The sequence below is a fragment of the Peromyscus leucopus genome, chromosome 2 (genome assembly GCF_004664715.2).
Source record: "Peromyscus leucopus breed LL Stock chromosome 2, UCI_PerLeu_2.1, whole genome shotgun sequence".
NCBI classification, from domain to species: Eukaryota; Metazoa; Chordata; class Mammalia; order Rodentia; family Cricetidae; genus Peromyscus; species Peromyscus leucopus.
The window spans coordinates 126,458,008-126,518,955 of record NC_051064.1 but is presented as its reverse complement, the minus strand read 5'-3'; the positions used below and the strand labels follow the sequence as shown (position 1 = coordinate 126,518,955).

At 49.7% G+C, this 60,948-nt stretch overlaps 1 protein-coding gene across 1 annotated transcript; it reads right to left on the bottom strand.

Moving 5' to 3' along the window:
• Window positions 1–5,187: 5,187 nt before the first annotated feature.
• Window positions 5,188–27,878, bottom strand: LOC114704316 (small ubiquitin-related modifier 2-like). Its single transcript, XM_037203341.1, has 2 exons — window positions 27,801–27,878; window positions 5,188–5,660 (listed from the first exon to the last, which is right to left on the bottom strand). The coding sequence occupies exons 1-2, from the start codon at window positions 27,876–27,878 to the stop codon at window positions 5,283–5,285; spliced, it is 456 nt and encodes a 151-aa protein (XP_037059236.1). The 3' UTR covers window positions 5,188–5,282.
• Between the last annotated feature and the right edge of the window lie 33,070 nt (window positions 27,879–60,948).

The following is a 60,948-nucleotide window of genomic DNA, read 5'->3' as shown; positions in this document are numbered from 1 at the left end:
GGGGGAGAGAGAGAGAGAGAGAGAGAGAGAGAGAGCCTGTGCTTTCCCAGAACAGTGCCCCCTGCACCCCATGAACAAGCCCTGGGCCTCTCCTCCTCCTACTAGTGTTCCTCAGCGGCCAAGGTGTGTCTCCTACAGGGCTGTGCAGGGGTAGGGTTGTCTCCTCCCTCAGACCAGACCCCCCTGTGTTGAGTTGTGCCCTTGCTCAACCTGGGGCCACCAGGCTCAGCTGGACCATTCCATTGTTGAGCGTTGGTCTCTCAGGCTGCTCTGACACACCTGGCCAGGAGTTCACTGCCTGGCACGTAATTGAATTCCTGCACATTAACAAGTCAATCATAGAACTGTAATGAGTCCTGAGTAATTTCAGACACGTGTGTTAATTAAATAACTGTCCCGCTCTTAATCCACTGGAAATTAATCTTTGGAGAATTAGAAGGTGTCAGCTGGCAACTTCATTAAGGCAGGGTGTCTGGGAGTGGTCAGGGGAAGGCCAGGGGGGGAGTGAAGTTGGGCCCTCCATCCTGACTCCCAGGAATGAGTCCATCAGAGGCCAACAAGGGGCTGCAGCCCAGGGTCCTAGTTCCTGTGGGCTTCAAAGTCAAGGACATCCCTTTCCTTAGTTTTTGCCAGCCCTATGGACTGAAGAGAACTCCTACTCACCCTACTACATTCCAGGCCTGCCTGCCCATCCCTGCTTCAGCTTTACGATCTCTGCTTCCTAAGTGCTGGGATTAAAGGTATGTGCTACTACACCTGGATCCATTAATTTTTTTTTTTTACTTTACATTCTTCATCAATTTTCTTTCTCTTAAAATTTTCACACAATATATTTTGATCACATTCTTTCTTCTCCCTAAAGTCCTGAGTATTGATCTTCAGCTGTTGTGTTTTGCAGCTGTGTAGGACAGAGTATAGTGATGTAATTATAAATAGTTGGTTCTCATGGTTCTTTTTGTTGTTGTTTTTGGCAAAGGGTTTCTCTGTGTAGCTTTGGAGCCTTTCCTGGAACTCACTCTGTAGCCCAGGCTGGCTTCAAACTTTCGGAGATCTGTCTGCCTCTGCCTCTGCCTCTGCCTCTGCCTCCCGAGTGCTGGGATTAAAGGCATGTGCCACCACTGCCTGGCTTGGTTCTCATGGTTCTTGAACAGCAATTTTCAACCTGGGGATCAGGTGACCCTTTCATTGGGGTTGCCTAAGACCATTGAAAACACAGACATTTACATTACAATTCATAACAGTATCAAAATTACATGAAGTAGCAATAAAAATAATTTTATGGATAGGGGTCACCACAGCATGAGGAACTGTATTAAAGGGTCACAGCATTAGGAAGGTTGAGAACCACTGCTCTAGAGGCTAAGAAATCCCATGATCAGAGAATCTCAAATCTGGTTCAAGACAGAAGCCAATGGTTCCATTAGAGCTGACAGCTGTAAAGACCAGTGTTCCAGACCAAGGCAGGGGGATGTCCTTGTCCTTATGGGAAAAATAGTCCTCTCCCCATTTAAGACTAAATACACACTTGTTTGTTTATTTTTGTGTGTACACATACGTGAGTAGGTGTTTTCATGTTGTGGCACAAGTGTTTATTTTTCTGTGTACACATGTTTCTGTGTACATATTTCATGCTATGACAAAGTGTAGATAGAGGACAGTTTACAGGAGTCTTCTTTTTCTTCCCCCGTGCGGGTCCTGGGGATCGAACTTGAGTTGGCAGCCTCGGCAGGACAGAACTTTACCTGCTGATCCGTCTTGCTGGCCCCCCTTTGTTTCCCTCAGGCCTTCTCCTGACTGGATGTAGCCCACCCACACTAGGGATGGCAGCTGGCTTTCCTCTCTGTGATCCCCTCAAGTATGTATCTGGTCTTCCCCTCATTTCCTGCCACACAGCTCTTAGGTTCCTTGGTATCTCTTAAGTGATAAATATCTGTTTGTGTGGTAATGATGTGTCTGGTGCTGGGTGCCCCTCCTGGACAGCTCCAGAATGGTGATTAGTTGCCAGGGCAACCAACTATGTGACCGAAGGGTTGGTGCCATGCCCAGGCCTTTAGGGAGAAGAGAAGGCCAATGATTTAATCAATAATGTCCATACAGTGAATTCTCCATAGAGCCCCAAAGCCCAGGGAACAGGAGCTCTGGGAGCTGCAGACATACTGAGTAGGATATACCTGGGAGGGCTTGGATGCTCTCTACCCAGTCCTCCACCCTCTGCATGTCGTCCATCTGGCCGTTTCTCTGTAACTTTCCTAATATCCTTTGTGATAAATGGGCAAACCTAAATCAAGTATTTCCCTGAGTTCCGGGAGCTGGTCTAGTAAATTAATCAAACCTCAGGAAGGGGTCGTGGAAACCCTGATTTATAGCTGGCTGATCAGAGGCTCAGGGGACCAACCAGGGGACTGCAATAGGTATCTGGAGTGGGGGGCAGCTTTGTGGGATGGGCTCCCCATCTGTAGGGTCTGAGCTGTGTCCAAGGGAGTGCGTCTCAGGCCTGCATCACAGTGAGAGCCCTGTTAGGGGGTGATATATTCATGGGACAAGGTGACCCCTTTTCCTTCCCAAGTTGTGGTGGCTTAGCTTTCCTTCTGTGCAGGTTAGGTTTTTGTCAACTGGATATAAGCTAGAGTCACCTGTGAAGAAGGAACCTCCATTGAGAAAATGGCTCCTTTAGATTGCCTGAAGGCAAGTCTTTGGGGGCATTTTCTCGGTTAATAACCAGGCCATGGGGAACAAGCCAGTAAGCTGCTTCAGTTTCTGCTTCCAAGTTCCTGTCTTGAGTTTCTGCCCCGACTTCTCTTTGTGATGGACTGTGATCAGAAAGTGCAAGACAAATAAACCCTTCCCTCTTTGAGTTACTTTTGACCATGGTGTTCATCACAGCAACAGCAACAAAACAAAACAAAAATCCTGAACGCCCCCCAAAAGACAAAAACAACCCCCAAACAAAAAAAACCCAGATCAATCAAACAAAATAAACACATACATCCCAAAACAAAACCCAAAACAAACAAACATACAAACAAACCAAAAACCCTAGGGCATTACGCCCCATGATCCTCTAGAAAAGTCCACAAGGGCATCAAAACCACTGAATGGAGCTGGTGAATGACCCCAGCAGAAGCCTCATGGAGTCGAAGAACTGAGGCCTCCTGCAACTCATGAGAGTCACATGTTGATAGTGTCCACCAGGACAAGGTGATCGAAGTCAATGGTAGTTTTTAGATTACAGCAGCCTGCATTGTTCTGGGTTTTATTTTCCCTTCCCCTGGGTATAACATTAGGGTATTTTTTTTTTTCAGGCCATAGGTAAGCTCTGGCCCACCTTGTAGCCTTTTACCTCTCTTCCATCTTGTGCCTCCTGTTTCCTCTCCATGTCATCTGGTATCTCTCCTAGATTCTCTCTTTTTCCCTTCAGAAAGAGATCCCTAAATTTAATTTAATCTAATCTCTCTCTTTTTTTGACCATGACCAATAATAACTTGCAACTAACCCCCCTAAATGATGGCAAACATCTATATCCCATCAAATGACCAAAACCCACCCATTTCACCTCTTGGGATGTGGGCATTGTGTTTTCTAGACTGCTTCCTGTTGTCTGGAGGTACTGTCATCTTTAGGGAACCCTAAGAAAGTTGGAATAATGGCCAAGTCCTTGGAGAGAGCTAGCTGTATTATTTTTTGTTCAGTCTCTGTGTGATAGGAAAGTGTAGAGCTTATCTGAAGTCTTGGCTGGATAGTCTGTGAGGCTGGACCATCTCAGCTAGTAGCTTTGAAGTTGTTCTGGATACAGAATTTTGCAGAAACTTTAACAGGCATTTTGAGAGGCTACTTGTCTTTATTGGTGTCTTGTCTTTTTTTTTTTTCTGAAAACACATAAACTTTTAAAGGTAACATATATATCTGCACTAACACAAGTATGGATTGTGTAGTGTGTACAGCCAGTTAAAGAGGATTTTTTGTTTTATGAACAGGTAAAAGGTATTTGTTAACTTTATGAGTTTATTTAGACTGTATAACCAAACCTCTATCCATGTCATATGAAAGGATAGCATGTAATAATAAGTCATGAGGACTCTGTAGCCAACAAGATTTATCATGTTTCATCCAGTGTCAGAGATGTTCCCATGCAGAAGGATCAGTACACGTCACCTGTCTTGTAGTCTTTTCTGTCTTCCTCCCTCATGTCTGTAGCCAAGATCCTCAGGAGGTCTCCCCTGGTCAAATTTGATCTCTATTAACTTCATAGTTTTTTGTTTCCTATGAAAACAAAAGCATAACCTCTCCCCCAATGCAACACATTTCCCAACTTCCATTTTGAAGTCAAGACATCTCTAAAGTATATAGGCAGGTTTAATTCAGCAGTCCCTTTCATATTCCAGTGTCTAGCTCATCAGCATTCAAAGTCAACAAAACACCATACAGGATCCAGATGCACTGTGCATTTCTTTTTTCTTTTCTTTTCTTTCTTTTTTTTTTTTTTTTTCAGACAGGGTTTCTCTGTGTTGTTTTGATGCCTGTCCTGGATCTTGCTCTGCAGACCATGCTGGCCTTGAATTCACAGAGATCTGCCTGGCTTTGCCTCCCAAGTGCTGGGATTAAAGGCATGCACCACCACTTCTCTGTGCATTGCTTATCCTTACATGGTTTGTTTTCTATTATATTACTTTACTCTCTCTTTACTTTATTATTTTTAAGCTATTAATTAAATTTTCTTTTCTTTTTTTTTAAACAAGAAGTTTATTTAAACAAGACGCTTGACTTGAAGGGAAGCTATCTAGGATCATTTTGTTCAAGAGTAATTTACCCCTACTTAAAGACAGATTGCCCTACATGTAACAGCTACATACAAAAAAGTTATAGAATTGTCCTTGGTTTTACAATGATAAATGAAAAACATTAAAATTCTCCAATCAAACAAGGTATGCAAGGATTTTGTTGTTGGATTCTTTTGTTAAAACGTTGAGAGCAAAATAACTTACTGGACTATAAAGCTAAGAGCTGAATGAGCATGCCACTAATGGAGAAAGGGGGATATTTTCATAGAACCAGTGCCTTTCCCCTGGACCATCTCCAGCTGATGTCAACCAAAACAGAACATTGGCCATTTAGTTTAAAAAAGAAAAGAAAAAAGCACAGATGCCTGTGCACACACACCAGTTACTTTATGTACAGTAAAGACGTGGGGACAGGGAAATGAAAGAATAGAGAAAACTATACTGTAGTAGTCAGGATGTGGTGGAACCAAATTGCGCCTTTCTAATTGCGAATGTATTCTTGGTCTATAACAAAATTCTGGAGTAAAGTAGCAGGTTCCCTTTGTAGTAGACACCTCCTGTCTGCTGCTGGAACACATCAATCGTATCTTCATTCTCCATTTCCAACTGTGCAGGTGTATCTGTTTCATTGATTGGTTGCCCATCAAACCGGAATCTGATCTGCCTCATTGACAAACCCTGTCGTTCACAATAGGCTTTCATTAGTTTACTAAGTGGTGTGTGCCTCTTAATCTTAAACTGCACCACAGAACCATCCTGCCTCACCACCTTCAAATTAATATGATCGTTGTTCTCAGTCTTGACTCCTTCCTTGGGTTTCTCATCGGCCAGGGTGAGCGCCAGAGTCTCCTCAGCTGCTGCTTCACAAAAGAGGCACTGGGTCTGCAATGAAGGCGCACACAAGCAGCACCAGGAGCGGCAGAAGAAGGAGGCAGAGCTCTTTTTTTTTTTTTTAAGACAGGGTTTCTCCATGTAGTTTTGGTGCCTGTCCTGGTTCTCAATCTGTAGACCAGGCTGGCCTTGAACTCACAGAGATCCGCCTGGCTCTGCCTCCCAAGTGCTAGGATTAAAGGCATGTACCACTACTGCCCAGCCCTTAATTAATTTTTTTTATGACTGTCCATACTCGTTTTCTTTAGCATCTACGCACTTTCTTTTTTCTTTTTTCTTTTTTCTTTTCATTCGTTTGAGACAGGGTTTCTCTGTGAAGCAGTCCTGCTGTCCTGGAACTCACTCTGTAGACCAGGCTGGCCTTGAACTCACAGAGATCCACTTGTCTCTGCCTCCTGAGTGCTGGGATTAAAGGTGTGCGCCCCCACCCGGCCTGAGCACATGTTAAAGCATACTATATCTGTTTAGAGGTTTTCTCGGACTGGACCTGACTTTTCAAGTGCCTACAGCTATGCATTTGTAGTGTTCTTTGACTTCATGAGCCAAATCTTAAATTGTTATGTCAGCTGCCATATGGCTCAGCTTAGCACATGGTGCTGTTGGCTGGCTCTAGCCAGCAGGCAGTGGCCAGAGGCCGATCCTCTGTGCTCTGAGCACTGGCCCGCTTGAGAGGCTGTAGGACTAGGAAGCCACATCCAACTCCTTGTCCAGAACTTTTCTTAGCTTTCTCAGGTCCTATGTTTGGATATTTGAGCCTCCACATTGGACACCATGTGAAATAGGCTTTCTTGGACCACCAGACCCCAAATCTTGACATGGAGACTTCTTATTAATTCATATTTCTTATTATAAATGCTTGGCCTTAGCTTAGGCTTGTTTCTAACTGGCTCTTACAACCCATTTTTCATTAATCTATGTTTTGCCCCCTGGCCTTTTACCTCTCTTCCATCTCGCTCCTCTTTTTTCCTCTCCATGTCCCCTGGTGTCTCTCCTGCACCTAGATTCATCTCCTCTCCCTCTCTCTCTGCCTGAAAGTGATGCCTAACCTAGCTATTTGGTCACCCAGCTCTTTATTAAACCAATCAAAAGGTGCCTTTATGAAGACACATCTTCACAGTGTACAAAAAGATTATGCCACAGCAAGTTACATTCCTTGCTCCATTCCTCCAGAGAGGACCCCCTAAAGGCTCTACAACCTTTCCAAACAGCACTACCAACTCATGAGTCTATGGGGACATTTCACATCTAAATCACATCAAGCTGTGGTTTTAAGAGGTATGTGTGTGGTGTGCATGTTTGCAGGCATGTGGGCTCATGTCAGTGTGCACATTTATGTGAAGGTCAGAATTTGATGTTGGGTGTCTCCTTCAATTGCTCTCCACCCTTTATATGGAGGCAGGGTTTCTACCTTGAACTCCAAGATTGCTGATTTGACTAGTCTAGTCAACCAACTTGCTCCAGAGATCTCCCACATCTGCCTCCTGCATGCAAGATTACAGACTCTGTGTGGCATTTATGTGGGTGCTGGGGTCATGAACTCAGGTCTGCATGCTTGTGTGCAAGAGATTAACTAACTGAGCAAAAATGTAGTTTTATCCCAATTCTGTGGGCATTCACAGAGGCTTTAGAGTGAACAGGTGACAGAATCACAGTAGAAGAATTTAATTGAGGCCTCCAGGGCTGGAGATGCCAAGTGCCAGCTCTGAGGATACCCACCTGGCCACTTCAGGCCCACAGCGGGGCACATCTTTTCAGCTGTGTGCATTGGCTGGATTGGTGCCATTCTCCCATGTAAGGGAAGCAGGCAGCAGACCCTGGGGTGGGTAGGTATTTGGGCAGTGGTACTGACTGAGGGCCCAGGGGGAGTTTGCCATGTGGCTTGGGTAGCTGCAGGTTGCCAAGCCCAGGAGGGGGACTCCTGTTGCCTCTTGTTTGGGGGTATGCAGATGCAGTGGATTTTTCTGTTCCATTTTTAAGACAGTGTCTCATTCTGTAGCTCAGGCTGGTCAGGAACTCACCATGTTACCAAGGTTGACCTTGAACTTGTGCCATCTCCTGTAAGTCTCCCAGTGCTAGTATTACAGGTGTGTGCTACCATATCACTTCCATTCATTTTTGCTAGTCTATATTAATTGTACATAATAAAGGGTCTCACTATGACATTTTTCTCTTCTTTCTTTTTGAAGCAGGGTATGTAGTCCTGGTTGGCCTGAAACTCAAACTCACTATGTATACCATGCTCGCCTTGGAATCACAGAGATTTCCCCTTCCTCTGTCTCCTGAATGTTGGGATTGAATGCATGCAACACCACACTTAGCTGGATGGTTAATTTTTATTGTCAAATTAATTGGATTAATAAGCACCTAGGACATTAGTAAGACACACCTCTGGGTATGTCTAAGAAGGTGTATCCAGACAAAATAAGTGGCATTTTGAATGTGGGTGGTGCCATTCTTATGGACTGCAGGCTCAATCTGACCAAACGGGAAAAGAGAAAGCCAGCAGAGCACTAGCCTGCATCTCTCTCTGCTTCCTGGTTCTCTAAAAAGTGAGCAAGTGCCTTACTTACCGTATTAGCCAGTGCTCTCTAGAGAAACAGAACTTATAGGCTGAGTCTCTCTCCATGCATAGAAAGGGGATTTAGTAGAGTGGCTTACAGGCTGTGATCCAGCTAATTCACAATGGCTGGATGTGAAAGGAAGGTCCAAGAATCCAGCAGTTGTTTAGTCTATGAAGCTGGATGTCTCAGCTGGTTTCAGTATACGCTAGAATCCTGAAGAAGTAGGCTCTAATGCCAGTGAAGAAGAGAGAGAGAGAGAGAGAGAGAGAGAGAGAGAGAGAGAGAGAGAGAGACGGGGGGGGGGGCTTCCTTCTTCCATGGCCTTTATCTAGGCTACCAGCAGAAGATGTGGTCCAGATTAAAGGTGGATCTTCCCATCTCAAAGATCTGGATTGGAAATAGGTCTTCCCATTTCAAAAGATTTAATTAAGAAGGAGATTCCTTCACAGGTGTGCCCACCCATTTGGGTTTTAGTCAACCCTAGATGTAGTCAAGTTGACAACCAAGCATAGCCACCACATTTAGCCTCCTGTTGCCACAGCTGAGGGCCACTCCTGACATTATGCCTTTCCCACCATGATGGACTGTACTTTCTACTATGAGCTGAGAGAAGAAATCTTCCCATATCTGGGTTGGTGGTCCTGAATTCTATAAAAAGAAGGCTGAGCAAGCCATGAGGAACAAGCCAGTTAGCAGCATTCTTCCATGGCCTCTGCATCAGTTCCTGCCTCTACATTCCTGCCCTGCTTGAGTTCCTGTCCTTGATGATAAACTGTTATATGGAGCTGTGAGTGAAATAAACTCTTTCCTACCCAGGTGTTTCATCACAGCCATAGTAACCCTAACCAGGACATGAGGGGGAAAACCGCCATGTTTTTTCGAGCCTGGCTTATTTTGTTTAACATGATGGTCTCTAGTTCCATTCATTTCCCCACAAATGACATAATTTCATTCATCTTTATGGTGGATGTGGTGGTTTGAAAAAAAATGGCCCCCCAAAGGGAGTGGCACTATTAGGAGGCATGGCCTTGTTGAAGTAGGTGTGGCCTTGTTGGAGGAAGTATATCACTGTGGGGGCGGGTCTTGAAGTCTTTTTTGCTCAAGCTGCACTCAGTATGACAGTCTACTTCCTGTTGTCTGCATATCAACATGTAGCAGCTCCTTCTCCAGCACCATGTCTGCTTGCATGCCGCATGCTCCCTGCCATGATGACAATGGACTAAACCTCTGAAACTGTGAGCTGCCACCTCAATTAAATGTTTTCTCTATAAGAGTTGCCGTGGTCCTGGTATCTCTTCATAGCAATAGAAACCCTAATTAAGCCGGGCAGTGGTGGTGCACGCCTTTAAACTTAGCACTCGGGAGGCAGAGACAGGTGGATCTCTGTGAGTTCGAGGCCAGCCTGGTCTACAAAGTGGGTTCAGGACAGGCTTCAAAGCTACACAGAGAAACCCTGTCTCGAAAAAACCAAAACCAAAACAAACCAAACCAACCAAACAAACAAACAAAAAACATAACTAAGACAGTTGAATAACACTTCATTGTGAATATAAACCACATTTTCCTTTCTTCCCTTCCTTCCTTTTTTCTTTTTTTCCCCAGTGGGATGGGGTTTTGAACTCCTGATCTTCCTACCTCATCCTCACCGGAGCTGAGCTGAGCATTGTATTCTGATGCTTCTTTAGCATGCTACCTGCCTTGGCCATTGTCACTATTGCCATAGTGGTTGTTGCTACAGTCACTGGCATTGCTACAAAGGTTTACTGAGGGACAAGCATTTGGTGCTGTTTACAGGTGTGGGGATTTAAGCATCACATAAACCTACCAGTGGCTCCTTGTCTACCCTGCAGTCAACTGACACCTTATCCTGTCGTAGACACATCTGGGACTTAACTTCATGGTCCACTTTTTGCTCACTTGCTCTGGCTATAGGGTTTTTTTTTTTTGTTTTTGTTGTTGTTGTTGTTGTTGTTGTTGGTTCCCAAACACACCAGGTTTGCTCCTGCCTCAGGGCCTCTACACTCTGCTCTCCTCCTGTTGTGTTGAGGCAGGGTCTCTCACTGAACCTGGAGTTCATGGACTCAGGAAGACTGGCGCTCAGCAAGCCCAGGGATCGTCCTGTTTGACTCCCAGCACTGGAATTACAGGTGTGTGCTGCCATGCCCAGCTTTGGATGTGGGTGCTGGAGATCTGAACGCAGGTCTACATGCTTGCGCGGCAAACACTTCATTGACCAAGCCATCTCCTCAGTCCACGGTCCCCTCTCTTCTTTATCGAGACCTCAATTCAAATGTCGACTCCCAGAGCCAATATTCTAGTATGCGAGCTGCCTGCTCCCTTTCTTTAAGTTTCCTTCACAGCCCTGAGTACCACCTGAAAAACTAGGTTGTTTATTGTTGGTTCTGAGCTTCCTGGCTCCTTAAGACAGGGCAGGGCCTTCCTTTGGTTCCTCTCTAAATGACTGGGGCTTGTAAGGCTCCTTCCTCTGTGTCGTTCAATCAAAACACAGATGTGGACTTAAGCTTTGCACCAGCCCCGGGAGACAAATACTCCTTAATATCACCATTTAGAAACGAGGCAACAGTTACAGATCAATTACATAGCCTGCTCAAGTTCACGAAAATGGTAAGTGGCTTGGTTGGCTCGGAGCCAGGCAGTCCGTCCCTGCAGTGTCTCCTCCCTGGCCGCCATGGGTTCCTCTAGGCCCCTGACTCATGGGGGTAGGCTGACTTCACGAGTGCTGACAGATAAAAGGCAGCAGAGAGGGCGGCGGTGTCAGGATTTCTCACGGACCCCCTTCCCTGGGTCATTCATAACTTTCCAGGGGAACTAGGCACTCTGCCTCCTTGGGGTCCACATGGCTCTGGGTCTGTGGCACAGGATAAGCAGTGATGGTGTGTTACCTTGTAGGGATGGGATGAGCTGTCACCAGTCTGCCTCCTGCTCACAGCCTGGCTCCCCTGGGTATCTTCAGTATATGGAGGCAAAACAACTCTTCTTTACAAAACACCACATCAGAGGAGTGATGCTGGAACCAGCACAAGTTCAACAGAGTTCAAGTCCCATTTCTCTTGCCCAAAGAAACTTCCTGTGCTTTTTAATGCTTCCTATTTGTAGCAGACATTACTAGTGTCTATTCATATCAGATGTCTCTTTCCTTCCAGGACTTGTGGAAGGTCACACCTTCTCTCCCGTGTGCAGCTAGACAGGTCTCACGATCATTCCAGCCAATGAACTGTGGCTTCTATATGAAGCCGTTGAAAGTGAACCTGCCAGTGGCCTGGGGAGACGGCTCAACCAGTAAAGAGCTTGCCACACAAGTACCAGGACCCGAATTCAGATCCCCGGAATCCATGTGAAAAGCTGGCGGAGGAGGTTCATGCATGCAATCACTGCACTGGGGAGCCGGAGACAGGGGGATCCCTGGAGTTTGCTGAACATTTAGTCTAGCTGATTCAGGGAGCTCTATGCCCAATGAGTGACTATTATCTCAAAAGATAAAGTGGCTGGTCATGGTGGCGCATGCCTTTAATCCCATTGCTCTGGAGGCAGAGGCAGGCCAATCCCTGTTGAATTCATGGCAGCTTGGTTTATAAAGCAAGTTCTAAAACAGCCATGGCTACATAGTAAGATCCCATTGCAAAATAAACAAGTAAATAAATAAATAGGACAATGACTGAGGAAGACATCTCCACATACATGGGTACACATATATTCTCATTCTCTCAACTGGGTGCTAACTCTTTTTTTTTTTTTTTTTTTTTTTTTTTGGTTTTTCGAGACAGGGTTTCTCTATGTAGCGCCTTTCCTGGAACTCACTTGGTAGCCCAGGCTGGCCTCGAACTCACAGAGATCCGCCTGCCTCTGCTTCCCGAGTGCTGGGATTAAAGGCGTGCGCCACCACCGCCCGGCAGGTGCTAACTCTTTAAGTCTGTCCAGGGAAGCCTTGGAGGTCCCAGGCTCCAGAAAATACAGGTACATGTGAGCAGGTCTCCCTGAAGCTTGTGTCTTCACTCTTGGAGGCAGAGCTGCTTCTTCTGAGCCAGACTGCATCTGCCTTTTGGACCAGACAGAAATCTTTGCCCTGTTATCCCACTGAGACTTGGGAGTTAATTTGTTACTGTGGTGTGGGTAAGCCTTCCCTGGTAAACATCACCTTCCTGACCTATTTCGCACACCTACCATGATTGTGGTCCACATCTCCCGTGCCAAGAGTGGGAGTATAAATTGGTACACTCATCCCGGGAGACGATGTGGCCATATGCATAGATAGGAAGCTCTAAATAACTGTATTGTCTTTGACTCAGAAATTCCACTTCTAGAGATTTATCCTAAGGAAATAATTGGACAAGTTCAAGAAGTTGTCTGTATAAGGAGGATATTCATCACAGAAAATGGTGAGAAATTGGATCAGCCTAAATATCCCCCAACAGCAAATTGGTTAAATAAATTGTGATTCTGCTCTACAATGGGATAGTCGCCGCTGCCTGTGATACATATTTATTGACACGGAGAGAGTCACACTCCATTGCAGTGCGGCGTATGCATAATGTGAGCCCATCTTTGTTAAAAAAATTTGCATGAAGACAGTCTGGCTGACTGTCATCGAATGCTTAACAGTGGTAATTTCAGAGTGTGGAATTGCAGGTGATTTTACATTGATTGTTTTTTTATTTTGCCTCTTTCTATTAATTTTTTTTCTTCAGTGACTTTTGTATCATGTGTATAATTAAAAATGAAATGGGAGGGAAAGAAAGGGCCGTGATCTTGGACAAGTGAATCTCTAAGGTTCCGTTAGATCACATGTCCCGGTGTCCTTGGCACCTACAAGGTGCTCAAAGTCATTGTGACCAGTGAACTAAAAACATTAGAGGCTGGTGAGTTCATTCATTAATTCATCCACATAGCTGCTCATTCAGTCAATATGTTCTGAAAATTTCTGTGCACTTGGCCATGTACTGGAGAATAAGAATAGCAAATACTTTGATGTCTTATAATGCCAGAGAGCATCACCCCCACTTTATGTTTATTAACCAATTAGCACACATGACCATTTTTGGCCTGGTTTTGTAAATTCTGAAACGGAGGCAGAGAGGGGCCAGGTGACTCACCTTAAGTCTCTAGGAGGCCATAGGACCCACCTGCAGCTAGCAGGCTGGCCCAAGCTGTCAGCATTCTTAGCTGCTGAATTACATGCATCTCCGAGGAAGACAGAGGTAGGTTCCACTCCACCCTGGGGTCCTTGCACGTTTCTTAGCTTGGAGGAATGGAGCTAAGCCCCAGCTGGTGGAGAAGCTCAACAGCTGGGCTGGAGATCTCAGCACAATCAAAGCAGAAGCGAGGTGCTAGCAGATGGTGGAGAATGTTTGTGAGGAAGCCCTTGGCTGGGCAGAGGAGGCAGACTGCTCTGCCCTGGATCTCAGAGCCCAGTCCTGGCTCACTGATGCCTGAGCTCCTGGTCAGCTCATAGGCTGGGGGCTCCACTAACTGTGCTCACTGTGGTCACCTACTAGGTAAAACATCTTCATGCATTACATCATTCAATCCCGTGGCAATTCTCTGAAGTAAACACTATTGCACAGAACAGGAAACAGGCTGAGGGAGGGGCTGAGGATACGACTCAGTCGGTAGAGTGTAAAAGTACTAAGCCCTGGGTTTGATCCCTAGCATCGGGGATGGTGGTACAGATCTGTAATCTAAGCACTTGGGAGGTAGACACAGGGGAACAGAAGTTAAAGTTATCCTTAAAAAGTCTTAGAGAGGTCAAGCGACTTACTAAGCATTTTGTATCTCTCCAGCAGGAAGCCTAGATTCAGAGTTGTGTCCTCAGCTACACTAACATTCCTTGGGGGCAATGCCCACCCCCAGCTTACTGCATTCATCCACCCCCCCCCCGGGGGGGGACATCTAGTGATCCTTGGGAGCTGGGAGACTGGCTTCTGGTCTCATGCACAGGCTTTGACTAGTCATCATTGACTCTGCAGCTGCCAAGGGCTTGTTGGCCCGGCCATGGGACACAGTCGCGTCAGAACAGAAGCAAGTGAGAACTAGAGACCTCTGGGGCCATGTGGTGATCCACGTGATTGTCCAGAAGTGAGCTAGGAGGATCAGTGAGGTAGGAGGAGTCCCCTGGGAACAGGAATGGGGGGTGGGGTGGATAAAGGACAGCCCAGCCTTTGGGCGGCACCCTGGGTCATAGCCTCTGTGTCCAACTTCCCTGGGTGTGTGTACCTCAATCCCCTCCTCCAGCTGGATTAATTTGCTAGTGTGGGTCACAGAACTCAGGGAAATGTGACTTGTGGCTATGGACTTGTTCAGGTGTGTTACACAGAATACAGGTGGACAGTCAGATGGGTGGGGACAGGTATGTCCATGGGGCGGGAGCACGGCACTTTCATGTGCTCTTTAGGAGTGCCACCCTCCAGGCAGTGCCCTGAGTTCAGCATCCAGAGCACTCAGGACCCTGTCCTTTGGTCTTTGTTGTTGTTTTTAATGGAAGCTTCCTTACGTAGATGTGATTGGAAATCACTGGCCATTCTGTACTGACTTACCTGTAGCCCCTTCATCTTTCCTGGTGGCCAGCCCCCATCCTGAAGTTATGTAGGGTCACCAGCTGCCAGGCCTCTCAGTGTATGTTATGATCTGAATGCTGGGATCTCCCCCACCCCACCCCACACTATCCCAGTTCAGATGTTGAGATCTACAGCCCCAAATGACAGTATTAAGAGGTGGGGCATTCAGTGAAGTCCCTCGCCACTGAGGTTAGTACTCATATACAGGAAGCAGACGGTGATGCCTGGTCTCTTCTGCCATTTCAGACACGTGATGATGCGCGGCCATGAGACACCATCTATGGAGCCTTCCCAGACATTCAATCTGCTGGCACCTTGATCCTGGGATTTCCAGCCTCCAGAATGTCAAGAAGTATAATTCTTTCCTTTATAAATTAGCCAGGCTAAGGACTGCTGTTACAGTCGTCCAAATGAACTGAGACAGTACACAAAAGACTTGTTATTCCAGCGACTCAAAGTGCTTTAGGAACTGTGTGCCAGAAAACGGGATCCAGGACCTAATCTAATATAGATTTCACAATCTCACACCTCCCTTAAGTGTTTGCTAAAAGTCCCCGGGGAAGCCATCTGATTCTGAAGTTATCTTAGTGGGAAGGCTTTTACCTCAAATTCAGCTGGCTTTATAGATATTCTTTTTTAATATCTGTGGAATCTTGGCTCAGTGGGTGAAGGCACTTGCTGCTCAGGTCTGATGGCCTGAGTTTGAATCCCGGAACCCACATAGGAAGCTGGATGCAGTGGTGAGCATCTATAATCTCAGCACTATTTAAAAAACTTTTTTTGAAAATTATGTCTGCTTGTGAATATTTGTGTATGGATCTGTGCATGTGAGTGCAGGGGCCCATGGGATCCAGATGGCATTAGATTCCCTGGAGCTGGAGTTATAGGCAGTTGTGAGCTGTCTGATGTGGGTGCTGGGAACCGAACTTGAGTCTTCTTTGAGAGCAGTATGTGAGATGGGAGGTGAGGACAGAAAAAGGGCCTGAAAGCTTGTGGTCCAGCTGTCCTGGAGTCTGAAGGGCAGAAATGAGAGATCCTGCCTCAACAAGGTGGAAGGAGAGAACTGACTCCTGAAAGTTGTTCTCTGACCCCTTCACACACACGCTCCTGTGCGGTGGCTTGAATGAGATTGGCCCCCATAGGCTCAAGTACTTGAATGTTTAGACATCAGTTGGCAGACTGGGAAAGAATAGGAGGTGTGGCCTTGTTGGAATACTGGAGTAGGCGGGGTCTTGTTGGAGGTGTGTCACTGGGAATGGGCTTTGAAGTTTCAAAAGCCCAGACCACCAGCCCCCCCCTCCTACTTGTAGATCAGGAAGTAGAGCTCAGCTTCTTCTCCAGCACCTGTCTGTGTGGCCATGCTCCCCACCACGATGATAACTAGCCCTCTGGAACTGAAGCAAGCCCCCGGTGAAATGCTTTCTTCTATACGTTGCCTTGGTCGCGGTGTCTTTCCACAGCCATAGAACCGTGACTAAGACAGCAGGGACACACAAACAGAAGGCTATGGAGTCTGCAGGGATGTAACCGCTTTCATTTCTGGCATTGGTATCACACCCATCTCCTCACTCATTCCCTGATTGGTCCAGCTGGAGGCTTATTGAGTTTATAGATTTCTTCAAACAAACATCTTTTTGTCTTTATTAATTTCCTTTATTATTTTTTAATTTATGGTTTTTCAGTCTTAATCTTTTTTTCCCTCGTTTACTTCAGGTTTAATTAGCTCCCTTTTTTCCTTTTTAAGATTTTTTTTTTTTGAGCCCAGGGGTATGGTGGCACACATCTTTAACCCCAGCACTTGAGAGGCAGAGGCAGGCAGATCTCTGTGAGTCTGAGGCCAGTTTGGTCTACAAACTGAGTTCCAGGACAGCTAGGACTGTTATACAGCCCTGTCTCAAAAAGCCAAAAAAAAAAAAAAAAAGAAAGATTTTTTTTTTCAATTTATGTCTATGTGTGTGTGTGTCACTGTGTGTATGTGCCCATGTGCGGTGTTCCCTATGGAGGCCAGAGGGTCTCATAGCCTGTATTATTCAGTGTTCTCTAGAGGAAGAGAACTGATAAAACTAACATCCATATTAAAAGGGGGTTTATTAGACTGACTTACAGGATGTAATTCAGGTTGTCCAACAATGGCTGTCTCACAATGGAAAGGCCCAGAATCCAGTATTCGTTCAGGCCACGAGGCTGGAGTCCTTCTGGCGCTAGAGTCTGGGAGGACTCCTGGAGGGCTTCTGGTCTTTCAGTCCACACTGAAACCCTGAAGAAGCTGGAGTTCCTATCGGCCGCAGCAACGGAGTAGACAAACTCATCAGTGAGAGTGAGAACCAGCAGGGAGAAAGCAGAGCTTCCTTCTCCCACGTTCTTGTGTACACTGCCACCAGAAGGGGTGGCCCAGACATGGGTGGGCCTTCCTCCATTCCAGAGGTAGTTGACGACCAGGGTTAGCTATCACAGGTCTCATGGAGCTGGGATTACAGGCAGTTGTGAGCCATGATGCGAGTGGCTGGGAACCAAACTCAGGTCCTCTGTGGGATCAACAAACCCCTTAAAAGCTAAGGCATCTATCTCTCCAGCCCGTTTTCCTCACTGAGTAAGGCAGAAGCTGCAGTCACGGATGTTGGTCTTTTCCCACTAGTGGACGGGGCTCTCAGCAGCCTTGCGGCACCCTCATGGTGGCAGTCCTCTAATTTTGAGTTTTCATTTTCACTCACCTTGAAATACCCTGCGATTTCTTCTTTGACTTACATGTTATTAAAAGCATGCTCTCTCTCTCTCTCTCTCTCTCTCTCTCTCTCTCTCTCTCTCTCTCTCTCTCTCTCTCTCTCTCTGCATGTGCCTGTGTGTGTTCGTATGTGCGGTACACACAAGCCATGCAGATGTCAGTGAACAACCTCGACTGTTAACCCTTGTCTTCCACTCTGTTTGAGACATCATCTCTCTTGTTTACAGCTGCATATGTCCAGCCAGCTGGCCTGTGAGCTCCCAAGGATTCTCCCATCTCTGCCCTTATCTCCTTATAGGGTGTCCTGGAATTGCAGACACATGTACCACTGTGTCTGGCTTTTACCTGGGTTCTGGGAATTCGGGCCATCAGGTTTCCATGGCAAGGGCTTTACCTACTGGGCCTTCTCTCCACCTTAGTTTTTGAGACAGGGTCTTCCACTGAACCTAACACTCACTGATTTGACTAGACTAGCTGGCCAACAAGTCCCAGGGATCCCCATTTCCACTCGCCAACCACTGGGGTTACAGGCATGGACTGGCGAGCCCAGCTTTTGAGGTAGGTGCCCGGGATCTGAACTCAGGTCCCCGGGATCTGAACTCAGGTCCCCATGTGTGTGTGGCAAGCACTTTGCAGACTAAACCATTTGCCCAGCCCACGATCCGCTCGAACGTTTTCCATGCATACTTGAAAAGAATATGTATTCCGATGCTGAATGGCATGTTCTGAAAACATCAATTAGAGCAAGCTGTTTTACAGTGTTGCTCTTGTCGTCCGAATCTTCAGTGATTTTCTGCCTGCCGGTTTTATCAGTTATTGAGAGGTAGGTATGGAGAGCTCCAGCTACAGTTGTGGACCCGTCTGTTTCTTCTTGCTCTTCTATTTTTGCATCATGTGTTTTGACACTTTGGGATGAGATGCACAAACAGTTTGAATTGGTTTCTGACTAATTGACCCCTGGTCATTATGCTCAGCAATATTGCTATGATCTCAAATACATTTTGTCTGATGTCAGTGTAGTTACTCCAGCTTATCTTTCCTTAAAAAAATATATATATACTTTTTAAAAAACAGGGTCTCATGGATCTCAGGCTGACCTTAAACTTGGCGTTTAGTTGAGGACAACCTTGAACTTCTGATTCTCCTGCTACCGCTACCCAAGTTCTTTGATTACAGGCATTCACATCTGGCTCAGTTTTCATTTATTCAGTGTTAAAAAGATATGCCATTTTACATTTTTTTTTTCTTAATTTTCTTTTCAGGCACAATGTCTTACTATGTAGCCCTGGCTGGCCTGGCTCTCCTCTGTAAACCAGGCTGGTCTTGAATTCACAGAGATCCTCCTGCCTCTGTTTCCTCAGTGCTGGGATTAAAGGTGTGATCTACCACGCCCATCACCTTCTGTTCTTAACCTACTTTATCTTTATATTTAAAATACCTATTTTTTTAGGCAGGTTCTCTCTATGTAGCCCTGGCTGTCCTGGAACTGGCTATGTAAACTAGGTTGGCCTCAAACTCACAGAGATCCTCCTGCCTCTGCCTCCTAAGTGCTGGGATTTAAAGGTGTGCCCCATCATGCCTGGCTTAATATTTCTTTCGAAACAACAGATAGTTGAGTCTTGCTTTAAACAAACAAAAAAAAAGATTTACTTTTATATTGTATATTTGTGTGTGCCTGCATGAATTTATATGTACCACGTGTGTGCAGGAGACCTCTGAGCCGGATGAAGATGTTGGATCTCCTGGAACTGGAGTTATATATACATGGTCATGAGCAGCTATGTGGGTCCTGGGAACTAAGTGGTCTAAATATAAGTGTACGGGCGAATTGAAACAACAACTGTGGAGGCTTTGCCAGCGGTAGAGTGTACCTTCTTTGAGGACAGAGATTTGGCTGCTGCTGGGTTGCTTGTTTCTAGAACAATATTGGCATACAGTAGGTGCTCAATGAAACAATGAGTGAATGAATGAATACGTATTTTTGGGACATTAGATAAATCCACTTGCTGTGTGATCCTGGACCAGTCATGTGACACCCCAGGCGGCATCCTTATTGGGCACTGTCCTTTCTGCCCACTTCTAGGCTGGAGAGGGCGGGGTCTGGATGCAAGGACGATTGACAGCTCCAGGCTTTGGATTGGCACAGTCACCACCAGAGGGCGCCCAATGCTCACACTATGGATCAGGGGCTTTGCAGGCGCTCCCATGGTATAGGGCCCTGGAGGCAGATGGTGCAGAGCAGGGGGATGGGGGGAGTCTCAGTTCCTGTTGCTTCTCCTCTCAGGTGTTCCACTTAGGGACAGACCTGGGGGAATTTCCCACCTGTGTTTTCCTGGGTAATGGAAGGAGTGGGTCCATTAGAGTGGGAACTGTTCCAGATGCTTCATGACCTCCTATGTGTCCTAGAACCCAAGCCTCTTATGTCCTTGGACAAGATACGGCCATTCCTGGCATTGTGGAGCTGGGCCTTCTTATCTTAGGAACCCAGCCCAGCATCCTGCCCCCTTAGGGCCCTTCCTCAGGTCCAGGAAGTCCCTTCACCTGAGGTTACCCCTCAGACTCATAAGATCCCAGGAGGAAAGCCTTCCAAGTGGGAACTCATGTGAGCAAGCTCGTTTCATTTCTCCATATGCTGGAATGTTTTTGCTATTCACCTACATACAGATGGGGAAACTGAGCTTCAGGGATGAGGAAGGGCTGTCTGAGGTCACATTCACCTTCTGTTTGGGTGTGTCCACAGCCCCTGGACCATTCTCTTTCCAGTTACTTTCTTTCATCCAAAAGCTACCTCAGAGCCTTTGTGTGGAGGCCCAAATTACTCAGGGTCAGAGAATCTGAGCTTGCTTTACCCAGCGGGGCTGCATAAGGGGATGATTTGACCACGAGCATGTTTAACAGGTGTTTGGAAGGGTCTACACTTGACTGTATCTAGAAAGGGGGAGGTCTTTTGCCTTGCCCCTTGGTGTTGTTATAAAAACTCTTTTGAAGAGACAGAAGGGCCGTTGGGTATTGACACAGGTCATCCCGAAGATGTCCTATGTTTCTGTCTCCTCTCCGCTATCTTCCTATCTAGAAGTTTCTTATTCCTCTCTCCTCCTCATAGGAACCCTTTAAAAGGTGGGAGCTGGCCTCCCACAACTTTGCATTTTCGGCTCCCTCCAACAGCACTTCCCTGCCATTCTTCACATAGCCGGTAATTCAGGCAGCAGGTAGATACCCCCTTCTAGAGAGGCCTTCCCTGGCCACACCCCACTCCATCTGCCCATCAACTTGTTTTGTTTCCTCTAGAGCAGTAGTATTCAACTTGTGGGTGGTGACCTCTTCAGGGGATCGACCCCTTTCACATGGGTGGCATATCATATATTTACATTGCCAATTCACAACAATGGCAAAATTGCAGTTATATTGACTATTAAAAAAGATGACTAAGGGACTGGGAGATTGTATACAAACACCAGGACCAGAGTTTGATCCAGGACCCAAGTAAAAATCCAGGTGTTGTGGCAAGCATTTGTAATCCCAGCACTGGGGAGGTGGAGATAGGTGGATCTCTGGAATCCACTGGCCAGCCAGCTTAGTGTACTTGGCCAGCCTCAGGGAAAACTCCATCTCAACACACACACACACACACACACACACACACACACACACACACGCACACACACACACACCACACACACACACTCAATAAAAACAAAACAGAAGAAATAAACCAAAAAAAAACCCCACAGGGTGAACAACTCCTAAGGTGACCATAGGTTAACCTCTGTCCTCCAAAACCACTCACACACACATGCAGCCATATGTTAGCGCACCAACATGGACATGTACCCACATACAATCTGCCCCCCTCCCCCACTGAACAAACAACAAATCTAGGAAGTGAAGCAAGCCAGCCAGCCCTGGCAGATCCTGCAGAGCATGGTCAGGCCTAGGAATGGACAGAAGCTGCTGAGGGGCTAGTTTGGGGTGGCCCACCTGACCACACAGTCTTTGGGCAGCCCCTGCCTGTGCGACCAGGCCAGATAGAGGCCATAGTCCTCTTGCAGTGTGTGTGAGGGATGGGGGCACTTGCTTTAATTCTCATCCGTGCAGCTTGGTCACCAAGACCATGGCACAGCACTCTAAACTCAATTAGAAATTTAACAAACCTTATAAATCCTCCCTCGCCCGAGCCTTGTAAATCTCCAGAGTGAGGCTGGCTTAGCACTTATCCATCTCCAGCTAATGACCTCCCCAGCCCAGCCTGGGAGTGATTCCGCCTGACGACAGGTCTAATTAGAGAGCAGGATCTGCAGCTCCCTGCCATTGTTGGAAGGAAGGGCAGGCTGTCCCTATTCTGGGGACACCTGAGAGGTGAGTCCTGGCCCTTGTCTAGCCCAAGTCCCAAAGACCTGGTCCCAAGACTCTTTGTCCCATGAGAGGAAGGTCGAAATGATTTCACTACAGTCTGGTTCTTTCATTGATGTTAGCCCTATTGAAACTCTCAGGCACACGTCTGGTTAGGGATGGCTGCTGTGGGATCACAAAGGTTGCCAGGACCCAGGTGGCCTTCCAGGTGGCAGCATGCTTCTAGGATGGTCTGAGGCTGTGTTGTTGGTATGGGTGGTAGAGGGCTGGGCTGTGGGTGCTGATCTCCCAGTGCATGCTAGAGCATGTGAGACCAGGGAGGGTTTGGGTAGCCCCTCCTGTAAGGAAGGGTTCAGACTTAATTAACAGGGTGGATTTTCCAGCCATGGGAGGACACGGAGGCCCTTGTTCCTGGATCTGCAGCTCAGGACTTTGGATTGTCATGGTGGTTCTGCTGTGGATCTCAGCAGACACTGGAATCCAGCATCACATGACCTCATTTTCTAGATCAACAAGAAGTCAATGTTTACGGCTACAGGTCACCTTGTTTACATGTTTTTGTCACAGCAGCCCAACTGCCCAAGACACACAAGGGGGTGGGGGTGGGACTGAGGCCCTCTCTTTTACCCATGGCTCCCCATGCCTGGATGCAGGAAGCACCTCGCTCTCTGGCCTGGGGTGACAAATTCCGGCTTTTACTTCACCGAGGCTCCTCTGACTCCTGCCCTGACCTCAGAGCAGTCACCGGGAGGAGGTCCCGTTAATTGGTTTCATCCAGCCCTCATCTTCAGTGATGTGAAAGGGAAAGTTATAAATATTTTTTATCTATAACTCAGGACGAATAAAAATTTAATTACACTGAAAAATTTAAATTTCATAAGAAATAAATATTAATCTTGGAGAGTGACTTTTGTGGGAAGTTAACTTTCAAATGTCTTCAGTCTGGAGGGACCTGAGGTCTGAGAAAGAGCAGGTGGCTGGCCGTTCTGCATGTGGGTGTGGGGCCAGGGTTGCTACTCCCAGAAGTTCGGGTCTCCAGGCAGGAGCAGCTGTCCCCTCGGCAGCCTAAGGGGACAGGCAAGGCTGCGTCCTGCAGCCTGGTGGCTTGCCTTCCCCACTTCCTGCTCAGCCTCGGGGTACCCCCCTCCCACCAGCAATAATAAATCACTTACCAGGCCCAGACATTTTACTAGGTTCTGAGGAATATTGTAGGAAGGAGATCAAGCTTCGTCCTTGTCCGTGATCTGTGTAGGTCACATGAAAGAGGCAGACAGGGCTCTGATGGGGACAATACCATCCTCCACTGGCCAGCCCTTCTCCTACGCTCAGTTTTATTACGATTACTTTATTATTTAAGATTTCAAACACAATGCGCATCTAGGAAGGAGCTTGAGAGAGACTCACGCAGCTCGGGGGCTGACCACAATGTAAAGGAATACACACGGCATGTGTTCCGGGACACAATAGTCCCCCGTGCTGGGCATTTGGGAGAGGGAAGGCCCTGCCTTAGGGCTCTTCACAGGCTGATGGATGGTTCTGGAAGCCTGACCATAATGGCTTGTGGGTAGGACGGCCCAATAACGCTAATACCTTAATGTATACTGAACATTCATCATGTGCTAGCTCAATTCTAGAAGCTTGAGGGGTATCAGCTCATTGGCCCAGAAGAAACCCCCAGAGTAGGTGCTGTTACGCTCCCCATTTTATCACGAAAAGATGACTCACAGAGAGGTTATATAACAAGTTCAAAGGTACCCAGGTGATGGGAGGCATCATGGGCTCATACATGGGTGCCCTGGCTTGGAGCCTCCAGGTGCCTCAGAAATGGAACGGTAGTACTCAGGCCTTGGTCCTAGGAGGCCTGGGGGTTTCTGGCATTTCAGCAAACCTTTGTGTTCCTCTGCCGGGGAGCCTTGGGCAAGGCTCTCAACTGTTCTAAACGCCAGTTTCCTCTTTCGAGGGATGGTGATGAAAATCTTCCCTCTGTTCATGCCAGGTTTTCGGGAGGTGGGACCAGGTGAGAGAAGCAGACATCTCTACCCTCCTGACTGAGCCTCTCTGGCCATGCCCTGGTAGATAGGGGGACACTAAGCATGCCACATCTCACCCACTGTCACTTTGAGCACCAGTCTCTGTTAGTCCCATGGGCCTCAGGGGAAGCAGAGGAGGCTGGGTGGCCAGAACCTTCCTTAAGGATTAGTGAGGGAGTAGGCGAGGGCCTGTCGTCCAGGAGGGTCCTGCACTAGCAGAGTTTTGGAAGAGGGTGTGTTGTGTGGGTGTTGTATAGGAGACTGAGGAGGCATCTTCTGCTGTGCCAAGATGAGGCTGGCCTGAACTGTGAGCTGTATCACAGCCATGTTTCCACCCCACAGGGACAAGAGCAGAGGCCATCCGGCTGTGCCCAGAGGGAGGAGGAGGTAGTAAGCTGAAGAGCATGGACTTGTCTTGAAATATAAACTCTGGTCCTGGATCCTGAGACCAAGGTGAGGCCACTGCCAGCTTAGGGCAGTGGGCGGAGGCCCAGAGTGTCTGACAAGACTTCAGGTGCCAGTGATAGGGCTGGTTGGGACAGTATGGTTTTGTACGACAGAGTCCAGAGGGTTCTATGTTCCCCTGATGGCTCTCCATGGAAGTGGACTAGGAGATATGCACATCTCTAGGGACCCAATACACCAGGTCTGTCTTGGAACTGGGATCTTATGTGGCTGACTCAGGCCTCTGCAAGGGCAGAGGGGAAGTCTGTCTTCCATATATGTATATGTGTGTGCTGTGCGGTGTCTGTATGTGCTCATTGATGTGTACGCATGGTGGCTGTGTGTGTAGGCTAGAGCTTGACATCAGCTCTCCTTCTCGATTGTCTACTGAATTTTTAAAGACAAGGTCACTAGCTGGCTAGCGAGCCCAGGGATCCACCTGTCTCCTCCCACCCTCTGCTGGGATTACAGACACACATTGCCACACCTGGGTTTTTTACATGGGTTCTGGGGGTCCAAATTCTAGTCCTCAGGCTTGTGAAGCAGGCTGTTAACTGACTGATCCACCTCCCCAGCCCTGGGGTATCTCCTTTTACAACCCAAACTCAGGAAAACCTTGGTTCTCCTCCAGACACATCCATGGGTCCCATTTCCAGGCCTGGAGGACACATGCGCGCGCACACACACACAGCACACGTACACACACACACACAAACCCATGCATGCTTCCACAGACCTGTGTGCCCACACACATTTTTTTCATTTTTGGTGCCCACACTATTGAGAATCTGGGTGCTTGTGTGTCCCTGGAACACACCCTCCTGGCTTCATTCCGCTGATGGAATGCTGTAATATTTTTCTATTAAATGTTGCATTTGTTGTACCTTTTAGTAGCTTCCCTCATTAAAAACGATATTATCCCCATAAATAAGCTGGTGCCCAGGAAGAGTCCCGACTGCATTTTTCTTCCTAATTGAGACACTTAGCTTTGATTTGCGCGTCGGCACGTAGTGAGCGGATTAATTTTCAATTAATGCTCCTGGGCGGGCGGCAGCAGGCAGCGTGGGCGGGTAGCCCGGTGGCCTGGGAACAGCTGCCTGAGCAGGCGGCTGGAGAAGGTAGGGACCGGGTGGATGCAAGAGGCCCCTGGAGACATTCTGGAGTTTTGTGGTTTTGTTCTGGGAGGCAGAGGGCTCCCTGGAGTCTCATCTGTGGGAAGCGCCCCACTTCAGCATCAGGAGGCCCCCTACACTCTGACCCCTCTGCCTGCTTAGCCCTTGACGGCTGCTTTGGAGACATGGCAGATTTGAAAGGAGCATTCAAGTGGCCTCCAGGCCTCTGCAGAGCAGGGTGAGAGTCACCTCTGCTGCTGCCTGCCTGACAGGGCCTGATGCCTCATGTGTGGGTGGGTGGCTGTCCCTTGTCTCTTTGACCTGCAAGCTTCTGGGACCTTGAGGGGGCAGGAGAGCTAGGGTGGGCCATTCTCGCATTTATTTTTACTATTTTCTTTCTTTCATTCCTTACTTTTTTTTTTTTTTTTTTTTTTTTGGTGGCAGGGTCCTATGTGGCATGGGCCACGCTTAAACGTGCTGTGTAGCTGAGGATGGCCTTGAATTCCTGATTCTCCTGCTTCAACCTCCAGAGCACTGGGATCACAGGCATGTCCCACACCCACTATTAATTTTTTTTTGTTTTGGTTTGTAGACGGGTCTCTCTATGTAGCACAGGCTGGCTTGGAACTTAGAGCAAGTCCCCTATCTCGCCCTCCTAAGGCTGGGATTACAGGTATGTGCCACCCTATCTGGGCAAGCCTTCCCACATTTATAGTTTTTTATGTTTTTGATGGGACTAGGGAGGTCATCCACCAATCCTGGGTCCCAAGCAAGTCCTCTCAGCTCCAGCTTTGAGAGCAGGGCTCTTCCCCCTCATTTTGGCTCTCTCGCCTTTTGTCAGCATAGTTAAATATTTCTCTTACACAGCAAATCAGTTTGGAGCTTTTCCACAGGAGCAGGAGAAATTTCCAGAACCAGCCGGCACTTGTCTTCTAGATACAGCAATAACTGTTCTCCAAACCACAGCTTCCTGAGTTTTTTTGCTGGGGCGCCCCCCCTCCATGTCACTGCAGGCCTCTGGCTTCTCAGTAAATGCTGGGGAGATGGTGGAGCATCAGGATGGATGACAGAACTCAAGCCAGGCCCCCTGGCTTCATGTACTGATTTTTCCACTTAGCTAGTACTTTGATTGCATTATTCCGTCTCTCCAAGCCTTAGTTTCAGCTGTCAATCAAGGATGATGCAGGACCTGTCTCACCGCATGTTGTGGCAGCTAAATGAGAGAAAACATTAGTTCCTTGATACTCTAGGGATGGCCTTTGGACCTTCCAGGATCTCAGCCCACACCTGCTGGATCCCTCTCTGTATTTCAACAAAGCACTGGTGTGTGTGTGTGTGTGTGTGTGTGTGTGTGTGTGTGTGTGTGTGTGTGTGTACCATCAAGTTGGAGAGGTTCTGATTTGGGCTGGCATGGCTACTTCTGCCTCTCTCTACCTCCTGTCTCTTTCTGGGAACACGGAAGAAATGGGTCTGTCTCTTGGAACTGAGTGCCACTTTGCCTGGATGATATTTCTGAGAGCATTCTTGTACATGCTTTATCGACACTTACTGCTATTCCCACTTTAAGCTTTAAAAAAATTATTCGTCACAATTGTTATCATGTGTTTGTGACTATGGGTGTGCAAGCATCATGGTACACATGCAGAGGTCAGAGGACAGCTTTACGAGTTGAAATCTGTCCTCCACCGTGTTGAGGCAGGGGTCTGTTCTCTCATTTCCTCTGCACTGCTTATTCCAGACTGGCTGGTTCTCCTGTCGCCGCCTCCCGTCTCATGCTAGGACCTCTAAGATGCCAGATGAACACCATTGCATCTGGCTTTTCACATGGACTCTGGGGATCGAACTCAGTCCATTGGGCCTGTGTGCTGATCATTTTACCCACTAAAGCCATCCCGCTGGCCTCCCGCTCCCACTTTACAGGTGAGAAACAGGCGTTCTCCAAACAGGAGCTGTCGTAAACTCCTGGGACCGATTGGCTCCTGAATTGGGTCTAATCATCAGACATCGGTCTATAGCCAGGGAGGGACTCCTTAGAGACCGCCTGGGCCACCAGATGGGCTACATCTGAAGTCCGTGGGTTCCACTCACTCACAGGGGCACCTGTCCCGTTGTGCTATGGCCTGTGCTGTTTGTTGGCTTGTGTTGATGACTGTGGTGGCTCCTGAGTGGGAAGGGGCGGGGAAGGAAAGATGGAGCCACTCTGGGACCTGACGGTTAATTAAAATGTCCTCAAAGGTGATCAATCCACAGTCAATGACTTGAATCCACAATGACCTGGCTCGTCTGACTGAGCGCTCAGCCTTGGCCTTGCTGAGGCGGTCGGCAGGAAGCCTGGCTGACCTCCTTCTGGTCCTCGGAGGCCTGGCACTGGGCACCGCTGTCCACACCGCCTCCCCGATATTCCTGTCTTGTTTCCATAATAGCTTCTGTCACTGCTCGTGACAGGCCAGCCATTAAGTCTTTGGCAAAATTGTAAGAATTATTAACATACGAGGTTTTATACTATGTGACAGCTGTCGGCTCCTTTAGAATCCCATCATCCCGTTCCCTCCCTCCCCCCTCCCCCTCCCATCCTAGGGGGAAGGGCCTTTCAGTCACTGTGGAACAGAAAGGAGACCAATCATCCTTTTCTAAAATTTGTATTTTTTTAGTCAGGCTCTTGCTATGCAACCCAGGCTGGCTTTGACCTTGTAATCCCCCTGCTTCAGCATTCCTAGCATTGGGATGAAAGGAATGCAATGACCACACTGGTCCCATGAGTCTTCCAGAGGTCCCCTCGTGATCCCTCCTACACATCTGTGCAATGTTCCTGTGGTCCCTGGGCCCTGTGTCTGGGCTTAACCTGGAACTTTCCTCCACATGGGGCAACATCACACCCTCTGCTTCTGTGTCTCACTGAGATCACGTGCCCACCATGTCCAAGACACTCTAGGATGCTGTAGACCTCCCGTTCCCAACTGTGACCCCAGGCTCTCACTTCTTCCACTGCTTCCCACCTGGGATCCACACCTCTCTTCACACAGCTCACTAGACGTTCTCACCAGCATCCCCCCTTCCCCGACTCCTCTTCCCTTTCCTTCTCTCTCTCTCTTACTGAGCAGATATGCTCAGTGGCGGTGGCCTGGCCTCCCTCCCCATGCCGTTCTCTTCCACTTCCCCAGCCCTTCCGGGTGACTCCCAGGGAATGAGTGCTACCCCTCTTTGTTCAGGGTCTCGCTCTGCCAATGTCAACAGCAGTAATAGAAGACCTAGCTCCTCCCGGATGGGTAAGAGAGAGAGCTCAGAGTCTACTCTGGAGGCTCCGTCCACAGTGCTCGGATCATTGAGGTCCCACGCTCCCTCCCACGCCTTGCCGCGCTTCCGGCTCCCCACCAGCACAGCCTCTCAGGGAAACCACTTGTCTTCAGACCCTTGTCTAAGGGGCTGCTTTCAGGGACTCCCAAGGAGACCTCTTCATGTCCTTCCTGCATGCAGCAGTTGGGCTGTGCCTCACGCCCACATTTTATTCTCTCACAACTGCCTTAGGATGGCTCAGGACCCTGGAGTTTCAAGTCCAGCCTTATGGTGCTGTTCTAGTAGTAAGATCATCCTGGGGTCACGGCCCAGCTCTGGACAACTGGGGTCTCTTCAGAGTTTGGGAATTGCTGACCACAGACCAGACCTCAAAGGGAGTGCTTTTCTGATATCTTTTAAAAATTAAGTTCGCTGTTCACACAGCTGCCAAGTAACAGGTACAGGGAGTTAACTTTGAAAAGGCCCTCCTAGACACTGGGCTACATCACAAGCCAGGCCAGATGAAGTTTGTGTTGGCTAGCATAAAAACGAACAGATTCACAGATCAGCGCCCAGTAAGTGATAAGAAGTGACATTTCAAATGAATGGAGAGAGGGTCGATTTGTCCTGAAATGGTGTGGGCTGTGAATTAGCCGCTTGGGAAACATAAAGTCACCTGGATCACGCAGATACCAAGTGTGTCACAACACTCACGTGCAAAGAAAGATCACACAAGGGCTACAAGCAGCCAAGGGTGAGGAGGACCTTGGAGCGCAGGGACACGGGGAAAGACCACAGCCTACAGTGCAGAACGACCGAGGGTAAAGAATCCCACTGTTAAAAGCAGCCGGTCTGTGGTCCCAAGGACGTACTCCTCTCGCAGGGGACCTGAGTTTGATTCCCAGCACCAGATGGGTGGCTCACAAGTGTTTGCAACTCCAGCTCCAAGGATTCTGATGCCTTCTTCTGGTTTTTGAGGGCACTTTTACTTGCATGTATCAAAGTGCACACACACACACACACACACACACACACACACACACACGCACGCACGAACACACGCACGCACACACCCTTGGACTTGTAAATGGCGGTATTAGTAAAGGAGCTTGCTACCCAGCTCAACAACTCAAGTTTGACCTCACAAGTTGTCCTCTGACCTCTGCAGGTGTGCTGTGGCATGTGTGTGCCCTGCCCCTCCAATACACAAAATAAACAAAAATGTTAAACAAACAAAAAAACAAACTAAACTAAAAATAAGCAGGCCAGCTGGGAAACTATCTTGACAAGATATACTACAGAAAACCAGAAAGAACTGGTGTGGGGTCCAGTTGATCAACTGGTTTCAGCTGGCTCACGATGTCCAGTAGCCTTTACTTAATACTCAGCCAAAGTTATGACAAATTCTGAAAAGGCAAAGATTTGGTTATCTATTGGTAAAAATCTCACCATTCTGAAGTTCTTTTGTTGTCTACCTTGCAGTCCTCTTGCTGCAAGAATAACCTCTTCTGTTTGTTCAAATTCTCAGGAGAGCGGGAGGCCCTCTTCCCAGGCAGTGACTTCACAAACAGCATGTGGCTCCCAGGGCATCAAGGACTGGGTGTGGATTCGTGGTCCAGTGACATTCACGGTCCAGGAGAAGGTCTCCCAGGGTGGTCATCTCAGACATATGGCCCCAGCTGGCTCTGGTTTCCTCTCTGCCCGTCTCTACCTTCACTGATACCTCGGGGAGCCCTCAGCTGCACCTGGAACCAGTCCCGAGTCCTCTGATCCCTGGCATGGTCTTGGCTTTGGCTGGAGCCTGTGGCTGCTCTTGAAGGGTGGTGGCTACTCCAAGCTGTGCCGGCTGGGTAGGCTGGGCAGGGAACAGCTGGCCCCTGTGGATTGGCGGCAGCAGAAGCTAATCCACTTTTATCTCGTTATGGTGACAGCCGCCCCGTTAAATGGAATGGACTATCGATTTGGGGCTCACTTCCAGCCCTTGGATTTTCCATCACAGACCTGAGTAGAATAGGAGAAAAGCAACACTTATTAACTCTGGTGCCAGTCAGGGGGCAGGTGCTGGCTGAGGGGTGAGGGTGGGTAGAGTTGAGGAGCAGAGTATATACAGGCTGAGGGGTGGCCCCATGGGAACTGGCTGGGCTGAGTGTGGGGGGAAGCCTGCCTCTCTGCCTCTCTCCATGTGGGGGACACGGGCTGTTGTGTTTTTCCACACCTGTTCACAGAGTACATGCGTGTCCAGTGCAGGGATAAACATATAAGTACAACCCCACAAAACATCCAGAAACACACATTGTCATCAGCACACTTGTGAGTCCGTTGCTGACACATTATCAATACAATACAACCACAGACATTCTCAATGCCAACCCATGCACACTCACTTCTAATATCAACACATATGTACCCTTCCAATATCAACACTGTGTGCACACACACACTCCCAATATCAACACTGTGTGCACACACACTCCCAATATCAACACCATGTGCACACACTTTCCCAATATCAACACTGTGTGCACACACACACTCCCAATATCAACACCGTATACACACACACTCCTAATATCAACACCTTGTGCACACACACCTTCCCAATATCAACACCTTGTGCACACACACCTTCCCAATATCAACACCATGTGCACACACCTTCCCAATATCAACACCGTGTGCACACACATTCCCAATATCAACACTGTGTGCACACACACTCCCAATATCAACGCTGTGTGCAAGCATTCTCAATTTCAACACACACCTTAATTCCAACACCCCCTAATACCAACAACACTCCAATACCAACATGTGCTTTCAAAACCAACACTCCCCAAGGCCAGCACACACTCCCAGAACCAACACCCTTCCCATACCCACAGTACTCAATATCAACACACATACACTCCAAATACCAACACACATACACCATCGCTAATGTACCACATGTAATGCTCCCAGGAACTATACACACTCAGTTCCCATACCTATATATATATGCAGCTAGTACTGACACATGTACATACCAGGTCGGTACACACTCAACATTGTATATACGTTTGTGTACTATGTATTGACACAGATCCACACAATGCTGACACACAGATAATGCTGACATACATAGTATACAATAATGATACATCCACTGTTGATACATCTATACACCCAAGCTAACATATACCTATACATATGTCCAGTACTGACAGACAGAAACACACAGGGATGGACATAGTCATGCACACACCTTCAACAATGACAAACACACACAGTCACACAATGCAGACTCACACACTGACCCATACATCACAACATTATAGCATTATTCCCAACTCACTCACATACACACAGACACACAGACACACACACACACCTCACATGCTGAAGCATGCAACAACACAGTTCTGATGTAAGTAGAGCTAGTACAGGTAACACAAACATGACATGCTGTAACACACATCTACCACTGACAAATGTGTGATCTACCCACCAACATACACCCAACACTGACACACTGACCCACCCCTGACATACAGCTACATACACTGACACGTGTATGAACCCACTCCTGACACAGAGCTACGTACAGTCAACACTAACAGCCTATACCGACAAAACATCCACACAATGCCGTGCATGTACACATACATACAACAGACACACCCATGCAAAGGCTAATCTTCATCAGTTTGACTGTATTGAGAATCTCCTGGGAGACTGACTCACACCTCTGTCTGTCTGTGAGTGTTTCCACGGAGATTTGACTTGGGGGAGTGGCTTGTGCAGAGACAGCATTTCTCTTTTCCAGGTCTCAACCTGCCACGATGTGAACCTCTCTGTTCCCCATGCCCTTCCCACCATCATGGAATGAAGCCTCTAAAACCAGGTGCTAACATTAGTGTTGGAGTCACAGCAGTGCAGAGGAGATAATACGTCCGTCATGGACCTGAATATACACTAACCCCAGCATACTGTACATCTAGTGCCAACACACATGTGCACTCCTACACACAATGCTGACACACACATGTACTGACACAGAAAGTGCACACCTTCCAATACAATTCACGTGTATATGCATGTGCGCACAAGCGAGGGTTTGCACACATTCCAACCCCACCCCCACCATACATATCACTGGTCCATATTCTCTAATGTCTCTAGCACCCGCTGGTGCCCACGTCCACATGACACATATATGCTGTGCTATCGTCAGCCGTAAACACAGCACTGACGCTCACATTCACCACCTATTACTGATACAAAAACCAATGTCGTGTACGTATTCACACACATAGGTGCCGGCTGGGGTGAGAGCCAAAGTTACATTTGAAGTTTTAATTCCTATGCCTAAGAGATCCATGAAACAAAAATGTCTCTGATCTGCAAGCCCCTTGCTCAAGGGCAGATCGTTCCTGAAATGCTGGAGACTGTTGTCTATGGGAGATGACAAGCCACGTGTTTTTCATTCCCCTAAACAAGTTTGTTTGACCCATCTGTACTGGATGTGCTTGATCACATTGTGGGTGGGAGGTGCACATGCTGGAGGTACATCGGGATATACCTTGCCCCTGATTGGATGTAGGCTGGGGGTGTGTCAGAATGTACGCTTGCCCATGACTGGACCTAATCGGAAATACTTAAGCCACTTGATTGGGAGCCATCTTCCAGAAACCCAGAGATGGCCCTGGCCAGAGCCCATCCACCTGGACAGTATTTAATTAAAAATTGCGTCAAATTTGGCTTTAAATTGTGGTAGTGGTCTTATTCTTGACTGGCGGGATTAACAGCTGGCCCCTTTGCGTGCCCAGAGTTCCTCAGGCTGGCTTTCTGGCTCTGCCCAGGGTGATGCCGGGGCTGGACAGGCGTCCTGTTAGGTTTCTACTGCTGTGATAACACCACGACCGAATGCAATTGTGGGCAGGGAAGGGTTTATTTCAGCCTGCGGTTGGAAGGCACGGTGAAGGGAAGTCGGGGCAGGAGCTCAAGGCAGAAATCTGGAACTGAATCAGAAGCCACTGAGGACAGCTGCTCACCGGCTTGCTCTCCTGGACTCACTCAGTCTGCTTTCCCATGCAACCCAGGACCACCTTCCCAGGGGTGACACCGCCCACGGTGGGCTGGGGTCTCCCACATCAATCATTAATCAAGTAAATGCCCCATAGACTTGCTGTCTTAGGGTTTCTATTGCCATGAAGAGACATCATGACCACGGCAACTCCTATAAAGGAAAAACATTCAACTGCAGTGGCTTACATCTTCAGAGGTTCAGTCCATTATCGTCATGGTGCAACATGGTGGTGTGCAGGCAGACATGGTGCTGGAGAGTTCCACAACTTGATCAGCAGATAGGAAGTGAACTGAGATACTGGGCGTGGCTTGAGCACATATGATACTTGAAAATCCACCTCCACAGTAAGACACGTCCTCCAACAAGGCCACACCTACTCCAACAAAGCCACACCTCCCCCAATAGTGCCGTTCCCTATGAGCTTATGGGGGCCAATTACATTCAAACTGCCACACTTGCCTACAGGCCAACCTGATGATTCCTTGTCCCCAGATGACCCTAGGTTGTGTTGAGTTGACAAAACAAAACAAAACAAAAAAACAAAAAACAAAACAAAACAAAACAAAAAACAAACCAACCAGCACAATGGGGGAAGGGAGCGAGGCTCAGCCCCACCTTCAAGCAGCTTTTCATCCGTGGGGATGCAGGCCCACAGCTACACACCCACGACTCAGTGGCCCAGCGCTTTTCATATGCACACCGAAAACCTCTTCTCAGGGGCCGGAGAGATGGCTCAGCAGTTCAGAGCACTGGCTGCTCTTCCAGAGGACGTGGGTTCGATTCCCAGCACCCACATGGCAGCTCACAACTGTCTGTAATTCCAGTCCCAAGGGATCAGATAGATGCCCTCTTCTGGCCTCCATGGGCACCAGACATACATGTGGTACACAGACATATATGCAGGCAACATACTGATACACACAAAATAAAAAAGAAAGGTAAAACCATTTCAAAGTGCTTCACAACGTTTGGGGTAGGTAGGATACTATTATCAGTCCTATTTGTAGAGGAGGGATCTGGACACAGAGAGGCTGAATGACTTGCCCAAGCTCACACATCCCTAAAGCTATAGAGTTGGGATCTGAACCCAGAACACTGGAGTTCGGGGTCTGTATGTCCCCGCTACTGTCACACCTGGACCTTTCTGCACCCAGAGACACACTCCTACAGCCTCATTATGGCTCAGTGGAATGATCAGGAGAACCCATCCCTGCTGGCCCCTGGTCCACACTTTCTGGCAGGGCTGATTGGGAGGGTTCTGTCTGCCTTGCCTGGGCTGGGGGTGGGGCTCATATAGGGGAAGGCACCAGAGGACTTCTGGATGCAAGAAGGGTGCTTTCCCTGGGGAAGTCTGGGTCAGCAGCGCCCTCCTACCCCAAGGATCCTCCTGCCTTCCTTGTCCCCTCTCCACTTGCCAGCCCTTTGTACATCCCCATCCATGACTACTCAATGGAGCTGGATTTCCTAGAGACCAGGGCCTGGGTCAAACCACTGGGAAACTAGTTTTCTTGATGGCAGAGGCAGGCGGGGGAGTCGGGAATCAGCAGTGGGCTGGGCTTTGGGGCCTTACTTCTGGGGAGCAGTCTTGGAAAGGTGCACTGGGGGGTTGCAGCCTCCTGATGAGCACAGGGAACTGGATCGAACTTGTCAACTCCCAATCATCCGACTCCTCTCTGATCGTGAGCAGGCCGCTCAGTGGTGCTAATCCTCAGTTTCCCCGTTGGAAGATGGTGCGACTGTCATCTGAAACACAGAATATTGGAGAGATCGGATCAAATGACACACGTCAGGGCTGGGAACGTGGCTCGGTTGGTAGATCGCCTGCTTAGCACACCGAACCCCCGAGTTTGGTTCCCAGCATTCACTGCATAAACAGCATGGTAGTGGGAGCTCACACTTGTAATCCCAGCACCCAGGAGGTGGAGGCAAGACCATCAGGAGTTCAAAATGGTGTTGAGGCTATCCTGGGACACGTGAGATCTTGTCTTAAAAAAAAAGAAAGATGCACATAAAGTGGTGGACACAGTGTGGTGGGGGCTGGTGGGTTTCCATGCCCTCCCTCCCTTCCCTACTCTTTTTGGTTAACTCTTGGGAGTCCTGTTTATGCTCTTTGTCTGGAGCAGTTTGCTGCGCCTGTGGCTAGACCAGGATGTTCCTTTCTCATCCCAGCGGTTCCCTCCTCATCCCAGCTGTTCCCTCCTCATCCCAGCTGTTTCCCTTCAGCCCAGCTGTTTCCCCTTAGTCCAGCTGTCCTCCCTCAGACCAGCTGTCCTTCCTCAGATCAGCTGTTCCCTCCTCAGACCAGCTGTTCCCTCCTCAGACCAGCTGGCCACACCTCAGACCAGCTGTCTCCACCTCAGACCAGCTGGCCCCACCTCAGATCAGCTGTTCCCTCCTCAGACCAGCTGTTCCCACCTCAGACCAGCTGTCTCCACCTCAGCCAAGCTCCAGTACTGTTCTCCCTTAAAACCTTGTTGGCTCCCTCACCTCAGTCATGTGTCAGCCCTCAGGCTGGTCCTCCTCAGCATCCGCATTGACCCTTGCTACAGCTCACCCCACCTTTCACACAGCTGCCCCTTCTGCATCTGTTGGGCATTCTCCCAGGCTCTTCAGTCAGCCCAGCTGTTCCTGTTGGCTGGTGCTCCTCCCCTGATGCGGGAATAGCCTTTCCAGGGTGTAGAAAGGGTACTCTGCTCCAGCTCCTCTTCCAAGGGGGCAGAGGCGTGGCTTGTGCCTAATGCCAGAGTCTCCTAGATTCTTTTCTGAGTGGCATGGTGAGGAGTATCCAGGACTGGAAGAAGAGGGAAAATTCAGGTATTCCCATCCTCTTAAACACGGGAGGTTCCTCCAGCATCACCTTAGACCTCCCCACCGCCCAGCCAGAGCCAGGTACAGATCTGGCCACACCCCAGCTCCAGGAGGCAGGAGGCATCCTGGGAATGTCTCAGTCATGACTCCAGGCAGGAGATAACTTTCCCCTCCCTCCCCCCACCCCCAATCAGGAGCAACACTGGAACATTGGAATCATCCTCTCTACCCCACTCGGAGCCCCCAGAGGATTAAAGACAGAGCCTGATTAAATATGAAAATTCAAGCAGATGGCGGATCCTGGTGATGGACAGGCTGTCAGTGGGGCATGTCACTCTATGATGGGTGCAGGCCTGTGTGATGGGTGTGGGGGATACCGCATGGGGGAGGGGCGGGGCTTGGGGCACAAGGGTGGCCTCTAGTCTGGGCTGGGCTTCCTGGGTGGGAGTCTGGGGTGAAGAGAGGAAGAAGAATAACTTTCATCGTCAGCCACTCTTCCCTGTATTCAACTCACCGGGACTCTCCAAGCCACGATGCTAACACTGGCCGCACAGGGCAGGGCTGGACCAGGAGGGGATTCGCTAGTCTAATCTGCACCTGTTCCCTGCTCTTGCCGTCGGCCAAACAATAAAAGACACAATATTTACACAACTTACCGGGGGAAGCAATATTGGGCCATTGATTTCGTGTCCCTTGAATTTTCACAGCCTAAACCTTAATGGTTTTTAATCATAAAATATTAGCGCCGCAGGGCACTTAGCGCTGGCACCTCACTGCTGAGGGATGGCAGCCCCTCTGCGGCTCCAGGGGGCACTCCCCGAGGAGAGGCTGCATCCCCTCGCGCACACACACCTAGTGCACCTCCCGGAAGCTGCTGTGGAATTGGCTCAGGCTTAGGCACAGTTGTGAGACTCCCTGGAGGAAGTCCCTCCCTTCATCGCTGAGTGCTTGAGTCAGGTCAGGGATGGGAGAAGGAGGCTGGCCACAGAGAGAGGAACCTTCATGGGGGACTTTAGAAATAGAAGCTTCGGCCTTCTTGTCCCTCCATTAGAGACAGCTCAGCATGGAGACACTGACCCCCTTTTGGACTGTCTTAGGTGGGATGTTCCAAGAGGATCTGACCCATTCAGGTTTACTCAGTACCATGGTGCCTGGAACTCACCGTGGGTTGAGTGAATGCATGTGTGGTTATACTAGACTACATGGGTTTCAAAGGGGTGGTTTTCATTCATTCATTCATTCATTCATTCATTCATTCATGATAACCATTATGTATCTTGTCTCAGAGAGGAAACAGGGCAGGCCCTACTCTTGCTGTGGTGAGGTGGTACAGGGGACATATGTGCATGAGGGTGGCTCAGGGAGAGGGTCTGGGTGATGGGAGAAGGGCTTGTCTTCCTTTTTATATAAAAGTACTTGTTTTGATTTTAGCCATGTGTTTGCGTCTGTGTGGATGTATACCATATATGCATGGGTACCACGGAGGCCAGAGAGGTTGTTGAGTCCCCTAGAGCCGGGCTTGCAGGTGATTGTGAGCCATCTAATATGGGTGCTAGGGATCCGACCCAGGTCCTCTGAAAGAGCAGGAAGTGCTCTTAGCCACTGAGCCCTGGAAGGGCTTTTCAGAAGAGTGGACCTCATGAGGGGGTCAGCTTCTCCTGAGTGAAATGTAGAGGGTGCTGGGATCTGAACCCACTACAGGCCCTTCTGGACCTGGCCTGGAGGACTTCCTGGACAGAGCTTCTTGGGGATGACATTTGGCCACTGTGTGTGTGTGTGTGTGTGTGTGTGTGTGTGCATGTACCTCTGTGTGTGTGTGTGTGTATATGTGTGTGTATGTGTGTTCATGTACCTCTGTGTATGTGTGGGTGTGAATGTGTGTACACGTACTTTTGTGCATATGTGTGAATGTGTATAAACGTACCTTTGTGCATGTGTGTGTGAATGTGTGCCCACGTACCTCTGTGTGTGTGTGTGTGTGTGTGTGTGTGTGTGTGAGTATGTGCATTGGGAAGTCTTGCCCACTGCCTGAGAGAGGTGCGCTTCTCTGTGGCAAAGGGATTGCTGGGCGGGGCTGGTCACCGCTGCTTATTTTTTCCGAGAATGGCCGCTCGGGCCCTGCCCCCAGTGCCGGCGGGGAAGTCAATAGCGATGGATTAAACTGGGAGAGTTAGGCCGAGAGCGCAATCGGAAGAAAGATAAAGATAATTAAAACTAATTCCAACTTCTCCCAGAGAAATCAATTTCATAACTTCTGTGTGTCCCTAAACTTGCTCCCGAGGCTCTGCAGCATTGAGCAAACGGCACATGTATGTGGCATGAAGACACTGTGTGTGTACGGATGCTTGTGCCCATGTATGTGTATGTATGTGGCTTCATCTACATGTGTGCATGCTTGTATGTATACATGTGTGCTTTGTATATGTCAAGGCACACATGAGTGTATTAGGTAGCAGTTCATCTAGGTTTTCAAAGGAACAGCATGCAGCCTCACCTTTGACCCTAGGAGAACAGGTATTTGTAAGGGCCAAGTGTTAGAATGGGCAGGGTAGGATTAGTGCCCTTCACATGTGCCAGAGTTCTCTCTCTCTCTCTCTCTCTCCCTCTCCCTCTCCCCCCTCCTCTCTCTTGACAGGGTTTCTCTGTGTAGCTCTGGTGCCTGTCCTGGATCTCACTCTGTAGACCAGGCTGGCCTCGAACTCACAGAGATCTGCCTGGCTCTGCCTCCCTAAACTGCCTGAATGGTTTGATTCCCCTTTATACATGTAGGGCAACTGAGGCCCAGAGCATGGAGATTTGCCTCGGGCCACAGCAGTTGAGGAGCCAGCCCGGGGCTAACCGCTGACGGAGGGTTTCCTCTACTCTTGGGGAGTCTCAGGGAAGGCAACATGGAGCAGATCCCATCCAACCCTCCATGTGATCAGCTCCCCACTTTGCCTGCTCACCAGCCCTCAGCCAGCTCAGGCTGTGCAGCTGCTGTGTCGGCCCCGTGGCCTCTCTAGCTTGGCTGGGCTGGGGCGTTCATTGCTGTGAGGCTAGAGGACAGGGCTGTTTGGCTGTGGGGACTGGAGGATGGTGCTTTGTGTCCCTTACTGACAGCTTCTGAAGCAGAGCCCAGGGTAGAGCTCCCCAAACGGGGGCCCGTTGTCCCTGGTTCTGGAGAGCTTGCCTTTATAGCTCTCATAGCCGGTCGCTTCTCACAAGGACCTCATGATTGGTCTCTCAGGGAACTTCCTGGGCCAGGCCTGGAGTCATGGCCACAGCCTCCATTCTTGTTGAGCACGCCCAAGGCACAGACCCTGGCACAGATCCTCTCTTCCACACAGGACTGGCCTCCAGTGAGCCTTTGCATTAAAGTGGACCCCCCCCCCCAATGAAGCCAGGGAACTTGCCTGCATGGAATTGGGTGTCATTGATTACTCAAAAAGAGGGTTTTCCTCAACGTGATGGACCCTTTCTCATCTTCAAAGTAGCGGCAGTAGGAATTGAAGTTGAAGCTCAGTAGAGTTAGTACACGAGTCCCTGTGTCTGATTCCGAGCACTGTGCAAAACAAGCTTGGTGGTCGCTGGGTGGTGGTGGCGCATGTCTTTAATCCCAGCACTCGGGAGGCAGAGCCAGGCGGATCTCTGTGAGTTCGAGGCCAGCCTGGTCTACAGGGTGAGTTCCAGGAAAGGCGCAAAGCTACGCAGAGAAACCCTGCCTTGAAAAAACAAAACAAAACAAAAACAAACAAACAAACAAACAAACAAACAAAAAAACAAGCTTGGTGATGCAGGTCCACAGTCCCAGTGCTAGCGCTGAGGGACAGGAGTTCAAGGTCATCTTTGGCTGCATAATCAGCTCCAGGCCAGTCTGGGCTAAAAGACCCTGACTCAAAACAAAACAAAACAAAATAAAGCAAAATAAAACAGAACAGAACAGGTGATAGAATGGACACAGCAACTGCTGTAAGTCTGACTGACACAAGGTATCAAGTGTACATGTGCCCAGGACACAATGTTCCTTTCTTGTAGGGGCTGAGCTGCCAGAGGGAGTCAGCCATTGAGGAAGGAGCCAGGAAACCTTCATCCATGGCTACAACTGCCTAGAAGTGGAAGCATGGATGAAATGTGGTCTCCCAGTGGCTCCAGAGCAGGGCAGGGTGTATTTCCATCTTTAGACCTTCATGCTGCTGTGGGCTGCAGTGGGCACCCTTGAGGCTTCAGGATCTAGCGCCAGTGTCTGCAGTGCCTGAGGACACCTCTAGATGGCAGCATTGGCGAGCTGGAGCCAGGTGAGAGGGGCTAGCGGGGGCTGGGCTGGACTGGAGCTGCCAGCCTTGGGTCCCTTATGTCACACCCCTTTCTACCCTTGAGAGCAGAAATGGACTGGATGCAGGAAAGAACAACTCTGGGATTCCTGGGTTGGGACAGAGGCCAGTCCCTTCTCTTCCCGAGACAGTCTCTCTGGAGCAAAAGGTCCTGACCTGACACATGACTGAGCAGGACACAGGACTGCAACCTCTTCTCACAAAACCTGCTCCCTTTGGGAGCGCTGCAGTCTGGACTCCTCTGCTGCTGCAGCCTCGAAGTCCCTTTCTGGGATGGGGTGACAGGGGTTCCCAGCATCGGGCCAAGAGGTACCCAGGCAGCCCCCAGCATGAGCCAGTCTTGGAACTGTGTTCTCTGCCTTATTTCTCCTAGAATCGGCACACTCCTTCCCCCAGGAAGCCAGGTGGCAGCAGATGGGGATGCTCGGCTTCTTCTTAGGGTTTCATAGAGATAGGGAGCTGGGGTTGGGAAGAGATTTAGAGGGTGCGGTTCTTGGTCAGACCTCCATGAGGCTTACACCTTTGCAGGGTACCCTAGCAGCTCCTCTTGGTCCCTCTGCAACCCCAGGTCGTGGCTGGGAGAAACCTCAGCTCTCCAGGCAGCTGTACTTGGAGCGACCTGAAGTGAAATTGGCATACCGCAAAGTCTGAGGACTAGCCAGCCTCCAGTGAAGCAGCTAGCAGTGGCAATACCCAGGTCAAGGCCACGGGAGCCCGAGTGTGCCACTGATTCATCGTGGCCTGCAGCAGGCCACAGTCTCTCCATCACATTGTAAATAAAATAATAATAATAATAATAATAATAATAATAATAATAATAGTAATAATATATAATATACAATAATGGCCATGGTCTAATAGATAAGTGGACTGTTTTCTACAATACCAATGGCTTCCCCCAGTGAAGAAATGGGGACTCAAAGGTGAGTGAGTGACTTGGCCAAGGTCACACACTAAACAGCAAGGACTCAGATCCAGGATGGTTCGGAGCCCCTCGTGGCGGAGTGTGTGGGGGTAACACCCCTGTCCTGTGCCTCCCCAGGAAGCTCGGGTATCCATGCATGGGTGGAGTTGGTTACTGTAGGGTTCCTGTTTAGCTGAGACAGTCTAGACTATCTAGTTAAATCTGAGTATCAAATGACGAGTGAAAACTTAATATGTTCCATGCAATATTTGAAACATACGCTAAAATATATAAAAAGCAAATTTGATATTATCTGGAGATACTGGAGAGTACAGTGCATTTTGTCCATCACTTACTAAGTACTGAGACAGGGGCATGGCATGAAGAAAGAACGGTAGAGGCGTATGTACGGGACCAAGCTTTGACACTCACTGTCACTTAAGACAGCTCCTTCACCTATAAAATGGAGAGGGACCCCTCCTCTTACCCCTTTTAAGGGACAATGGGACCTGCTTAGATGAAGGTGGCTTGAAAGTCTCCAGAGAGTGTGGCAAGATGAGCTCTGGTTGGTTAGTGGCAGGTTCAACCTGAAGCTGGCATTTCCATACCCTCTCGTCACCCTCCAGCCAGGGGTTGTCCCCAGTACCAGCTCCAGAGACGTCCACAGGAGCAGGCTGGGGAGAAGGGAGGGACAGGTTCGTATCACAGGAAATCAGAGGTTACTGTACTTTGGCCAGTGTCTTGGTAAGGGCTGGACCCAAGAAGCTGCACTTACAGCCCTGTGTCACCCTTTCTAGCTGAGAGGCCCCCCCACTTCTCCGAGCATCCATTCCTGCGTGTGTGAGTGGGGATAAAAACGTTTCAGCTCTCACGGGCCAGTGTGAAGTGTGAGAGTGCAGAGAGGGTGGGGCGGACATCCAGGATGTGCTACATCGGTCCTGCTCCAGCTTAGCTTGTTGCCAGGGACACAGGGCACACCAGCAACAATGTCACCTTCACCTGCCATTGATGGATAATTGGGAAGATAATCCATGGTTCCCAGGGGTCTGGGCTACGTGAAACTCACGTGTGTGCACATAAGTACTCAGCATGGCTTCCCACTCGGCTCACACATGCCTACTCTATCTCTGACAGGAGAGAAGGTGTCTCCCCGGGTAGCCTCTCTGGCTTGTCATCGCCACAGCCTACAGCCTCCCCATCATGCCTTTTTGTTGTTGTTTTTTGAGACAGGGTTTCTCTGTGTAGCTTTGGTGCCTGTCCTGGATCTTGCTCTGTAACCAGGCTGGCCTCGAACTCACAGAGATGTGCGTTCTCTGCCTCCCAAGTGCTGGGATTAAAGGTGTGTGCCACCACCACCTGGCTCCCATTTTGCCATTTTTGAAGCTACTCTCTGTGAGCATTTTAATCCCCAGCTTCAGCTCCCTCAGGCTGAGTGACTGCTAGTAGGCTGTATTTGTTTCCAGCCTCGTTGATGCCAAAATTGTGTAATTCAATTAAATAAGTAAACCAAAGTATTGTGAACACGCACAAAGTTGTCGTCTCCATAACATGAAATTGAAATCTTCAGGATGACTCTATGAATTGCTAAAAACGAAGATTGCCGTCAGATTAGGGGTGGATAAGCAACCGTGAGCTAAGATGGGGTTTACAAAATTGTAAAAATCTGGAAGATACGACTCTCACGCCACGTTTCGAGAGACTTTAAGTTCTTGTTCCACTTCCGAGAAATTGAAATCGGGAATTGTGGGTGATGTGGAATTAGTTTACCCAAGAAAGATGAACCCGCTGCGGCCGGGAGACATGTAAGCGATGACAAAGCTCTGCCTGCGTGAAAAGGACGTTAAAAAGGCAAACAGTTTCTGTGCTCTGAGAGGAAATAAAATGCTGGCCAGAGGGACGTGAGCGTTGTTTTTGTATGAGTCTTCCCAGTACTTGTACACTGGGCTTTGTTTGAGACAGGGAATCTTGTAGCCCAGACAGGCTTCGAACTTGCCATATAGCTGAAACTGGCCTTGAACTCCTGGCCCTTCTTACCCACACTTAAGTGCTGGGATGACAGGTGTGTACCACCACATTTGGTGTGTGCATGTGTGTGTGTGTGTGTGTGTGTGTGTGTGTGTGTGTGTGTGTGTATTCATGTGTCTGTGCACATGTGTGTACAAATGTCTGTGCACATATACTACGACAGTAGAGGCCGGGAGCTGGTAGCTTATGGAATATTCCTTTACACTGTGTGAATATATGTCACTGTGATTGGCTTAATAAAGAAGCTGACTGACCAATAGCTGAACAGGATAAGGTTAGGCAGGAGAGCCAAACTGGGAACGCTGGGAGGAAGAAGGGCAGAGTCAGAGGAGTCGCCAGCAGATGCAGAGAGAAGCAAGATGGGCATGCCGTGCTGACAAAAGGTACCAAGATACATGGGAAAGCGTAGATAAGAAATAGGGGTTAATCTAAATGCAAGAGTTAGCTAGTAACAAGCCTGAGCGATTGGCAGAGCATTTATAATTAACATTAAGCTTCTGTGCAGTTACTTGGGAGCAGCTTGCAAAACAGAAACTTCTGCCTACAGAGGCCAGGAGCCGATAGCTGGTATCCATGTCAACGGTTGCCCACCTTGCTTTTTGAGATGGGGTTTCTCATTGAACCTGGAGCTCACTGAGTTGGCTAGAATGGTTGAGCAGCAAGCGCCAGGATCATCTCCGGTGTCCCTCCAGCACTGGGACAGTGATGTGCAGAGTCTAGCTCTTTATGTGGGTGCTGGGGATCTGAACTCAGGTCCTCAGGCTAGTATGGCTAGCAAGTTATCAACCAAATCACCTCCCCAGCTTCTAAGGCAATTCTTTTTTAATTAACCCAAACTGCTGGTGGAACTTTAACCATAAGGTATTTCCATACTAAAGAGCCTGTATGTGTGTGTACACACACACACACACACACACACACACACACACACACACACACAGATAAAGAGCTTCATGAGCACACTAATATATGTGTACTCATATCCCCTCTGCATGTACATGTAAACACACACTTACACTTCTTAGGTTCACATATACCTACTCAGAGGCCCACACTGCCAGTGAGCGAACTGTACACACCTAAACCCACATGTACATGCAATCACAAGGCAGAACCTTTCCCCTGCAAGAACAGCCAAAGCAGTGAGCAGAGACTGGCTTTTATTCAGAAATTCACCCCTTGGTGTCTTTCTTCCCTTGGCTCTGTGGCAGGGTTGGAAGGACTGGGGTTGGGGGTGGGTGGAGGCAGGGAGGGAGCTGGTGGGAGAAGTCAGGCCTCGGGCTGGATTCCTCTCAGGGTGCAGGCTGGGAGCCTGTAGGGCTGCTGCAGAGCTGGGTTGGAGCTGCATTATTGAGAATTCTGTTCTGCTTTTATCTTCGAGGCAGCCAGACTTGCCTGGGAAGGAGGTCACTCTCAGGAGCAGCATCCCAGGACACAGCTTCCCCTGAAAAGAAGCATAGTTCACTCTACCCAGCCTCTTTCTTGCTGCTTCTAGGGGACCCAGCTTAGGTTCTCTTGATGGAGGCTTGCAGGCCTGGCAACAGATTCCTGGTGTCTGGACCCATGAGTCAGGCTGACTTTTCCAGGGGACTCTGATGGGTAGACACCCTGAAGGAGAACATTTTTTTTTGTTTTTTATTTTTTTTTTTTTTTTTTTTTTATATGTAACATTTTTATTTATCCAATAGTTGAAGAGTGTCAATCTTTGATTGACGTTTATTATGAGTCTTTTCTTTTCTGTGAATAAATGTTTTATCTTTTTTTTATTTTTTTTTTTTTTTTTTTTTTTTTTTTTTTTTGAGAGAACATTTTATCCTAATAGGAGAGCATGCCATCTTAAGAGACCTTTCTCTGGGAACCCCAGAACGTTCTATGCCCCCACTTCCTCAAGATCTCATGTCTTCTTGGTGATGGAAAATTTATAATGCAAGAGTAGAGTTCTGGGGTTCTGGGAGAGGGAAAGAATCCCACACAGGTGTCTTTTCTCTTCCCTAAAAAATATTTTATTTTTATTTTTAAATTGTGTGTGTGTGTGTGTTTTGTGTGTGTGTGTTGTTATGTGTTGGTGTGTGTGTTGTGTGTGTGTGTCAGGGTGGGTTTGTGCATGTGAGTGCAGTACCCTCAGAGGCCAGAAGAGGGCATCAGATCCTCCTGGAGCTGGAGTAATAGGTGGCTGTGAGCTACCTGATGGGGGTGCTAGAAACCTCTAGAAACAAAATGCAAGTTTTTTTTTTTTTTTTTTTTTTTTTTTTTTTTTAAAGAGCAGTATGTGTTTGGCCATCTTTCCAGCTCCAGGTCATCTCTTTTATGAAAGAGACAGAGGCCTAGAGGGGAAAGCCTTGCCCAGGCCACTCTGACAGTCAGTGATGCGGCTGGGATTGGACCCAGGACAGTCTGATGCCAAGGTGTCTGTTTCCTTTGTCAGGTCAGACGGGTTGTGCTGTACTGTAACAAATACCCTCAAGTCTTGCTGGCTGAAGACAGCACAGAGAGCAAAGGTTAGCAACAGTTCTGTTCACCTCAGTCACTCCAGACCTGGCTGGTCGGGCAGCTGCCATCTTGGATTTACCAATTGCTGGGAGAAGGAAGAACGCTCAGGAGCTTGTATTGGCAGGTCTGTGTGCAGGCCTGGAATTTGCAGTCATTGGCCAGAACTGGTCACGTGTCTCCATCCAGCTGTAGGAAGGATGGAAAGAAGAAACAGTGAACAGCGACAATCACGTCCACTTTTCCACTGCCCTCATGTGACCCAGAGACCAGGACCCCTGCTGTGTCTGCCAACCTGGACCGGCCCTCAGGCTCTTGTCTTCACCCACCCCAGCCTCTGTGGCTCTGCCCTCTCTCCACTCTCTGCTCCCATTAGGAACACCTCCCTCCTCTCCTCGCTCCTTTCCAGGCGGAGGGTTTCAGCTCTGGCTTTGACACTGCCCCACTGTGCAGGGGTGATCCAGGTCAGCTTTCTCTCATTAGCTGGGCTCAATTTTCCCATCTGTGTGCTGGGACTCTGCCTTCAATCTTGGCCTCCACCGCCTCTTGCAGAAGCGAAGCGTTTCTGGAGGCCGTTGCTTGTTGAGACAACAGACCTGGGGGAACAGATTTTATTTTTCCTCCTTTCCTATCCCTGTTTTAGAAGATCCCACATATGTTGGGCCTGAAGGCATCCCACGCGTCCTGGGAGCTGAAGGGGTGATGGCAACTCTGCCAGGAAAATGCCTCCTTGGAGGTGGGTGCTTCCCCAAAATGAGGCTGGGCCAGACCCACCCCCTTCCTCTTCACTCCCATGGGATGGGGACAGCTCCCGGGACACAAGAGGGCAATGTTAGCCAGTGCATCAGGCCGAAGCATGCACGCCAGCGTCGCGCCTCTCATCTGGAGATGGCCCAAGGAATTTAGATGAAACCAGGAGTGTTCAGGGTGGTGTGGCCATAGACAGCTTGAAAAATTTAGGTTTGGTGTCTCGAAGGACATCTGGGCAGAAGTAGTTACTGTGTGAGAAGTGGAAGCTCAGGGAATCTTCTTTGACCTATATTTAATTTTTAATTTGTCTCTAAAGCTCAAACATCTTGCTATGCAGTTAAAGGTGACCTTGAGCTTCTGACCCTCTGGCCTCCTCCCAAGGGCATGCATCATTATAAAAACAAATTTTAGGCCGTGCTGGGAATCGAACCCAGGGCTTTCGGCATACAAAGCAAACTACCAACTGAGCTATAACCCCCCAGCTTGTTAACATTTGTAAAGTTTGTTTTAATCCTAACACTTGGGAGATGGAGGCAGGAAAAACCAGGATTTCAAGGCCTGCTTCATTTCGGGAGGAGTTCAAGGTCAGCCTGTGCTACTCTGTCAGAAATAAAGGAAGAACTGAAAATGGAGTCTTGACTGAAGTTTTGATTCTGTGGAATGTGGAATATCTTTGTGTGCTGTGGATATCGCTCTGTATAAATCAGAATTGATCGATAGTTTGGTTTTGTGAATCAATGCTGAGAACACCACTTTGCATAAATACACAGAACAAAACAGCAGAAGTGTGTTTAGGACCATTTCAGAAACTGTTGGGATTCTGTCATAATCCCAAGCCAGAGTTCATTTAATGACTTTTTATGAAACCCGAGTCAGCAACTCAAACAGCAATTTAAAAAAAAAAAATCAAACATTCTAACACAATCCAATCCAAAGGTAAACGAATCTGATACTTACTAAAAGATGGTTGTGGGGACACAGGGGTGACTCTGTTTTCCGTACTCTATTTCAACTGGAGCAGGAAAGTGTGTGGAGTAAAAACTCTGTATTTCATCACATACAGTAGTTTGGAATCTGGGCGAGGTTGCAGGCAGCGTCCGCTGGCGCCGTGTGGTGAGACTTTTGCCACACACAGCTCACACGCTGTGTGATAGAATCCAGGCTGTGATAGAACCCAGGCTGTGGTGAGCTCACACGGGCCAGCATGGTGGAGCCCCGACAGAAACGCCTCAGATTCACTATGCTTTTGACTTTGAATTAACTCTCGGCCACTGTGTGCACAGAAAACCTTTACCATTGCCAGATTTTTTTATTTTTTAATTTTTGCAACCTCCACATTCAGCTATGTGACCCCACGTGGGACTGTGACCGTTTGTGAAGATGGCATGGCAAGTCCAAGTCCACATCCACCCCATGTGAAGTGTATCCCTCCCCACCCTTCCCTACAGACATATGCACACACACAGGCTTTGTGGTACTTCTTTAACGAACTAGGGCTGCCTCTGTGTATGAATAGTTCTAGATCCCCTCACCGCCTGCTCACCACCAGTCCACTCACTTTTCTTTTTAAAAGAGTATTTTATGTGTAGAGGGGTTTTGCCTGCATGTATGTCTGTGCACCACATCCATGCCTGGTGTCTGCAGAGGCCGGAAGAGGGTGTCAGAGCCCCTGAGCCTGGGCTTACAGATTATTATGAGTCAGTATGTGGAGGCTGGAATGGAACCCGGCTTCCCCGCAATAGCAGCCCGTGCTCTTAACTGCCCCGCCCCTTTCCTGCCCCGCCCCTTTCCTGCCCCGCCCGTGCCACCTTTACACTTCATGTGCCGCTGTTCCGATGTTCAGGCCCTGGGGCTCTTTTGTGGTCCCCCCGCCTGAGATCCTTAGCTTGGTCAAGGGGAGATCCCTGCTGTCACTTACTGAGTGCCCACTGTACGCCAGAGGCTCTCTCACGTTCCAGAACAACCAGGCTGCCTTCCCTATCACAGAGCTGGGGACTTAAGCGCTCCTCCAGGGGTGCCTTTCTCTTGCTGCTGAGCCTCTGGGCTCTCTTTTTCCTCTTCCTCCATTCCCTCATTGGAATGTAAATGTGTCCCCAAGAGCAAGACATGCCATCAGGAGTACGTCTTTATCATTTCTAGGCCCCAAAGAAACTAGCCTCGAAAAAGATTCCTTCTTGCTGCATGCACTCAAGAAACAGGGTGGGACTTTGGGGTGGGGGGCGGGCTGCTGCCCTCCTAAGCCTTTTCTTTCTCCCTGCTCTCCCACAGTCTCCACCCTGCCCACTGTCCTCGTTAGGGTCACCGTTGCCGTGCTGAAATGCCACAGCCAAAAGCAACTTGGGGAGGAAAAGGTTTTTTTGGCTTACAAAGCCTGAGTCACTCTCTGCTGAGGGCAGACAGGGCAGGAACCCAAGCAGGGCAGGACCCTGGAGGCAGGAGCTGACGCAGAGGCCATGGAGGGGTGCTGCTGACTGGCTTGCTCACATTGGCTTGCTCGGGCTGCTTTCTTATAGAACCCAGGACTGCCAGCCCAAGGATGGCACCACCCATAACGGACTGGGCCCTCCCACATCAATCACTAACTGCCTACAGCAATTATCTTATGGAGGCATTTTCCCAATCCAGGTTCCTTCCTCTCAGATGACTCTAGTTTGTGTCAAGTTGGCATAAAACTCTCCAGCACACCCATCCAACAAACCCTGGTCTCTCCTCTCCGAGCCCTTCCTCTGCGCTGGCCTATTCCTGAGATGGGGAGTCTCAGCCATTTAACGCAGGATGGCCCCTGGGCACCAGTCAATTAGTATCTCCTCTCTCCTCCCCCCACTCCTCTCTGAGACATCTGTGTAGCTCTGGCTGGCCTGGAACTCACTCTGTAGACCAGGCTGGCCTGGAACTCACAGATTTACCTGCCTCTGCCTCCCGAGTGCTGGGATTAAAGGTGTGCGCCACCACTGCTGGTCCTATGTCCTCTCTTTACAGTGACAGGAACTGCACCAGAGAGGTTTAGTGATCTGCTCCAAGTCACACAGCACGGGAGTCAGTGGTTAGATCCTGTGACCCAACTCTAGTTCAATGCCCCTCCCCTCACCAAAGGGTCCAGGTTCTGACCTCTGGGCACCTCTGGCTGATGATTTTCCTCTGGCTTAGGGATGTGATGACTGAAACTATAACCCTGGAGCCTTTCCCACGCCGGCTGCTGCTGTGTGGCTGCAGCCCTGGAAGGCTGCTGCTTGGCCCCACACCCACTTCCCCCCCTTCCCCAGCTCCTCTCATTTTTCCTCTGAAAGGGAAAAATTAATAGAAAATGTAAGTGAGCAATCTCACAGCCGAGGCGGGTTTTCATTATTTGCGGCTGGGGAAGGCAGGCCGGGATGCGGGTCCCAGCGAAGCGTGGATCTTGCCAGAGCCTCGGGGAGATAATTGAGCATCGGCAGGCGCAGGGTGGGTGCTGTGCGCAGGCTGTATTATCATTAGAATTTACATGACACATTAGCCAGAAGTGGCAGCGTTCATCTCTCTAACCAAATCCCATTTACCAAATGAGCAGCCTTGATACCAGCCACCAGCTGGCTTCCTTCCCTGTGGCCTTCTGCTCAGAGCGTTCTAGTGGCCTGCTGTCCCCTCCCCCGGGCGAGAATGAGAGGCCTGGAAATCCACCGCGAGCCCATTCAGTGTTAGACATTTTCGTGCCTGGTACTGCTTCCCCACTCCTCACTGTGGGCCGCAGGTGTTAATTAGACCCATTTGACGGACAGGGAAACTGAGGCAGTGAGGTTCTCTTCTAGTTTTGCATTGCTCTCGTGATTAGTCACTTAAGAAGGTGGGCTCTGACGGCAGACTTTCTGGGTTTCAATCCTGATTCTCTCTCTTGTCAGCTGTGTGGCTTGGGCAGGTCATTTAACCTCTCAGAATCTTCCTGTCTTCACCCCGGGAGCTGCTAAATCACAGTGTCTGCAGCCAAGCTGTTGTGAAGATTGAAAACAACACAGAGGGCAAAGAGATTAACCCCGAGTGAACTTTAACCTCGTGAGCATTCGACATCGGTTATCACTGTTACTGTTTTCCCTGCTGACGTTCACTGGACACACTCCCCTAAGTGAGGGTTGTTAGGCACTCAGCATTCAAAATGGCCTTTGGTTCTCTGTCCAGAGACTTGGGTGAACTGCCTACACAGGTCACCAGCTCCAGAGCTGAGAAGCTGGTTTCTGAGCTGGCATCTGGTCTTTCTGAGGATCAAGACCCACGTCTTCCTGCCTGTGTCTGCTGTTTTCCCCACGGATGGGGTTTTAGATCAGGATGGTGGTGACCTCGCCAGTCCTCAGGCTCCCGGTCCAGCCTCTCTGCCCCTCCCTTGTCTCCCAGGCAACCTCTGTGTATGTGTGTGTATGTCCGTCTGTCAGTCTGTGTATCTGTGTCTCTTTGTATTTCCATGTATGTGTCTGTATGTGTGTATATCTGTGTCTCTCTGTGTTTCTTTCTGTGTGTGTGTGTGTATGTGTGTGTGCACGAGTGTGTGTGTGTATGTGTGTGCACGAGTGTGGGTGTATGTGTGTGTGCGTGAGTGTGTGTGTGTGTATGTGTGTGTGCACGAATGTGTGTGTGTGTCTACGTCTCTTCTGCCTTCTGCAGTGCCTGCTGCCAGTCCATCACTCACTCAGGCGGGGTCAAGAGGGTTAACGATAGGGAACCCCCGACTGAGCACCTACTATGCGCCAGACCCAGGGGCCAGACAGAGACGAATGAGACGCAGCCTCCAATGACAACACAAAGGGTATCACCTGACAGAACATGATTAATTGCCGGGAACTACACAGGCGGGCGGCTGAAGTTTGCACACGAAGGCTCTGCACCAGGCAAACTCACAGCAGCGGAGGTGGGAAGGGCTTGTCTGTAGCCAGCTGCTTGCTGAGTGCCTACTGTGTGCTAGCAGTCTCTTCTAGGTGCTTAGGCCGGTTGCTGGGAACAACCCAGGCAAGGTATCGGCTCCCCTACAGATCACAGTCTTGTGGGGGGACCAAGAATAATGACCTAAGCTGGGCCTGGCGGCACATGCTGTTATTCTCAGCATTGGAGAGGCTGAGGCAGAATTGCCAAGTTCTAGGTTAGTCCGAGCTACAGACTGAGGCCCTGTCTCAAACAAAATAAACAACAAATAAAATACAGTAAGAGTGACCAGAACACAAGGCAGACGATTACGGGTGGGAGGGGTTCTGAAGGCAGTGAGAAGGCGGGACTTCCCGTCTGAGGGTGGGCTGCACTGGGAGATGGTGGAGCCAGCTGTCAGAGGGCTTGTGGGAAGGGTGGTGTAGGCGGAGGTTCTGGGGCCGCTGTAAAAGCAGACAGGGTGGGCCTGGCCCAGGCTGGTGTGGGAGGGAGCTGAAGGAGGTGAGTGGGAACGCAGGCCCAGCCCCCAGAGGCCTCAGCAGCCCTTCTCCCTTCCCTGTGGCCTCTCGGTCTGTCTTTGTCCTGGTTGTCAATGTCCTTTCTGCTCTTCGGCTTCACGCTCTACCCAGGCTCTTTCCAGTGTCGGGTCTTCGCTTTCTCTGCTCCCTTCACTTTGGAATCCCAACCCTGTTTCCCTGGGGTGGCCAGCTCCTACACATCCTTTCAGGGGCCTCCTCCTCGAAGTCCCTCCATCCCCAAGCCGCCTCTTCCAGAGAGCCTCACACACTGCCTTATGGTCATCGCTTCCTGGACGTGGGGCCCTACTCCTAAATGTCATTGATGAGCCACGGAACCATGCCACTTTTTGTCAGGAGCTGGGACTGGGGGGAGGAAGGGGAGTCCCGGTTGGGGGTTGCAAACCCAGACCTCTGGGATGTCCCTCAGAGTCCTGCTGAGGCCGGAGGAGACGGAAGCAAGGTATCCCCACCTGGCCCCGCCCCCAGTGGGGGGGAGATACCTAAGCTGGGGGCGGGGCCGCAGCTGTGTTCCTGAGTTGATGCTTCTGTGTGCCAGGAAATGACTTGGAGATGCTCTGTCAAGCACAAGATATAAATTGCAGGCGGTTTTAAACGTTTGGAGAGATTGCTTTTTGAGTGGCAACCTGCATCTGTGCGTATCGGAGGGGGCGGGGCAGGGGCTCAGTTACTTTTCTCTATTTGTTCTCTTCCCAGGGGCTTGGTTCCTTCTTGGCCTGGCAGGACCCCGCTCAGCCTGGGATAAGAGGCAGGGGCCTATGGGAACGGTGGGAGGCAGGCGAGGAGCTAGTAGGCTCTGGCCAGGGGACTAATGGACAGACCTGTAGGGAGTGCAGTGGGCCTAACTGGGGGTGGGCCAAGCCCTTTCCCTGCTCCTGTTTCTGGCAAGATGGGCTCAGGGACCTACCCACCAATGCTTCCCAGCTCGTCTGATTTCCAGGGTCTTGATTTTATTGCATTCCTCTCATTTCTCCTGACTCATCAGATCCCACGGAGACTCCAGCATAGCTTAAACACCCTTGTTCTAGACCTTTGGGGCCATAGGCTGGGACCTTGGGTCTCCCGGGGCATGAGGTGGGTGAGAGACCATCTGTCAACTCTGAGGATTGCAATGGGGGTCACCTGCTGACCCCAGAAGCAATTATTCATCGGCTCCTTCATTCATTCGCAGTAGAAAGGTTTTGAGTGGTTACTCAATGCCGGTATGGTTTCGGCGCTAGAAATACAGGGGGAAATGGAACTAAATATGATCTACCTTAGGAGTTTACACATGCATATCTTCCTTAGTTCAGCAACTTCCTCTCCCTCTCCCCCCCCCCCATTTTACACCTCCTGTTCCACAGAGGAACCCAGGCTGCAGGCAATCCCCCACTAACTACAGCCTACAGTCTAGCTTTAGTGTCTGGTGCAGCAATAGGGATCCTCACTTCCACATCCAGGAAGGATGGGGGAAGTGGGGTGGAGTCAAGAACCTGGTCAAACCTACAGAGACTGGGCTTGCCCGGAGGGAGAGGGAGGGCTTCTCTCCCTGTCCGGAGGGGCTAGCTGCTGTCCCCGTGCAAGGGGACCTGCCCTGGGACACAGTCTGGGCTAGCCATTGAGTTGGAGGAAATGGCTCCTGGGTATGCAGGGGCTGGGCTGGGCTTGGCTGGGCTTAAGGCAGTTGCCATGTGATTCCCCCGCCTGGCCTGGGAAAGGAGCTGGCATTTCTTCACCATGGTTGGGAGGATTCCCAGGGGACCTGGCCTTCCCACTGCTCACAGAAAGCTGGTTACAGTTTGAGTTAATGCTCCTTAGAAGGAGCCGATGGGTCCCTCAGGGGCCTTTCAGGAGATTACAGATTGCGTTCAAGCCCATCCACCCTGGAGAGGGAGAGGGAGGCGAGCTCACCGCATGAGCTGTCTGAGCCCAGAAGCGAGGACACCGAGCCAGGCTGGAGTTAGCCTAGAATGAGGCTGGGGGACACAGAGGGAGAGCTGTGTATAGGCCACAAGTATGATCGTTCACTTGCTCTCGACGCCACCTGTCAGGTGGCGTGTTATCATGCTTGTGTGACACACAGGGGACAGACACAATAGAGGGGGAGCCGTGAGGTCACATCTGTGGTAGCTCTGAGATTTGAACTCAAGCAGCCTGGCCCCAGAGAGGTGGTGCTGTCCACTGAGCTATGTGGTGAATTTGGGAACCTTACTTGGAGCTACAAGCGAATGGGTCTCACTAGGATGGTGCAGAGTCCTGGGCTGGAGCTGTGTGCTGGTTGGAGCTTATACCATCCTAGAGAATAATTCCTGTCTGTGGTGTCCAGTGGCTTGATGGGAGATGTGGGGCTCAAGTCTCTGGCATCTGCCACCCCCACCTTAGAGTCTAAAGGCTGCAGGCCCTGAGGGATGTTCTTTCGCTGCCCTCTTGGCCCCCCTGCCTGGATGCTGGCTTCCCTTCCTGTCTACATGCCTAGGCGGAGACTGCTTGTGCGATATTTTGGGAGGGGATGCTCAGGGCTGGGGATGGGTCTGCTCTGGGTTGAGGGAGGTCTAGGGCCTGGTAGCAGCAAGGGAAGCTATATCGTGAATTACACACACTCCAGATCCTCGCAGCCCTGTCTCCTGTCCTTCAGAGACTCAGATACATGGCCTCAAGTTGGGCTGTGGGATACTTCTGAAACTCCTAACCTGGAGGTAGAGGGAGGTGGCATGGGTGTAGCTCAGAGACAGTCAAAACCCGTTACCCAGAAACCAAGGAACACAGCCCTCTGTCTCTGGGGGTCTCGGGTGACTGAAGTACCAGGCCACTTTCTATCTTAGACGTCAACTGACAGCCCCACTTAGGCTGTACAGACATTCCAAAGTTCTTTTATTTCGGCTTCCTGGGGTTATGCCAGAGTTCAAGGGTCTTTGAGACAGAATATGAGGCTACCTGGCTCCTGGGCCAATGCCGTGGATAATTCACAGCTCTGTTAGACACTTGCTCTGGACATGCTCTGGCTCTCGGCCTGGGTCTGGGGCACTGGCTGATCAGCCGATTTGTCTCGACAGGGAGGGATCTTGTCCTTTCTCCCACCCTGGACTTGGAGTCAGGATCCCTTTCTCTGGGCTTCTGGGACCTCATCCCACAGTCTTGGCACTGATGGAGGTTACCTCAACAATGAAAGGCTGCAGGTTACAATGTATGGGATAGAAGCAAGGGATGACATCCCTGTGTCTCCCACTGGCCTTGCAATTTGGTCTCCACAGTGTATTGGCTCACTTGGGGTAATAGGTCTATTTTAAATGGCCACTTTTAGGCATTAAATGGGTTTTAATTACGAAATTAGAATGTGCAGTCTCAGATAAGAATCCACATTTCAAGTTTGCTTCAATGCTGGCTTTTACCCTCCTTAAGCCAGAGCAGCTGACAGGTTGCAGGGATGTGGCTGTTGTGGGAAGGGGTAAGGGAGGGGAGGGGTGACAACCATTTTTCAGTTGGGTCTGGATTGGGCTTTGCATTCCTAAGGCTGGCTGGCCGCAGCTCCTCCTTCCTCCCAGCTTCTGTCCCCGGGGTTTGGTGGGGGGTCACACGCACGCACTCTTGCATTCTCAGGCTCAGTACTAAAGTACTGTTTTCTCTCCTCGGCTCTGCAGCATACATTTGCTCAGTCTTTGTCTCCATATACTCTGGGTGCATAGGCTACTCCCCCGGGGCAGGGCTCCTCCAGCCCCAGGATAGTCAGGTTTCCCAGGAAACCTGAAATTTCCCAGAAATTAGACCGAGGAGGATGCTCGGCTTTGGTAGGCAGCATGTGTTGTATCATGGTGTGTCAACTTCTTGCTATGTTTGTAGTGGAAAACTCTTCTTGCTATCTGCCACCAAGAGGGTTGCCCATGGGTATCTGGTTCTGGTCAGGTCCAGCTCAGGTCCACCACTCAGAGGTGTCTTAGGGAAAAAAAAAATCAGAGCTAATTTGGATATTGAATCCCAGCTCCATCGTAAATGAGCTATGTGACCCCGATAGCTGACTTAACCAGCTCTGTCATCTGTAAAACAGAGACGACCTTATAGATGGCTGAGAAGAATAAACGATGTAACCAGAGAACGTGGGGCAGGGTGCCTGGCCCACGTGAGCACCAAGTGACAATGGACCACTGTTCTTATTGCCCGTAGACCCTGGACCTTGGGGGTAGAGAGACAGTGGCCAGAGCATAACTGAAGAAACAGGGAGCAGGAGTGAGGAGTTAGGCGGTAGCTCATGTTTTGCGACTCTGAGCAACACAGCTCACCTCTTTTGAGCCTCAGTTTCCATCGCTGCAAAGTGGGCCTTTCACGAATGCGGTCCGTCTCAGGGCTGTTGGGTGGATTTATTGAGATAATGTGTGATGCTCGGAGCTCGTGGCTTAGTTTATGGAAGGCAGTTGATAAAAGATAGCCACTGTCTTCTGTTACTGATGGGAGACGGGCTTTTCCTAGAGGGCTTAGAAGCACCCGCGCTCTCAGATACTCCTTTAAATCAGCTACCCCTCCCTGGCTTATCTGTTCCACTTTAATCACCCAAGAAACAGTGGAGGGACCCAGATATTCCCAGGAAGCCCTTGATTTATAATTACTGTTCCTCTCAGGCAGTAATTCCTCCCCCACCAACCCCATCTTGGTCTTGCGTGCTGGAACACAGTTAGCTCTCCATTGTCTGAGCTGGGAACTTCAGTATCAAATTAAATGCAAACAGATGGATCTTGCTCATCTGTGTTTTTCTCAAGTCCCTCAGCTGTCCTGGAAAAAAACAGGGCAGCGACGAGGACATCTCTGGCCCGCCTTGCTAATGAGCAAGCTCATTTTCCTTGTCCTCCTCCTGCCACAAGGAGAGAAGGATTGTTTCTCTGTTTGGCAAGCCAGTATCAATATTTCCAGAGCGATGTAAGGAAGAAAACGGCCCGAGGCTTGATCGGTGATTGAGGCTGCCGGAAGATGGCTGGGCAGGGGGCTCCCTTTTTTCTGTACTCATGTACACCAGCCCAGTGGAAAGCCCGGCTAGGAGACCCCCCTCCCGTCTGCTGCAAAGTCATCATCCCTTCTCTTCACCAAAAGGCTGCCTCGCCCATCCTCTGTCAGATGGAGGCCCAGGCAGAGCAGAGGATGTGCCCAAGTTCATAGGGTACAAATGGGGCTGGGTGTCATAACTTCTCCTCCATGCTTTTCCGTGATACTGCAAAGCTATACAGTCTTTTAGGAAGTGAAATCTCAACTGAAAACACAGAGGTGCTTAGAATAAAGTGTGGCCAGAAGGAAAGAGCGAGGCAGGAGCCCAGTCCGGGGGACTTCTGTTCACAGTGACACTTAGGTGCCTTTAAGGCGCCCTGGGGCTCTATGGCACCTGGCTTGACAGCCCCTCCAGGAAACTTACCATTTTGATCCCTCATATCTGTATTTGGGAAGGAAAATTCACGGTCTGTAGCCTGGGTACTTCTAAATCGGCTAGATATTTGGGGTCCTGTTCTGTTGGCCTTCTTTTTACTGTGGATATTGAGGAAGAAGGGATGGGGGCCCCCGGGACCCCCCACTTTCAGAAGGGACAGTCAGAGACTAGACTTTGAGCAGAACTCTGCTTTTGGGCACGCCTTCACTCCAGTTGAGCCTGCTTCGTGTTTGCCCTGGGGTGCAGCGAGAGCAGGCCGTGAGGGCCGCTCCCGTCCTTTGCGTCATGGCAAAGGCGGCCCAGGGTTCCCAGCCTCTAGCTGTCTGTGTCCACTGGGAGGACAGCTGACTGCTCCGAGATGTCTGCTGTGAGAAGAGTCTCCTCAGTCTTAGGACAGGGACGACGGCGGCGGCGGCTCTGTGACCTGGCGTATTGGAAGGGCCAGTGAGGGGAGAGGCTTGAAGGTGACTGATGAAGTTCCTGGTTCCAGTGTTCCGCATGCACTGCCCCTTAACTTCCTATGTTCATTTTTTATTCAACAAATGTCGATGTGAAACCCTGGGCCCTGGCTGGTTGCCAAGGATACGAGCTAGGCTGGGAGGGCTGCTGGGTGCGAAGGGCAGGGTTGCACGGGATGCTCAGGTCTGCCGTTGACACCCGTGGGATGCTGTGTGCGTTGTGGTGCTTTCTTCTCACAGGGAGGTGGCATCACGGCAGCTACTGGTTTCCACGATTGATCTGTCTGTCTGTCGTCTGTCTATCCATCCATCTATTCATCCATCCATTCATTTATTTAAACGAGACGCTATACTGGTTTCCACGATTTATTTATTTATTTATTTATTTATTTAATCTATCCATCCATCCATCCATCCATCCATCCTTCCATCCATCCATCCATTCATTCATTTAAACGAGAAGCTATCCTCCTGTTTTGGCTCCCGATAGCCCCATGACTCTAATCAAGCCTTGGCAGCTGAAATGATTGAGAAGGTGTGCCATGATGCTTCTGATGCCACGGAGTTTATGTGGATTCTAACACACAAGGAGGATGGAAACGGCCCTCAGGAACTGGGTGGGGTGCTGACTTTTCCTCTTATCCCTCCCTGCCACACAGTGTCAATACGTGCGTCTGAATACTGTGGCCACAAGTCGGCTTTCTCATTGCCCAGAAGTGGAAACCAAGGCTCTCAGATGGTTAGACTTCATTAAAGTCACTAAACTAGCTAGCAGCAGAGCTGGTGTCTACACTTGGGTCTTTGGACCTTGTCCTTGTTTGCGCCAGGTAAACCAGAGCATCATTTGACCAAGAGAAGACATCTTCTGCATCCTTTGCCATCAGCATTCCGAGTCTTTGCTCTCCTGAGGTGGGGCTAGGCTGCACTGGGGTGGGGGTGCGTGGTGGGATGCAGGGAAGAAACAGTTCACTTCAGAGGTAACCTCTAGCTCAGGCTTGCCTTCTAACTTCCTCAAGTTTCAGGCCACACAATTAAGGGCTTGCTAATAAGCCATCCGTCTTGTCCCACAAAGAGCGCGGCAGGCCTCCCGCCGGCTCCCTCCTCCTTTGGGAGGGGATCAATGCCTTATCTCAGTCGGGCCTGTGTGGAGGAAGGAGGAAAATGAAAGGACTTAATTAAGGCGCAGAGGAGTGGAAAGGGAACGGGCCTGTCATCTCTGGCTCTCTGGCTCCCAGTATCCACCCTCTGAAGACAGCACGCAGCAGCAGAGTCCAGGGAGACAGCTGCTTAGGGGTTCTACTCAGGCCACAGCCCTCTGCGGGGGACCTCAGGATGAGATGGCGAAGATCAGAGACTCACAGGGCTCAGCAACAGCTTGTCCCTACTGTACCCACCTGACTCTCCCCTGCCCAGCCCACCCCAACACTGATCAGGCCTGGCCCTGGCTGTGGGCAGTGAGCTGGGGCCATGAGCTGAGGGAGCTCTGCCATCAGGCCACGAACTTCATGTTCTTTCAGGTAAGAAAAGCTTTCTTGGCCCTGTTTCCCTTTGTGCCTGTGAGTGGAATGTCTCTTGGTGCTTCCGAGGGGAAGGGACTGTGTGTGCTCAGCCATCCAAGCTCCCGCTCTAGGTTTTGGATGTAGAAGGCTTCCCATAGCCCCTGTGCTTGAGGACATGATCACTGGCTGGTGGCACTGTTTTGGGGGGAGGCTGTGAACCATTTAAAAGGCAGGATCTTGTGGGGAGTGGTGATGAATGTTTACTCCTAAACATTGCCAAGTTGGAAGACTCAGTAGCCAGAGCCCTCCGGCCTGTGGTGAATTCTCCCTCTGAGGGTCTTCCTCTGTCAGGCAAGCCTCTGCCCTCTGTGGGCTGGCTGGTGACATGAGCCATCTCTGGTTTCCTTGGCTTCTGCATCCTTTGTCCTTAGCTATGTCGAATTGTCCACCTTCACGAACCCTGCCGGCTGCCTCTGGCCCGGGGAGAATGCCTACCTTCGGGGCTCCTCTTTCACTCTATCCTTTCACACCCGGTCCAAGAGAGAAGGTGGCACCGTCTTAGTTCTGCGACTGTGACAGTCCTGCCTGCAGGGGGGGGGGGCAGACGGGACCCCTGCATCCCAGAGGATCCCTAGAAACCCGTTTCAGCTGCCTCGGTGTGTCCCTGGCTCTGTCTGCTGCATACCTTCCTTCCGGGCTATTCCGGGGCGCCAGGAGTGGAGGATGGAAAAAGGATGTGCAAGGGTTATACCTGTAGCATTGTCCTGCTTCTTCACCGCCCACAAGGGATGGGAGTCGGGGGACCAGACTGGGCCTCCTTCTTAAAGGCTGTATTCGCCGCTTCAGCTGCTCTCAAGAGAGAGGCCTTCATGCTGGGGCCCATTGAGACTAGTTAGTCGAGATAATGCATTCATTCAGAGGATGTTCTCTGAGGCGGTAAAAGGGGATGGTGGAGACTGAGTGACCTCCGGCATGACCCGTATTGAGCTTTACGTTAATGTGAGTGTATATAGGATTGCCCCCGCTCATCACCCTCGTGTATAACTGTGCAGCTCTGACCTTACCCACTGCCCCAACTGTCCCTCCTCAGCAGAGCATAGTCT

Coding starts and splice junctions, on each gene's coding strand:
- LOC114704316 (XM_037203341.1), bottom strand. CDS start 27,878: ATGGAAACAAGACAGGAATATCGGGGAGGCGGTGTGGACAGCGGTGCC. Junction 5,661..27,800: donor CCTCCGAGGACCAGAAGGAG/GTCAGCCAGGCT, acceptor CCTTCATTGCAG/ACCCAGTGCCTCTTTTGTGA.